A 72,089-nucleotide genomic window follows, 5' to 3' on the forward strand; every position below is an offset into this window, starting at 1 on the left:
AGTAGTTACAATGGCCAAAGATTCTAACAACATATATAGTGGTTTTTAATTTTTTTGTTACTTTTTGAATCATATTTCTATTCTAAATATGAAAGTGATTGAGACTGTCCTCCAGTCACTTAAAAACTGATAGAAAAAAATCTAGTATGGACAAAGCATTTTTGATAACTTATGTGTTTTTTTTGAGTTAGCCAGCACATTGAACTACAAGTGCAAGATGTAGTAAGTGCAAATGTTTTAGGGGAATCATCTTGGACTGTTTTGTAGACCTTTTTTTTGGCACCGTCCGTCAAAAATAAAGGAAGCAGTGTGTTATATTATTTATCACTTGACACAAAAAAATGGAGGCAAAAACTGTATTTTTTAATTTTTGTTTTGCAGGGAATTGCCAGTGTAAAATATTTTTACACTATCTAACTGCCTAACTACCTACTAACGCAATTTTGTAGCAACATCTTTTGTTTGTCTTGTGTTAGGTTTCCACTATTGACGCCAAACAAGCTGTAAACTTTGTTGACACTTAAGTTGCAGTCACTGTTCACTGTAAATGTTGTGCAAATGTTTAAGAGGAATGTGATTTCAAAGACATGGTCCATTTCAGAATTCAGAATTGTAGAGTTCAGATCATTTGAGGGGCCTGAGGTTTTTATTCTCAGATTAAGGACTACTACAATCCATTCTGTTGGCTCTTTTAAACGTAAGAGAAGCAGTGTGCTGCATTATGTTTATCAGTTTCTAATATTGTGACAAATTTGCATTTTTGCATGTGCAAGCAACTGCCAGTGTAAAGCATCGTCACACTATAATACAGTTACAGTTTTATTGCTAGATCTCCTGTTTGTGTTTTGTTTCCACCCTTGACTAAGCACGTTATAGCCTTAATTGTTTATATTCTGTCATGCATTGTTGTGGACAGTGATGGTGTAGATGAACACACACAGAGAGCAAATTGTGTTTCACTGTGTTGTGTTTACTTAACACTCTCCAAATGGTCATTCAGCCATTAACCAACTTAACAGCCCCACCACAGGTTAAGCACTACACATCACACATTTCAATTCAATTCAATTCAATTTTATTTGTATAGCGCCAAATCATAATATACATTATCTCAAGGCACTTTACAGGGTAAGGTCAAGACCTTACTTTGTTACAGAATAAACCCAACAGTTCCCACAAAGAGCAAGCGCTTGGCGACAGGGGGGAGGAAAAACTCCCTTTTAACAGGAAGAAACCTCCGACAGAACCGGGCTCAGGGTGGGCGGCCGTCTGCCTCGACCGGTTGGGTTTAGGAGAAGATAGAAAGAGGGGGAGGGGGAGGAGAGGGGAGAGAAGAGAGAGAGAGAGAGACCAGGAACAGCTGTGTCGGTAATGGTGTTATCAATAATAATGACAGGTAACAGTGGTTAATAGTAAAGATGAGTAGTGGTGGATCTGGGTCCTGCTGCTCCCGGGGCAGAGATACCTGCAGAATGAGGATAGAGAGAGGGAGAGAGAGGAGAAGCATTCTAAAGTTATTCTTTGAATTAACTTAATTGAATCATGGAAAGTATTTCCACATGAGTAAATAACTTTCTTTTGGCATTAAGCATTTACTTGGGTTAGATCAACCTACTTTACTACTGTTATTTTACGATTGTAAAATTAGTTACACCAACACAATTAAAATAAGTTGGATTTAATCTTGATAAATAAGTTGAATCAACCCTAATAAATGTCATTAACTCAATCCAAGTAATCCATTTGGATCCAACCCTAGTAAATAGGTTAAATCAGCCAAAATACATTAAGTTGATTCAACCCAAGTACATTAAGCTGGACCAACAGATCTGCTTAATGTTCAAAGAAAGCCATCTAATTGTGTGGAAATACTTTCCATAATTTATTTAAGTTCATTCAACGAGCTATTTTTTTGAGTGTAGGGATGTCACTAGGATTGAAAGGACCTGTTATCTGGCTCACTCTCTCTTCTTTCCATGCCTTCTTTGGAAGACCCTCTGTCTTTCCTCTCCTAAGTCTTCAGGATGTCTTTTTGTCATTTTTAAAATGAAATAAACAATCTAAATGAGTTCATGAGTTGGTATTATTTAGAGGTCTACATGTTGGGGTCATGTTCATGAAAAAGATGCTAGCAAATATATCCATCAATACATTTAGTAAAAATTAAATGTGGTATATAATAACTAAAAATATATAGTTTCATAACTCACCTCCTTCTTGCATGGTGTCTTTCCAAATAAAGTTAGTTTATTTCTGCCTGCCACTGATATTTCTCTATGTGACTGAAGATTGTCTATCAATACATTGACTAGAAGGTAACATAATGGTGTGGTGCATTGCTTCATTAGTTTAGTTGCTAGTAGTTTAGTTCAAAGTCCTAGTGAAATTTGGCAACAGAATTAATCCTTCTTCTGCTGAACAACTCTGCCGACCATTCATGGAATGTTAACATTGCTTAACAGGTTGTGACCTCTGTACAATTATACTTCCAATTACCTCTGATCTGTCCCCAGTCAATAACATGGCCAGTTTGGTGTGGTGTTCAAACATTTGTTTCCTGTGTGCATTTGGTCTGTTCTGTGGGGTCCTTGCCTTTTCACCAATGCAGTGTTCCTTACAGCTGGTGGACCTACCACAACCCTTGCAACACTATTAGATTCATGGTTTTACAACCTAGAGAGTGTGTATGACATCAAACGCTAAAGCTGTGGGGAACACAACAATAAGGAAATGGCAAAGACCCTGGGGAAGAGACTGAAAAACCATACCAATACCTATTATCACCTGACTAAAAGGCCACAGAACAAAGGGAGTTCCATTTGCTGATTAAACCAGTTGACAGAGCAAACCTGGTGTCAAATTTGAATCAGTTTTATCAAAGCTGGACAGAGCTTTTCAAAGTTACCTTTTTGTGAAGGAATGGAGTGCATATTTTTGTCTAACATCTACAAAAGCACATGTTTGTTAGGTATGTTTGAGTAGGTATCACTTTGCAGGACCTACGGGCCATTTTAAATTAATTTATTCTTGAGCACTGTAATAAAGACATTAAACCATGCTTATCTCGACAGTCTTAAATAAACACAAGGGATCCTCCTTAAGAAAGTGAGGAAGGCCCAGCAGAAGAACTGTCCTCTTCCTGTGTGTGCAGCTCTGATTTAAAGAAAAAATACCAGTTGTTGTTTATTGAGCTCTATCGGCTTGTGGACAGTTAAAATATTACTAAACTGTTTCAGCATTCTATCAAAATGTAATCACAGGAATATCAAAAACCAGAACTAGGCCAGTCTTTTAATATGATCAATATTACCAAATGCTAATTAGAACATGCAAGTAGCAAATGGTAACCATCCTACAACGAATTCTAGAAACGATAAAATACTGTAATCCTTGAAAGCTTAATTGTAGGCAACTGGACTTGCTTCTTTCCTTGAACACGTTTCAGAACTGAAGAAGCCTCTTGGTGAGATGTTAAACTTCTTCAAGAAAATAAGCAAGTCCAGTTGCCTACAACTAAGCTTTCCAGGATTACCATGGCCTGGATGACTGAGAACCTTCACAGACATAAAACACTGTACTAATTGTCCAATCACAAATCATGACAAGAGCTTTGAGCTTAGGCACTACCACGGCATTCAGGCCACCTTGGTATTTAGAAATTCATTCACTGTTCCATTAAACTGATACAAACCTTCTATTAATGTGCTGTATTGCAGTACACAGTTTGTGCCTAAGGGAAGCCATATGTACACACACACACACATATGGGTTATTGATCTGGGAAGTTTGAATGTGTGAATATCTTATCACCTTTACCGAACTGGAATGATGGTGGTGGAGAGTGCTGTCTATAATGGTCCAAAATCTCCTATAGGTGTTCAATTGGGTTGAAATCTGGTGACTGCAAAGGCTATGGCATGATTCACATCATTTTTGTAGTCATCAAACCATTTAGTGACCCCTTGTGCCCTGTGCCCTCGTCCCCTCATTTTCCAGGTTTTTACATTATTTTGTGAACCATCTGTAGATGCATAGCTCCCACATTGGCTCACTAAGGATAATGAGAGATGCTTTTACAATTTTATTTTATCTTATTTATTTATTTTTTTGTAAATATATTTTATTGGGATTTCAGGAGTCATTACAAACCTTTACAGAAAAATACGATGACATGAAATGCTCCTATTATGTCCAACCCCATACCCTCCTACTACCCCACCAACACCTCCCTTTTCACCCTTTAGGCTCTTACAAGAACTGCACTGACAGTAATGACAAATATGATATATAACAATAGCAATTGAAAGTATATTACTGAGAAAATGAAAGGAGAAAAAAAATAAAAAGAAAATTTGAAAAAAAAGAAAAAGAAAGTGAGAACAAAGCATTGTATATGTGTTTGAGTCTTTGAGGTATACAACATATCGCTGGGAGATCTATGTTATGCCAAAATGTAGGATTCTGCTAGCTTATGTTAACCATCTCACCCATGTTGTTATTCTGGGGGAAGGTAAGTCATGCCCATAAGTGATCAGGGGTTGTCAGTGACTATTTATTGTCAGCCCCCAAGCAGCCTGGCCACCCTCCTCTGATCTCTGGCATCAACAAGGCATTTTTCTCTCTTCTATGGCTGTTTCACTCTAATAGACAATACTACTCCTTGGAACAGGTAATAAAAGTTTGCAAGTCCACAAGTCGAGTCTCAAGTCCAGTGGTGTGTGGTGACTTTTATAGATAGACTCTTGAAAAGTCGTAGCATTTATTTACTGACAAACAACCTAAAGTGCACATACTTTACACTGCCATGTTTACAGCTACTCTGCTATTTCTAACTAGCTAACTCTCTGCTCCTGTCACAAGCATCACCACTGTCCCTCTCTGTGTCTCTCTTGCCCCCGACACACACAACCTACCTACTGAGTTTTTCCTGAAATGAACTGCTCTACCAATGCAACAATATTCTGTCTCAAACTTAATGCATCTTGCTCACAGTTGATAAATGTTTGTGTAATTTGCTCATTTTCTTGCTACTGCTGCTGCTAATGCTACCTCTTAAATGTTAATATGCAGGTTTAGTTTACATACATGTCTGTGCATGCGCATGATACATGCAATATCATCACTGATTTCAGAACGGTAGAAGCTGAATCAAGGACAACGTACCCAGCACACTTTGGCTATAGCTAATCACCAGTCAATCCAGTCAAAGAAGCCAGGATTTTCCTCAATGTCCATGCGCAAACCTCCAAATTAAGCTGCAGTCATCTCTGCTTGTAGCTTGTAGCACCCCTCAGAGCCCAGAGCATCCAAGTGGATCATAGAGCTCCATCTGCCAGGCAGGCCAAAAAGAGGAGGATCAAGTGGCCAAAAGCCTGCCAAGAAGAAGAGTGACATAACCTTAAGGAGGATTCAAATAGGTCCTGGATATAACAGCCAAAGGGGATGTGGAGAGAAGGCTGCAAACTATGATGACCATCATAGTGAGCATGGCTGTGGAGAGGTTTGTTGTTGAGAAAGATAGGGGAGTCAAGCAAACCTACACCAAGAACCAGAGGGCTGTCAGATTCTACAACATCAGGAAAGAACTGAAAGCAGCATGAAGAAGCTAGTGAAGAAAAGCAGGCACCACTGGCAGAGCTTCAGCTCACACTCAGGAAAAGGCCTGTGCAGAGCTGAGCAACACTGGAGAAGGCTGAGAGAGAGGGCTAAGAAGCAGACTGCCTTCATCAACCACCCATTTGGATTTACCAGGCAGCTCCTTGGGCAGAACCGAAATGGAGGCCTTGTCTGTTCCAAGGAGGAAGTGGACCTACACCTCCACAACACCTTCAGTGACCCTGTCAGAGACCAAAACTTTGGGGACTGTGAGGTCATGATAAGATCTCCAGAGCCTGCTGTGGCATTTGACCTGAGGGGGAAAGAAGTCTGAAGAACGGAAAGAAGTCCATAAGGTGGAAAAAAAAAAGCGAGGGCCAGGCCAGCACCAAGACCAAGCAGAACATCCTACAAGGTATATAAGAACTGCCCCAAATTGTAGACCGGCTCTGGAGGAGCTTGAAGGTCATCTGGAGGAGAGGAAAAACAGCATAGCTGTAGCGGTTTGCAGGAGTGTGGATTCCAAAAGAGGAGGACTCTAAGAATATCATCCAATTTAGAATCATCTTGTTGGTCAGTGTGGAAGGCAAGAACTTCTTCAGCATGGTAACCAAGCGACTGGCTGATTTCTTCCTCAAGAATGGATACATTGACCCTTCAGTGCAGAAAGGTGGCATTCCCAGGGTACCAGGCTGTCTAGAGCATACAGGAGTGGTCACACAGCTTCTTAGAGAAGCCAAGGAGAACAGGGGTGACCTGGTGGTGCTGTGGTTAAATCTGGCCAATGCATATGGTTCTATGCCCCACAGGCTGGTGCTGGAGATGCTAGAGAGGCACCATGTTCCAGTCACAGTAAGAGACCTTATCCTGGATTATTACAGTGATTTCAGCCTGAGGGTCTCAGCAGGCGCAACAACATTTGAGTGGCACAGACTGGAGGTGGGAATGATCACAGGCTGCACCATTTCTGAAATCCTGTTTGCCCTGGCTATGAACATGCTGGTGAAATCAGCAGAACCAGCGTGCAGAGGTCCCAAGTCCAAGTCTGGGAGCTGACAGCTGAGAAAACCTCAAGGTGGCTCTGGATCAAGTGGGTGAGTACATCTAGGGCACAAGCTGAGGCCTGATCAGCCTCGCTGGGTTACCTGAGTGAGGGTGTCTGATGTCCGAGAGACCAAAAACCACCCAATGACCCCAGGATACATCAATGATGATGTAAAGCTTAGCATAATTAGATGTTTTAGTACAACTGATACTGAGGAAAATTAAAAAACCTAATGATTCTCAGACAAGTTCTGTTCATCTTTATTTCCATAATTTCTAAGTGGCATCAGAGCTAATGTTGCCCTCTAGAAGTGTAAATTGCACTGAATGACGTTAATTTTTAAAAAAAAAAATTTTTGATTAAAACTGCCAGCTGCCCTGGGGGTTTTTCTTTTGTCTTTGTTCTGTTTAATGTCAATGTCTATGACAGACCATATCCCGGAATTTCACAATGGTTAAAATGCTGTCTGGACAGATGAGTTCAGTTACTGATGAGCACAGTGAAGATTTTGTTCTCCACTGCCCTGATGTTAATCCCGTCTGAAGGCAGCTTTAGACTTGCTATCTTTCTACAATATAAACTAATAGCATTGATTCTAATAAACAGGTCAGGCTTGTGTAGATGTCCTCACTCCAAGCAGAGCTCTCACCCAGACTGCATCAGTTTGGAAGCATGTGGATGGTTTAAGGTATTCCACAGACTGAGGCCATAGAAAGCTACAATGTGTACAAACCTGTGTGTGTATGTGTGTGTGTGTGTGTTCCAGTGACGTCACAGTGGACCCTATATGGCAGAGCACAGTGCTGCAGACTGTTCTCAACAGACCAACACAGCACATTAGCTTTGCACTGGAGAGAGAGGGAGGACAAGCAGTGGAGATGATAAGCAGAGGTGGAGAAAGAAATGGAGAGAATATGCTGTGTGAGAGAAAAAGAGGGAGAGAGAGGGGAAATGGGAGAGCACTAATGATCTGATGGTCTGCAGTCTTTTCTCCGCATTTTGTGGAGCTCAGCAATACTTGTTCTGCTTCTGGCACCCCTAACTCTCTGTCTCTCACTCTCTTTCTCTCTCTTGCTGGTGGTGGAGGGGCAATCTTGGAAAGGAAAAAAAAGAGAGAGAATGGGCGGTGGGAGTGAAACACTCTATCATATCTCCCCTACTCTGCTCTAATTGAGCCAAGTGTTTTAGTAGATTGAAAGACAATGTGGAGGAAGGGAGTGATGCAGCAGAGAGAGGGAGAGAGAGCGAGAGAGAGAGAGTGAGAGAGAGAGGACAAATGAGAGCTTCAGCTCATTTTTATTCAGGACGCCATACCAAATCTGTGCACTGTATTTACAGTGTTGAGGCGCTGGCACGAGTATTTCATTTCTTTTGAAATGTTTTACCAATAGGGAACCCTTTGGGCCTTCTAGGCCGTCAGAGAATGCCAAACATATCAACTCTTTCAATGTTATATTTAATCCCTTTTATTTAATAATTATTCTAATTCTAACTGTTCTCTTCTAATTCTATTTTATCCTAATTTTCTATCAAGTTTGTTTCAGAAATGAAAGGGTTACTATCTAAAACCATGTGAATAGAGTTCAATCAGATTTTTCTTTTTTTTCTTCGTTTGTTGCCTACCCAGAGAGCCTGGCTCGCTCATTGGCTAGGAGTAAAGGCTTGAAACTTGAAAGGAAAGGGTTTGCCCTCATAGATGCATGTGTTTGTTCAGAAAGTGGCAGGTGACAATCACATTTAGAGGTGACAGGACAAAAACAAGGATACCCAAAGACCCCTCATCCAGAACTTAAAAATAGTTTTCATTTGAAAGAAGTGAAGAAGAAGTTGCCCAACAGTCTGCATTGGACAGCACATAAAAATACTCACAACTTCGAATAATTTAATGAAAAACTGCTTTGATTCTTTTTATCAGTACACCCTTACGTACTATGGGAACATTAAGGAATAGACAGACAATCAGACTTCATGATTGCATGCACATGCACTTGCTATGAAGAACTGCTTTGAGAAATGTGTGTAAAAAAATGATTACTCTTAAATTCTAAGATTGAAAATTATTGGGAAATTGGGAACTCAGCTGTAAGGCAAATTTGGTGTACTGGTCACAGATCATAAGTCATATGACACCCACTCAAAAAGATGTTTTTCTCTCATTTCTCATTTTGAGAGAAAATCTATAAAGTGATTAACACATTTTTCTGAGCATCATGCTCCAAAATGACTAATTGACTTACCACAGTTGAGTCAATGGTCCAACCTTGCAACAAGGTGGGGCAAGATAATTCAATTTAATATTTCTATGTTTAATGTTTATATGTTGTACCATTGAGAGTTTTTTCCCCACTCAATTTATTTGTGTTATTTATTTGTGTTAAAATAAATTTTAATAATTGGATACTATTAAGGACTCATTGAGAAATAATACTAGTGGGCTGCCCCCTGTTAATAGAAGTGGCTCTGACTGGCCCACAGTTTGGAGTGTTCCTTATTGATGGCTGTGCATTTACATACTGAGTTTGAATTGTGTGCATTTTTTTTTTTTTTTTTTAAGTTTAGGCTATTACAGTATTATGCTGCGGGAGGTCTGGGCCCCATGACTGTTGCGCACTTGCTTGCTTACTTGCTGGGACACCTCTATCGACATCCTTTTGTGTGCTTTAATTCTGTTTTTCCTGGTTTGGGCTCCTCATTTCCATTAAAGGGAAATCTTAATGCTATAGTGATCTTAAGCCCCTAGGGAAGGTGATTTTAACATTACATGAGCTGGTCAGTGATTTTAATTCTGTTCAGAGCATATAGTAGGTAATTTTTCACCCTCACCCTGAAAATAATTGCAGCTACATTTACCAACCGTTTTTATGTGAAAATGCTGCTCATGTTGTAATTTAAATTCAGTCCTAAGTGGTGAGTTAAATTACTAAGGAGCACAGTTAATATTTTATTCGACACCTCTCCCTGTAATGGAGACATATATGGGTGTCATGCAGGTTTCCATGTTTTTGGCCATCGGATTCGCTTTTATCTATGTATTGAGCATTTGCAGTGAAACATCTGAACCGCCCACTATCTCTCTCTGCTTCTCAGTTCCGTAAATCTTATTTTTTTGTAGTTCAGGATGCAGCGAAATCAAAAGTAGCAGAATACAAAATGCAAAATGGAAATGGGTTTGCTTAGCAGAAATGGCAGTTTTTCACCTCAAACGCGGCAGGATCCAGTAGCCTAATGTGAAGTCAGTCCGTCAGTCAATCAGGCAGTCAGTCACTTAGCGGGCAAATCTATTGATTCATAAAAGCCGCATCCCACATATTATCTCTCTGTCATAGGCACACTTGCAGACTCTCTCTCTTTCTATCTCCGTCTCTCGCTGGCACGCATAGGCAGACCCCTCCTTTCTCTCCTCTCCTCCTCTCAGTTGGCCCTGTGACTCTTTGCTGGGACGGTATAACAGAACAAAGCGTGGACCGGTGGTGGATGGAGAAGTGCAGTAGCCGCATCAGTAGCAGCAGTCGGGCGCACCGTCCGAAGCATGCTCCAGCGCAGCCATGACTTGCTCGGCGTCAGATAGCGAGAAGATCGTGATCAACTGCGGTGGTATCCGACACGAGACCTACCGGAGCACCCTAAAAACGCTGCCGGGGACGCGCTTGTCTTGGCTGACCGAGCCCGACGCCTACAGCAACTTCGACTACGACCCCAAGTCCGACGAGTTCTTTTTCGACCGCCACCCGGCCACCTTCGCCTTCATCCTCAACTATTACCGCACCGGTAAGCTTCACTGCCCCAATGATGTATGTGGGCCGCTCTTCGAGGAAGAGCTCGCCTTCTGGGGAATTGATGAGACAGACGTGGAGGCGTGCTGCTGGATGAACTACCGGCAGCACCGCGACGCCGAGGAAGCCCTGGACAGTTTCGAGACCCCAGAGCCTGACGCACCCGAGGATGACCCGGCGCTTACCGGCGGGGCGGACGGCGACCTGAAGCGACTGTGCATGCAAGAGGATGGCCGCAGAGCGACGTGGTGGGAGGTGTGGCAACCCAGGATATGGGCGCTGTTCGAGGACCCTTACTCTTCCAAATACGCTCGGGTGAGTTGCCAGATAGGTGTCTAGTTTATTTTCTTCCACAAGGTTTATGTCTAAATATGTCTGTCTTTTATTTTGTCTTTCCTTTTCTATTATTTATCTGATAGCACATCCAGGTTTGGCATTGTTGAGGCCACTGCACATTGTTGGCATAAAGTTATTCCTTAAGGTGCTCTGGAGAAGTGGAAGGTTGCCACTGCAGTTTTTTTTTTTCAAAAAAATTACAAAAAGAGCCCACATGCAAATGCATTCCTCATTGCTGTGCTCCTTACAGCGTTTTTCGCTCTTTAATCTCTCCCACTGATGTACTTGTGTGAAGATTTGGTCACAACTGATGCCACTTTGTCAGTTCATCCTTCTCTTTCTTTCTCTCTCTCAAGTGTATACATGTGTGTTCCAAATAATTTCTCCAACAAAGTAATGAACAATTTTAATATTACCCTAAATTTGGGATCTAGTTCTCTCCTCAATCAGTCCACACTCAGTGTCAAAGGTGCTACAGTCCAATAATAAACTTAATTACCAAGTCAGTGAGCATGAAAAAGGGTAGCAGATGGTACTGCATCAATTCATCTAGTTTCTCTCTTATCCAGTAAGTAGTAACAACCTCACACTTAAGTTTTAGTTTTAGATTAGACTTGAGCAAAGCACCAGTGAGTCTGAATGTCATTGATAACCTCTATATTTTGTCCAGTATGCTGCTGCTCTGAATTTGGCTTACACTACACTGCTTTAAGGCACACAAGAAGGCACTGTTTTCTCATCTCAACGAGCATGTAGCGGTGTCTCGTTTGCAACATGAGGAAAAGTTTTTTTGAGGAATGTCCGGATCCAATGAAGCTAAAACACAAAGTGCAAAGGTCTTCTCTTTCCACAGCCCAGTACCCTTAGGAATTACATTTACATAACAAGCTAAGCACGTCACAAATTACATGCAAATGCAGGACATCTTATCCATATCTTATCCATAGTCAGATCGTCCTATTGTTACCCCGTGAAATTGCCAGTCCAACTCAACACACTCTCTCTTGCACATTTGCTCAGAGTGAACACGGGCATAGTAGGATGACATGATATACATTTTATAGCTATGTTAAAGCCAAACAAAACTGTGTTGTGTGCTGACCACTACTACCCCAGTTAACAATAATCACTCAAAATCAGCAGGGGGCAGCACATAGAAACAGCTGTTTATGGCTTATAGTTCACTCTCTCTCTCTTTCTCTCTTTCTCATTGACTGGCCCTTCACTTTCCTATTGGCCTGAAACAACCATGAAAAGCAGCAGGCTAAGAAGCCAAACTAAGTGACGTGTTATATATGCCTGTCTATCGATCCCCTCTACTCTGTTTAATCACAGCGTGGCACCTACTCATAACAAACAGCGCTTAAATGACAGTCAGTTGGTTGGAGTGTGTGTGTGTGTTGCAAGCATCTGTTATATGCTTTAAACACAACATGAAGCTATTGTGAATTAAATAAATTAAATTTAATAATGATTGAATACTACTGCTAATAGCAGTTAATACATTAATGGGTGACATCACTATCCCAACCACTCAGGCACTTTTAAGTCACATGGATAGTGACCACTCTTAGGATCATATGAGGTGGAGAACTTGTAGAGAGTTGGAATTTTTCAGACTTTGACATTGGACATAGCAAAATGGTTATCATAGAAGTCAGGCAGAGGTTTTGCTGAAATGTTCAAAATTAATGTTCTCTCTGGCTATAGAGTTGCAATACCGTATGTGTGGCTGGTTGAAAGTAATCTGTGCTACTTTACAACACACAAAAAACAAAAACATCAAAGTGTTACCACTATTATTCGCCATGCCACTTTTCTTTACATAGGAGGAATGCATTATTTTGTGTTGATATATTTAATGCCTGTTGCTCAAAGAATTAATATGGACAGTTCATTGAAATCAGAGGGATTTCAATTTCCTCCTTATATTTCTAGTAAGTGATGCAGTCTCTTTCTGCTTTCCCACCTTCCTCCTCATGTTTTCTATCTTCATCCTTATCCTTTTTATTATCCTTATCTTTTCCCCTCTTGCTCATTTTATATGCAAACAATTTTTTTCTTTCTTTTTCCTTTTCCCTCCTCATTTTCACTCCTCTCCCTATGTGGTCAGACCTCCACCTCTCACTCGTGTCTCCCTCTGCTTTCATCTGCTTAATTGTCTCTAAAAATCTATGCCCATTTGTTGAGCCAGCACTGACCTGGATAATTGTGAGTTGTGGTGTATTTTCTGTGGACTCTGCTATATGTATAGAGACAGCATATTGACTCAAATCAGTCTTTGGCCTTGTTCAGACCTCGTATTAACATCTGTCTCGCGTGATCTGATCACAAGTGGTCAGCTCAAAGTACAGGTGTGAACACACCTAAGACGCATTCAGTTTGCATTTGAAATCTGATCACTAAGTCCACGTTTGGAGATGGTCAGGGCCACATGTGACCACATTCTTTCAGCAGTGTGAACGCAAATGCGTCCTAGGCCACACTGAAGGACTGCCTAGGATGTCAACTGACATCCTCTGTCACAGTCTAAGTAGTCCCAACACAGTTTCATAATGAACTGAAAATATTGTAAAAATATTTAATTGGTTAAAATCTTGTTTCATTGTAGAGCTGTACATTGATTCACTCAGCCCCTCCTTGACCCAGTCTATCCATCACAACAGTCTTACTGTCAGATTTTTTTAAAACCACAACACATACAACACATCTCTGCTACCCAGAAATGCATAATTCCAGCTAACAGCCACAGAGGCCAAAAATCTGTAGCCAAGAAGACAGCACACACATGACCAGTCTGCATCTTTTAGACATCCTGGCACCAACCCTACACCTTGTCCACACTGGTAGCATAGTAAGCAAGTTAGAAACAACCTGTGTTAGTGTCATCCTTGAATAGTTTGGCTGCATTGTCATAGCACTTAAAGCCCAATACATAAAGAAGGCTGCATGCATACATCAGAAGAAAATCCCAGAAATGCATTGGGTCACAGTAACTTAAAAAGTGTGAACCAGTGTGGGAGTACACCTTTCTGATTAGTGTATCTGAAGTGTATCTGAAGATGTTTGAGTCTGTGTAGAGAATGGTATTATAAATAACTATAAATTGCAGAGGTTCTCAGATGAGCTGACAGGTACACAACCCAAATCATGTGGAGCTAAGAGTCAAGCAAGCTCATGGTTGATCCAGCTTCTTTAGGTAAGGTGGGATTGTGACAAAAATCAAAAAACATGTAAATGTAATGCTCAAAATACAGAGGAGAAGCATGTTTCGGCCCAGTATCCCTAGACATTATGTCCATGTAGGATGATTCTGCACCTCACAGTGTCAAGGTTAAGTGTGCAGGAAATAGTTTGCCCTTTATTTAGCAAGTTGGAAAGTCAGAGTGTGGATGGGTATGTAGCATGTCTGACAGGGGACTGCAGTTTGTGCACTGTGACAGAATCTGCACATTTGAAGTAGCGCATCTTCATGCAGCCTGTACCTCAGCAGCAGATTTTGTGATATTTTGTTGTTTTCTGGATGGGTCTAAAATATACCTCTTACAAAAATGTATCTCACCATAACGGGCTTGCAGATGTTCTTAGCAAACTAAATGACTTAACTGTATCTTTGCACATGTACTTGTCATGTACAGATGGAGTCAAAAATGTGCAACTGGAGATTCTACAAAGTCTTTGAGGTGAGGCATATCAGCTCATAACAAGGGGTGATGTACTCAAAAAATGTTGAGTAATATATAAATAATACTGAATAAAGAGAAATGAATGAATAGTGCAGTATTTCAGACACTCTTCTTTGCTGCAGCTAAACTTAACTTGTAAGGATGGATGTTCAAAAAATCTTGCCATGTGCAGTTTTTTCACTCATAAAACTGGACAGTTCAGAAAATCAAATGGCAGCAAAATAAGTGATTGAAGAACCTAAAGAGGGTGACAGTAAAAAAAGATAAATTGAACGTCAAGGTGGTATCAGGGTGGCGAGGTAGGGGCAGCATCAGTGTGACAGCTGAGGTGACTTTGAAAATGTTGCAGTCAATTGTTTTGGTGCCAATGCAGTGACATAAAGATAGGTTGGGAGGGGTGGAAGGGGACAGCCAGTGCAGCAGCAGCAGTTCTCGGGTAGGCCGAGGTCAGGTGGCCAGCTTGTTTTCAGCTTGGTGGTGAACATTCCTGTCATTGTCTCTGCACACTGGATTACTCACTCAATTCAAGCATCAAGTATATGTACTGTCTTTGTAAAGGTAGCACTCTTCCATTTCTTTCCATCTTTATCATCCATCTTTCCATCTTAATTTGTAGCCCCTCCTTTTCCTTTTCTCCCTGTCATCACCACTAACAGCTTAAGTTGCTTTATTACCACGATTTCTGAGCTAAGTGCTGGATTGCTTATTATCGCTATTCGGTCCCCACATCCTCCCCCCTCTTCTTGTGCTATAGCGTAACACTGCAGTCCCTGTAGTAGCTGACTGTGCTCTAGTCTGCGGCAGAGAAGGAAGGATAGAGACAGAGAGAGAGGGGAGGGGGTATCAGGATGGCTGGTGGTTTTAGGTGGGGGGGGGGGGGGGGGGGGGTTGGGGGGGCAGATTGGGGGAATAAATTTGGAGTCAGAAGGGGTAGAAGACGAAAGAGAACAGGATGGCGGGGGTGGGGGTGGGGGGTTGGAGGGTGGGGGGCATTTTTTTGCACCCCTTCGTTTTCCTTTCTGCTGCCCCTCTTTTTTCCGCTGAGCTCTGCATGCTGGGATGCTCCCATCCATTTATCGATCAGGTTGTATGTCTCAGCTCGCCTCATTCAGGCTGACGTCTCAGCTGAATGGTGGTTCTTTGTAAGCAAAACCATCCCACACACACATTCCTCCTTTATTTCTCCCTCTTTGTTTCCCTCCTTCCCTTCGTGCAGTGGGGTGTAATGGCCATTCCCAATGCCTCAAGGAGAGAAACACAAGAATCAACACAATGGCAAACATGCACATACACACCTCTGTACTGCACTACACACACTTTGTACTGCTGCACACAAGTCCATTGTGGCACTGTTATAGTCTGTTTGACCTCATTTTTAGAGGCTTGGTTGCACATGAGTGTTATTTGGGTTCATCAATATTATGCTGTAGTGTCATGCTGAAGCATAACAATCAAGGTTCTGCAGGTAACAGTGTGTAACAGCTGCCATATTGGGAAGGCAGAAAATAAACTAATTTCAGCCCTTTTACCATATAGCTACATTAATACTGACCACCTATGTTTATTGATATATAAAATAGTTGGGTCAAATAAAAATTCCATAAACGTACACACATGAGGAGAAGCTGCAGAAAGCACAAAACAGTTAAAATGTATACTATTCCTTTCAGTGAATATTAAAGAGATTTATGGGTGTCAGCATTTAAAGGTGTTATAGTGGTGGCCATACTACACATGAGAGATAATTGTTATGTTTACTTAATGAATAGTTTTATATATGTAAATTTAAAGGTGTCATTTGTAGTGACAAACTCACAAAGAAAAATAAAATGCCATTTCCCATAGCACCAGATTGCTTTAGCCTCTTTAGCTTATGGCTTTGGTTTTAAAACCTACAACTCTGTTCTCATTAACCTGGTTTACACTGCACTCTCAGCACCAAACAGCAGACAGACAAAGACAGAGACTAGCTGGTGAAAACAGTGGAGAATTTAGTAGCCACAAAAACCCATAGGCCTGGTTGTCTCATGAGTTGTTTGAGAGCAAAACAGAGCTTAAAAAAGGGTGAACATGGCTCAAAATGATGCTAATGTTGTTCCACAGGAAGTGTGAAGAGGCAATTGTCCAACGTGTTTTGTATGCAGCTTGTTACACTGCCCCAAGTGGCCAAAATATCAATTAAAGCAGCTTTAAAGAGGGCATAGAATGACTCAGGAAAACAAAGGCTGTCCATGAAGTCACTAATTTAACTAAATAGATCAGTTGGGATTTATTTACACAAGGTGGTATTACTGATCCTTGAGTAACTATGCAGTTTCATTTTTCATCCATTATCTGTATGTGCATATATAGTATTTTAATACTGGCAGTACCACTGTCACTGGAAGTAGTGGTACTGTAATAAAAAATCTTCTTTTTGTTGTTGCTCTTCTTCTTCTTATTGTTATATTTCTCTCTGTTTCTCCTTGATAAACTATTTTATTGCAAAATTACATTTTATCATTACATCACAATTACATTTGTGTGAGGCTGTCCAGCACCATGGGCTGGGTTGATCCCCTCACTCTGAAAAAAAGGGAAAAACCAACAAACAAATACAATGGGTAAAACAGATGAATGGAGATGGATGAAGAACAAAATAAACAAACCCAACTAATGATGGATGAGCTCCCTCCGAAGGGTTTGTGCAGGGGACACTCAAGCCCTTTTAAGATCAATAACTCACAATAACATGGATAAATGATGATGGATAAGTATTATATATCTATTACGATTACTATGCCATCATGTCCCCCACTGCCTTCCCTTGGGCCTGCCCCCTGGTACTCCTCCTCCTGGCCTCAGGATTTGCTGGCCAGGAGTTTCCTTCTTAAATTGCAACCCCTCAAGACCCAGATCACTCCTACCTCCCATTGACACTATTGTTGCTATTATTATTATTATTATTACAACTATTATTATTGTTGTTGTTGTTTTTTACTTTTTCTCTCTTCCCTCTTTTTCTTTCCCATTTTTTGGTCATAATTAATTAATTAATTAATTAATTGGAAGAACAAAAAGACTGACAAACAGCTTATTTCCCTGGGTCATCAGAACTTTAAACTAAAAAAAAACTAATAAACTGGTATTTCCAGAGCAATAATCACATTATGTGCAATATCAGCTTCTGCCTCTTGATGTGTGGTTTTGTATTTATTTATGATGCGTGTTTCATGTTATGATGTGTGTTTGTATTAAAATATTAAGTTATTTGTTGGTTTGTACCTTTTAACTTGCACTGTGTTTTTGTTGAAGCGGTTACTGGACCAATGTGTCCACTTTACAATGAGGTCGTACTTTGGGGCCCATACTTTGAGTACAGTCCATCTAACTTGTTTATTTTTTGGTTATGCATAAAATCAAATTCCTACACTTCACAGATACCCTACACAACAAATACAGCTGTTGTAACATGACAGTTTTGAATCATTTAGCATTTTTGTGATATTGGACAGAGGTGTACATTTTGTTTTATACTATAACTAAAAGTAATGGATACAATAGGTAACAATGGATGAATGGTTGAATTGTCCAGTTTCTGTCACTATTAGTGGTAGTGGTGCAAACATAAATATGGCCAAATTGACCTAATTGATTATATGAATAAAACTGTAACAATATCCACTTTTATATAATTAATAGTATTGAATAACATCTACTTTAAAATAAAATTGATATGAACACATTGGAATATAATGAATAATGAGGGGTTTCAACCAAAAAAAAAATCCTGTTTATTGATGTTATGATAGGCTAACCATTTCCTTTATCCAGCTCCATGCTTCACACACAGACATGAAATTAATATTCATACTTTCATGTTAAGCTTGAAAAAAAAAAGAAAACAGGTCTTCCCAAAATGATGAACTATTCCTTTAAGATCTAAGGTGAGACAGGTGGTCAGTGGGTGGAAACTGGCCCCATTTATTAACCAATTCACCCAAAAGCGTTGACTTAGCCAGTGTTATTTATAGAGAAGGTACATTGCTTCCAACCTTCACAATGGGGCACAATTCTAGATTGTAATGTCACTGCAGGTTCTTAATACTTCTGCAGCAAAACAGTGACAACCACATGACAATACTTAATTATACACACTTCAGCTGTTTTAAAAATCTCACAAAATCTCTCTTCCTTTCTTATTCTCTCCTGATATTTTTCAATGTCGTCCTGTTTTTAAAATCTGTAGCACAGCTCTCTCTCCCCCTCCCTCTCTGCTGGTTTTGTTGCGCTATAGGCATTATATCCACCAGGTTCCCCCTTCCCCCTCTGTGGATAATGCTGCGACAGAGCTTTCTTTCTCTATGTGCTCCTCATTGCAGAAGAGAGAAACAGCGAGAGAGAGTGAGAGAGAGAGAGAGAGAAGGTGAATGTAAGAGGAGAGGGTACAGAGAGAGAAAAAGGGAGCCCATACTATATTTGATGACATGTCAAGAAATAAAGCATTTAACCTCTGAGTGATCTCCACTGTCCTCTTGCCTCGCAGTGGGTCAATAACACACACAATACGCACACACACACATACACACACACACACTGGCTAAATGCAGGGACACACGCAAAAGCAGCTAATTGAGCATAGAAAACAGCATCTGCATTAAGCCCTAGCTATATACAGTACACTCACATGCAGCAGATGACTGCAGAATGATCTGCTGTGACGTGCTGTGTGTGTGTGTCTGTGTGAGGGAGGTGAGAAATGCAGCTGATCTCCTTCCACCATTCTGGCTACATTTAAATGCTACATTTACATCTACATTTAAACGCTACATTTAAACGCCCTTACTGTCTTAGATCCTGTTTTTACACTCTAAACACCAAATAGGCTTTTCAGAAAATGAAAGGAACTACTCAGATTGCAGCATTTCCCCAAATGTTCACGGTATCTTCAACTGCTCAACATATGCAGTTTAGTTCTCTTTAAAGGATAAGTCATTAATGTTCATCTTTTAACACTGATAACAACAAAAAGACCAAAACCAATGTGCCAAATATCTCCAACTATCAAACATCCAAAGTAACTTTAGCCAACCAACCTACACTAACAAATCATCACAAAGGTAGTATTTCAATAAGCATAGAACAAATAGCCATCAAGAAAAGCACAGCAACTTATTATAGGTTCAAACAGGATCAAAGGATGATCACATATGATCACACAATCACTTGCATTTATAGAATTTATCATGAATGACACAGAAAGTCCAAATTCCTTCCTGTACACTATTGAGAGTATAGCCCAATCCACTGAGTCTTCCTTGTCCTATGCTGCATGCGGTCTTTGTTTCAAAGGCATGCAGCCAGGTTTTCCTGCATATGTTAGACTCCGGAAAACAGACCAGTTTTGTGTTGTTTGGGAAGATTAAATTTGAATCATACAAAGAAAAATGTTTGAGTGTTGAGCATGTCAACCTTGGAAACCAATAAAGGAGGAAATGTATGTGAAAAGACTGATCTTTTATATGCTATGGTATGGTTAGGGTTAGGCCACTAAAACACTTGGTTAAAGTTAGGGCAAATATCATGCTTCTTTCTTTCTGCTTGGGTATATAAACAGCACAGTACTTCCTGCCTTGACACTGAATTTTGGTTGTGGACATCAATAAATTGCGGCACATTCTAGTTATATGAACTAGGATACTGGGCTGCATTTAGCAACTATATTTTGTGAAGCATTGCAAATAGACAAGAATGCATACTGAGAAAAACTCTCTTTTGAAACCAGCTCAAATAAACAAACAACAATATAGGCTTTGTTTCTCAGTTAATTTCTTGTTAAATTTAGGCAACTATCGCTATGTGGGTAAGATTAAGCAAAGGTCATGATGTTAAAAGAAGAAAAGTAAACAGGATGTGAAGGTAAACAGAGATTAAGCCTGTGAATATTCTCATTTGTCCAGGTCATAGTATCTCAAAGGAATTTTAAATCGAAATCAACTGGACTTGGTTATTTGTCTAGGAAGACGTTTCACCTCTCATCCAAGAGGCTTCATCAGTTCTTTCTCGCACCTGACCAGGCTGGGACTGGTCCAACTATCTAGTGTGGAGACCCAGGTATTTAACCTCTGGGAGGGGTTTTCACAAGGCTGATGATGTCACTGGTTCCCTTTGTGCTCCATGTGCCAACGACAGTCGTTAGAGTGACTGTCTTGGTGGAGGTTGGTTTCGACTTTGTTAGTGCCCTATTGTGTTATAACAACAGTCGTTATGGTGCAATGAGGAATGCAAAGACCTCTACATTGGAGAAACAAAACAACCACTGCATAAACGCATGGCCCAACACAGGAGAGCTAACTCCTCAGGCTTGGACTCTGCTGTCCATTTACATCTTAAGGAGAAAGCCCACTCCTTTGAGGACAGCAAGGTTCACATCCTGGACAGAGAGGACAGGTGGTTTGAAAGAGGAGTGAAAGAAGCCATCTATGTAAAAGTAGAGAAACCATCCCTCAACAGGGGAGGAGGCCTCAGACAATCTCCAATTTACAATGCTGCCCTTTCACCCCTTCCCAGGAGATTCAACAATTTAACCTAGAAGAGAAACAACTGCTCACAAGTGGCATGTGACTCCAACGACTGTCGTTATAACACAATAGGGCACTAACGAAGTCGAAACCAACTCTCCACCAAGACACACACTCTAACGACTGTCGTTGGCACATGGAGCACAAAGGGAACCAGTGACATCATCAGCCTTGTGAAAACCCCTCCCAGAGGTTAAATACCTGGGTCTCCACACCAGATACTTGGACCAGTCCCAGCCTGGTCAGGTGCGAGAAAGAACTGATGAAGCCAAGTCCAGTTGCTTTCGATTTAAAAATTCCTTAAACAGAGATTATTTTTCTTTTGGACTTGTCTCAAATCTTAAAACGTACTAATTTGTTTCCTTGATCAGCATCTCTCTTTCGAGACTAAAATAGACTTAAATTCTATCAATTAGGATTCTCCCTCTTGTGAATTTGTTTGCAAGTGTTTGCAAGAAATTCTAAAAAAAATTTGGCAGCTTAGCAGTTGTTATGTCTGCTAAGCAATATCCACGTGACCCAAATGCTCTGCTTAATGTTCCTGTTAAAAAAACCCAACTGGCAACAACACAAAGACCACATCAGTCACATAACTGGTAGGGTTGCACATCTCTCTGTGATAAACGATTCGATATGAATCTAGATACACAGGTTACGATTCGATTCAAAAACGATATCCTTTTATTACAGACTGATTCGATACGAATCGATTCCATACAGTGTAAGAACGATAATCGGGTTACAGGCCGGAGTCAGTTATCGTTTTAACACGCTGACACAGTGAAGGTCATTAATCTATAAAATAATAAGGCGGTTGTTGTCAGCGGACGACAGGCTGGTGAACTGCAGCCAGGATGACACTGCTGGCACACACATCACAGAAACTATCACATAGAAGCTCAATGACTTAAATTAAAATACCTGAAGAAAACTGTTATGGAGAAAGTTATGAAAAATCATATCGGTGTCTTAGTGAATCCAGTTATGCGGCAAATATATCGATTAAAAACAATTACATTCCTGAAAAAAGTGTAAGAAGTGACGGATAAATGCGACAAAAAAAAAAACACAAAATCAATGAACCTTGATGTGTGTAGAAGAAAACTCACCTTGTGCCGTTTATTCACTTTTCACACTAACTTGTTCTCGTCCTGACGACGCTAGCAGTAGCCTAACAACTATGCTCGTTCCCGAGACACAGCGGGACCGCGGATAGAGTGCTCGTACACAGTGGTGACGTCACTCAGAGAGAAAAGACTTTTCTGGGCTTTGAAAAACTTTTACAAAGATTAAAACCCCATGGCTTAAAAATATACATTAGAAAGATTGATATTTGGCTGTGTGCACAGCTGGAGGTGTCCTGTTAAAAGTTTTACAGGCCTCTCTTTTACTATTGCGGTCTATGGAAAAATGCTTTTTGGGCCGCAGGGGGATTTTTCGCTGCAATACCACGGGTGGCCACTGGGAAATATTGGCTGCGAGGCTGAGCGGTGGCGCCGTATCCAGGTCTTATAATACATCCATGGTCGTCCCTTGTTTATCACTCATGCTAATACCAGCTAGGCAGCTACGGCGTTTCGCGGGCAGCCTCAGCTCTCGCGTTGTTTTAGAGACCTGGCGCGTGTGTAATGCCGCCAACCGATTCAAAGTCTCGCGATACCCGATCCATGACTCTATAACCAATTCATCTAGGAATTCATTGATAATTCGTATCGATTGAGGAGGCTGCTACCGATGCAGCCGTATCTCTCACTTGTTGAAACGAATATCCGGTCACATCGGTTTATCGTTCACAACCCTAATAACTGGATACAGACACAGTCACACACTTTTATTTGTCATGGCTGAGCAGGTGCTCAATGCTCTTCAACAAAATGGACCTGCCACAAACAACAGCTGCCTCAAATGTTAGTTCTCTCACATCCAGCTTAGATGTGTTGAAATTAATACTATGTTATGCTATGCTACATGATATATGAATTGTTGGCTGATGGGAGTGTCATTTGTTGGGTAGGTATTTAGACATAAACCAAAGTATTAGACAAATTAAATTCTGACATAATAGTTGCTATAATGAAAGTAAAGGGATAACCAAAGGCAGAAAAGGTACAACCAGAGTGGACCAAACCAGTCGACTAACTGTCATCTCTACAGCCACACAGCTAGCTAAAAATGTCATAGAATGTCAAAATTTGGATACTTAGTGACAGTTAAAATACAAAATGTAACATACTAAGTCATTATTTTGATAGTTTAGACAGACTGACAAACAATTTTAACAAAAGTCAAGTCATTAGAGACTTGAGTCACAATTGTGAGATTGAGATATTAGATAAATATTTTTTATATAATATTTGAAATAATAGTGTCTTTTCTAACCATATTACTGCTACTTTTTCATCTTTTTTATATTTGGAAAATATGATTCCACACTTTTTATTTAGGGGAATGGGCTCTCACAGCATTTGCTCCACTCTTTTTGCTATCTCCTAACCCTACCCTAACCCTTGGGAACTGTGATCTCCTCCTAAATTTTGTTTAAAATACCAGCTGATACCTGTGTGCTCAACAGGAGGTTTAACCAAAATAATTCAAGCCAAAAAAGGCTGGGAGCCACTGCCTTAGTGGAGTACTCTGGCCTTGGCCATGTGGCGATACACTTTAAAAAATTGCTGTAAATTCATGGTGGATTTACTACATATATCATACTGTATGTCATAATAATTGTAAAATACTGTTAAATATTCATCTCTCACATATAAATGTGAACAGTTATTGTGGTCATTTAACCAATAACTGTACATAACTGTAATTTAACAGCATAAAACAGCTTCGGAAATACGTTTTAATCTTTTTGTCAGTCCAGTTACTTCACTCCAGTCACTCAATCATTGTCGTAATGATTATTGGGGACTAATGTTTCTGTTTTGATTATAACATTTTTTTTATTAATCGAACTTCCCTTACAACTCATTTTTGAGTGGCTATTTCTGAGTTTGACTTCAGAGGGCACAGCTTTGGTGGAGAGAAGTCCACATGGACTTCAACCAAGAAGGTAACATTACGCTTATCATGTGAAATTGGCATTGTCCAGCATTGTTTTGTCTGCATGATTATTGAACTGTTGACATGTCAGATAATGTTTTTGTAGGTCTGTTTAACTAGGTTAGATTGCTAAGATTGGCAGACAAAGCTCTGTAGTTCGAGCATCATTAGCTAGCTAACAAAAAACAGGGTGTTGTTAACAGCCATTTCATTAAAAGGTTGTGTCAATAAGGTACAGTATCTGTAGATACTCAATTGAAGCCAGCCAACAGCCAGTAAAGTTAACTTTCTTAAAGTTACTCTCCCACTGCAGGGTGAAGAAGTAGCGAGTGCCACTCTAGAGTGGAGAGATAGGAAGATTTTCAAAAGCAAGTGGGGGCCTGGACTTACCAAAGTGTCTCTCTCAGCAGATGGAGGTGAGTCAGTGTGTTATTCCGAGGAGCAACTTTAGAACCAGCGCAAACACATTTTATTGTGTCTGCTCATTTAAACTGAATGATATTGTCATATTAGCCTAGCATTACGGTGTTTAGCTAACATACAGTGCTATTCCTAAATGCTGAGTTTTTCTTGTATCACACTTACGCTGAAAATACATGTTTGTTGTCAAAGACAGCATGTCATAGAACTTAAAAGTTCCTATCATAGAACCATAAGTTTGTTGTTCCGTATCAGCCAGTGCTCTGTTTTTTTTTTCAGTGTTTGCTTGTTTTACAGGTGCTCATCATTGGTGATTGAGGATACCAGCCAAACTCTGCAGTCGCCCTCTCTCTCTGGTCACTCCATCTTTCCTTCTGTTTCTCTTTCTTATCACGTTTGGCGTCATACAGTTCACATTTACTGCAAAAGACTTGTTTCCAAGCTAGACTGTGATACAGTTCCGTTACTTGGTTCTTGTACTGAGGACATGTAATAAACTATAGCAATATTTTATTAAATGTATATTCTCTTTACCTTTTTTTATAAAAAAAACAAAACAAAAAAAACAAAAACAAAAACGGGGCATTTATAAGAATTAAATGCAAAAGGAACATGTTGACATATATTGTAAAATTACAGTTAAGGCTGGAACTTGTTTCTACTGTTCAAGAAACCATAACTACACCGAAGTATGAAGTGGCATTAGTAGACTTAAAATAAAAGCATCTCAGAAGGATTCCCTAGAACGCAACACAATTACAACATACAATAGTTCAAGATATCTATGAAGGACATTTAATATTTTAATATTCTTGTTACAAGCACAATTGAAGAAATGTTTTGCTTTTCCTCAGATTGTGACAGCACCTTGAAAATGAACATGTTGAAATTAGAATCTGACAAATGCATTAGTTGTGGTTATACATACACATAGCTCCTGTTTAAGATTTTGGGTAAACTGTGATATAATATGGTCTCATGTTTACATACACCAACAAATTTAATCATAACAGCTTTATGAGATGCGCAAAAGTGATGAATACGTCATATGTGAAGAAACATACACCCCAACATATATACATCAAGACAGAGGGCGTGCACAGAAACAAATTAGCCAGAAACTGTTCAGGCTGGATCATTTACACAGTAAAATTTTTCTTTTGATCAGTTTATGAAAATGTTTAAACTACCCTGCTGCAACCGATTGCAATTTCAATCAGTTTGGGCCTATTTACTCTGACTGAGTAAGGATATGGAGGATTTTTATTCTGTTCAATCCCCATAAGGTGTTGGAGGATCCTGGATGAATTCCTGGTGTTTGAAGTGCTGTTAGTGCATGGATCCTGTCTGAACCACTGAGCTGTCTACTGTTGATGGAGTGTAGATGGGGTGTAGGTTTCAGCTAACAGAGCTGTCCTATGAAAAATGAAATGCTTTACATGTGCTGTTTGTTCCCTGAGGTGCTCTCCAGTGAAGTGGCTAATGTAGGTCACTGGCAGTGACACTGAAACGGAAGCATAGTTGGAGGTGAAGAAATGCTGAATCAACCTCAGAACACAATTTTAATTTGGAGGCCCATGTTTTGCTGGCAATTGTTTGATGGCACTTGTGACAGTGGTGCTGTAGTGCTGAAAGAGTGTACAGATGGCAATTTTACTTTAGGCTTGAAATTCTTTTGAAAATTAAATCAGTTTGTTAAAAGTAACAGGATGAAATGTTGTTTTACTTTTACGCTAGGGGTCTATCAATCAAAACAATAACAAAAGACGTGTTGGGTGACGTCATGAAATAGCGCAGGGTCATTGGAGTTGTTCTCTTCACTATCTTTGCTGTAAGCTTCTCCTGGTTTGGATTCCTTCAGTGTCGTTGGTTAAGGAGGTTGTACCTGGAACTGAATTATCTACAAAAGTCTCTTCCTCTCCAAAATAAACCCGGTGATTATAATAATTAAAAGCACAGAAAGCAGTTTCACATTTAAATTTAGTGTTTTGCTGATGCTGTATGGCAGACACAGGACATAAGGGAAGGGTTGGGAGCTAATCTAACTAACTAACTGCAAACCTAAGAACCAAACGTTAAGAAGTTTTTTACAGACAGCCAGATTATCTGCAGAGGTGTCCCCCACTCCATAACAAATGGATAAGGGGATTAAAACGTGGAAAAACGATGCTTTTCGGTTGACACAGGATGTCTTGGAATGGCTGGAGACTCCTTATCTTTGTTTCTTTAATAACTTATAAACCAGACATTCAGCAATTATCCATCTGAATTATCCACAAAGAAGTCCTCCCATAATAAATGGACCAGGGAACAATTCTGATAGAGGGGGGATGTAATAGCTGAGTATTTAGAATGCACACCACAAAAGTGCTAATTCGTTAAGCATTCGTTAAGTCCCGACCAGGACTCTTTATTCTGTCTCATTCCCCTACTCTCTGTCGCTCTTCACTGGCTTTTATAGCCAATGTCCCCCTCCCCATGACAAATGGAAAAGGGGATTAAAAAACAAATAATAAAGCAGTTTCCCTTTAAAAATCAGTGATTTGCCGACGCTCTTCAGTGGACACAGGGCATCTCGGAGTGGATGCATGGACATCCATGAATAGAGGGGACCCGAGCTGCTATTTACTTGGCTGTTTTCTCTGATAACTTAAGATTCAGATGTCCAATGACTAAAATCCTTCGTCCAGTTAAAATATGTAGTTGAAAACGACCAAGGTGTAAAAAATATATTTTAAAATGTGACCTAAAACAGGATAAAAGTCAATTTTTATTTTTTCAATCTCTTGAAAAACTCTCATTGCTGATGCATGCACATAGGGGATATGAAATCATTGACAGGTGACCAAATGAAACAGACCATTACTGATTAATCACTCTATTTCTCTGGTTTGAGAATTGCTGGAAACATTTGGGATAATCTAAGACCATAACTCAAAAAATATATTACACAGGTCTAGTCAATTTTAGATATTTTAATGTGGGAAAGTTATATACAACTTTAAGTTACATAGTTTGTGAGTTTGATATATACATTTTCCATCACAGTTCATTTTGTTTTATTTATTTGTTTTCATTTTCGTTCGTCTTGTTTTAAGTGTTGTGTTTTTTACATAAAAATATACAGTGTGTTTGAGATTATAAGGTATGAGACAGGGCACAAGCCCTACACACACCAAAATCACTCTGTGCCTTGCCTAATTAAACCTTTTTAAAGCTTTTAAAGTTGTATTAATAGTTTTTGATTCTTTAATTTTGGTTTGTTTTTGTTTTTTTTTAAACCACTGGGGTTAAAACTCCACATTTTTCCACATCCATGGATTTTAATTGCTCTAGGTGAAATGCAGTGGGCCAGTTATATCTTAAAATTAACATTAGATATACTGTAAAATATAATTCCCTCATTTCCCAACTTAATGGAAAAATGTACTTATGAATCCCTTATCACCTGGAATTCTGTATTTGCTTCTTCCAACACTTAAAGATAAATTATGTGTAAACTAAATAAAATATTAAAATATATTTAACTTTGGAAACCTTGGGATCTCTACTAAAACTGAAAAGGAAGTTTTATTGGATTTTGACAATGTTTGGTTGCACAGAACGATTTAACAAAGACTGGCCCACTGGCAGGTCCATGGGGTTTACAATACTAAAAAACAATTCCCCTGCTGTGTTCTCGGTTTGGTCCAGACTGAAATAGACTGAACCCTTTTGATGATCCTTTTCATCTAGTGATATCATCAGTGAGTCCGTTAACATGGATGTTCAAACCTCAGTTTATTAAAACTGTCATTGCAAGCATGACAGTGTGTTTATGTTAGCTTTTAGCCCAAAGCAACATTTTGTCTAACAGCACACAGCCTCACAGAGCAGCTAACATGAATGCAGGTCAAAGCATTATCAGAAAAAAATGAACCTTAGTGCAGAGCACACACTTCTTCCTCTATCCTTCATGGTTCTATAGTGGAGACTATTGAATGCAGCTTGGAAGGGACTATTGAATGCCTGGAAGGAAATCCACTGCTACTTAATAAATTTTTCTGACAGTCCACCAATGTGGCAGCCAATGTGGTGGATTTCTCCCAGGTGCTCTTGATGGCCAAAATCAGCAGCGGTTAGCCAGTAGAAATATAATGTTTACTATCTCAATGTGTCTCTTTACCAGAACACTCTGTGTTCCTTTCACTTGGGGCGTGCATGAGAGCATGCAGCTCCTGTACATGGGAGAAGTGTGCCTTCAAGGCTTTCATTCAGTCAAATTAATAAATATAACAGGATTCATACCCCAGTCTCTAGGGTGAAAGTCCTATGTGAAATCCAGAGTGCACAGAGATATTAAAAATCACCCAGAAGGAATGCTTTTAGTCCTATTTAGACTGAGGTAGTGATGCATGGCAGGATCTTGTGGCAGAAATTAGCATTACAAAAACAAACACAGAATCCTGACAAAATAAAGATAAATTCACTTGCCGCTCTGGTGACCTCGATAAAATGAAACATTTCACCAGTTTCATAGATGAAAAAAAGAAAAATGGAAAAAAATGCCCATGTCAAAAAAAAAAAAAACAAAAAAAAAAAACAACCAAACAAAAAAAAAAACAACAACAAAAAACAAACAAAAAAAACTTCACTTTTCTTCTGTAACATTGTAATTGAAACAGCACAAACCAATTTCTTAGCTAAGTGCAGGCACTTTCTGCAGTGTAGTTGTCACTGCATCTGCATTATGATAACCTCAAAGGAAATGAGTTGTTTATACACTTTGGTTTTTGTGTGGATAAAACAAATGATATATAATGTGTTAATTTGTGATCTTTAGAGGTGCTGGTGGGTGGAATATATGGTGGCAATCTCTGTTACATAAACTGCAAAATCAACTCTTGTCTTTCTCTTACTTTAATTCAGTATGTGCAGATGGACTCACAGCATAGTCAAGTATATGAGATAAGCAAATGAGTATAGAGTATAGGAGATGTCGGTATTTTATACCTACTTGTCAGTAACACATCATCTGAAAGGAGGATTACACATGTACACTTGTCAGCATCTTAGGGGAGGATAACAGAGTAATTCAGGCCATCCTTTCTTGTTCTGCTTAGACACTGAGTAAAGCAAAAACTGTTTGCTATTTCCTGTGTGCGTGTTAAGCAGTGAAATGTAAAGTTTCTTCACATTTTCTCCTTGGTCACTGTGACAAAGAATATGGATATATACATATATACATATCTGGGCCTTAGACTAAGGGGCCATAACGTCTGGGGGGGGGGGCTGTTAGGGCTTCAATTTTCACAATCTGTATTCTCTCCATTCATCCTGATGTTTTTCTTTCTCTCCTGATATCCAGTGATGTTCCATTTTGCCCAGTATAAATAGTCTGCTTTAGACTGCTAAGTGCAGTCTAACTGTGTGTGTGTCCACTTTTTAATGTGGAAAGGAGACCTTTAACTAATTATTTATGCCATGAAAACTTGTTGAAATTGTTGCAATTAAATTTATTAAAAACAAGACAAATGGTCTACAATCATGCTAATTGCTCTGTGAGGCTGTTCTGAGCTAAAGTGTGCTGCTTGCTTTTAGCTAACTTCACATGGCTGTGGAAGTTCTATTTAAGTTCTATTTGTGTGAATTTAACGGGGCTGGCAGTAATTAGGCCTGGGTATGTTTAGTGCAGCTTAACCCATTTATCGGTCTTCTACCAAAGTTTAGTAGATTAATGGATTCAGTAATTATTATGTTTTCACACAGGCCCAGTTGGTATTGGATAGCTTATTTGCTTCAATGAATAAAATTTTCATTTAAACTGTATTTTCCATGGTACTGTATGACTTTATTAGATTATTAATAGTGATGTATAATTGTGTAAGCGGAATTTTACTGTTTTAGATGCTTTTCTGTAAGTGAGTTAAATCCAGTCGTTCCCAACATAGGGGCTTTTCATAAGGGTCACAAGATAAGTCTGAGGGGTCTTGAGATGTTTAATGGGAAAGAAGACAAAACAAAGAGCTGCTATACAAATTTGTGGTAATTTTTAGACTTCTCTCTAATCTTGTGAAAAGAACTTCTAGTAACTCACAGACATGTGAAACATGGCAAAGGGCCTCAACTACACAGGGTTACTGTAAAGCATGCTAACACACTAAACTAAGATGGTGGACATGGTAAAATGATCTTTTTTTTTTAAAGTTAATTTTGGCCTTTTAGTGCCTTTACTGGAGAGGTCAGTGAGAGAGTGACAGGAAAGTCAGGGAGAGAGAGGGGATGACATGCAGCAAAGGGCCACGGGTCGGATTCAAACCCAGGGGCGCTGCCTTAATGGTATATGCTCTACCAGGTGAGCCACCAAGTCACCCCGTAAAATGATCTTCTACACATCAGCATGCTGTCATTGTCATTGCAAGCCTGGTAGAATGACAACATTAACATTTAGCTCAAAGCACTGCAGTACTATGAGGTCAAAGTGCTGGCTCTCTGTTTTAAGGGTATTTGAGGGTGTTAGTATGGGTTAACAATGTGGGACTCATTGCCCTTTTGTTTAGGACATTGCAGCAGAATGGTCTTCCTAAACCTACAGACAAGGAGCCATAAAGTCAGTCACCTTAACCTCAGTCCAACTGAGAAGACCAGGCTGATGAACTCCATATTGATTCTCTTAGCTCTGGTTTGTCATAAATTCCTGGAAAAAATGTCTTCAGCTTACTCAAATATGTGCACAAATCTTGAACTCTGTTCAGCTGTGTTTTCGTCAGGAGCCTTTTTTTTACGTGGCTTCCTGCAGGGGTTGAAATTGGTTGATCTCTTTTAAATTCCAAAAGTTATGACAGAAAGAAGGGTACTTTTATTTTGGAGGAGAGGAGAGAACGCATTGTGAACAGCATTATGGAGCACAGCAGATATCAGGGAGAAAAGGAGAATTAAGCAGAAAAAGTGTATTGCCGTGAGTTTGTCTGTCTCTCCTCAGTGGGCTCTGCTCGATGATTCTTTCTTACTTTTTCTTTTTTCCCTTGTCCCTCTGTATAATATCATATTCCATTATCTTGTTCTCATTCTTGTCATCCCTAAGGTCTTGTTCTGTTCTTAAATCACTCAAGGGACTTATAGCTCTGCATGCAGACACACACATAGACTCAGAAATAGACTAAGAAAGAAAGAAAGAAAAAAGAAAGGTTGAAGAAAGAAAGGGAGGAAGGAAGGAAGCATGCGACCAGATAGACTCAAAGACAGGAAGCCTGCTAGTTAATGTACCTCCAGGCATTTCTTTACATCAGTGTACAATGCAGTTGTATAGTACTGTGTCAGAAAGAAAAGTGTACCAGAAAAATTGCAAACGGAAAAAGACGTGCAAGTCACTTCCTCTTTTCTTACTAATGCAAATCACCTGTGTCCTCCAGAAACCTCAGAGCAGTTTGCTTTTTGATGCTGTTGGCAGACAACTGACATCTTCCTCCATTTATAGAGAACCTTTTTTTTTGTGTGTGTATTTCCAGAAAGGGGAGGACATCTATCATTATGATTTTTGAACACCCCTTTCAGATTAGCCTCCATTTGTTTGTTCACATATATGTCAAACATGACTGGTGTTATTCTAAGAAGACACATATTGACACATGTTGCAGTATTTATTTTTTTTTGAAACCCAGAAATGTTATAGGAACTTTACATTTTCATCTCAGAAATTTGTTCCTGAGCCATAGTTCCTGGACCCATATCCATATACTGGTTTTAGTACTTTTCAGAGGTTTATGCTGAGGTGAAGCTTGTGGTGTGGCACAATGCTCAGTGGTCAAACACAAACCTCAGGCAGCTGCAACAGTTACATTCACATTGTAAGCAAGCATTCAATGCCACTAGAATCACTATTAGGTTTAGATGTAGACATTTCTATATTAATAATAAAAACTAATTCAAGTGTATGCTGTTATCTCTGGTCTTAAGTCCGCTGCCACAGATTCATCCCCTGGGGACAGTAAATATCTGTATCAAATTTCAGTTCAGATCCATCCAGTAGTTGTTGAGATATTTTAGTCTGGACTGAAGTGGTGGCCCAACCAACCTACATTACCACTGTAGCTAAAACAAAAAAATATCTATATGTGCCAGACACACAATACGAAACCACAGAAAGGTCGATTCACACTAAAGAGCAAGTAAAAGAGAAAGATAGACAAAAAATAAAATGTGGATAGATCTTTAAAATAGATGGATTGATGGAGACAAGGGGAAGATGTGAACGCACACAAGCATACAAGCATTTTCCCTGATGTGTCTTTGTGGAGCTGATGAAATACAGAAGTAACTGTCATACTGCAAGTGCTGTGCAGAAGAAAACCTTTCAACTCTAAAAAAGTTACCTTGTTAACTTGGAATGGAGGAAAGTTTAAGTGAAACAGAACACAATCATACATGTGCTAAAGCATGATGGGAACAGATGAATCACATTAACAATGATAGATAGATAGATAGATAAATAGATAGATGCACCTAATTTGTCATCGGAAATCACTGAAAAAAACTTTTTCACTAAGAGGAATTTATTTAACTTCCTCTGCTTTTTAGTCTGTTGTTGGTGACCTTAACTTATTTGATGGTGTGAGGTCTTTTTATGCCACAGCTAGAGCCTGACTGATACTCAATTTTTGGGACAGTTAGCAATTTTTGACATTTGAGAGAAAGTCAGAAAATCGGATGAAAATATACTAGCCAATAACTGTTTTTTGAGATGAAAACCTGACATTGACATTGTTTCTAAATTACCTGAAAGACTTTTGGCATTTCTGTACAGTGATTTCTTGATATGTATCAGCCAACATACAGCTGTTTGACATAGGTTATTATTTACAGTATACTGACTATTCCTATCTATTTGATCTTACTCATTTTATTGTTTTGACTTCTTCTGTGTCATAGTCTTATTTTCATTTTATTTTTGGTTTTCTGGTTTTATCTCTTTTGTAAGGCACTTTGTAACTTCGTTAAGAAAAGTGATATATAAATAAAGTTTATTATTATTATTATTATTATTATTACTACTACTATTACTATTATTACTTATACCATTGCTTCTGAGAGACAACAGTCATTATTTGAACAACCACAAGGGATCCTTGTCAACGTACAACCAATGCAGTCTTAGTTTACTGGATAGCTGAGTCTGCTCTCCATCCATCGCTTGCCCATTCTTCCTTGGAAAACAACCAGCTGCTTGGTCTCTGGGGCTCTGCAGTATTCTGTTGATGTGTGAGTGTGTGTGTGGGTCAGTGGGTTGGCGGTTGAGCTACATCTCCAGTCTTGTTCCTGCACCAGTTCTGTCTTTGCTGTTGCAGAGTTTTAAGACAAAAGGAAAACAGAGAGACTTCTTCACTTTTACACTCACTTTTGTAACTATTTCATCAGTCACATACACACATACACACACAGGCCTATACAAAGACACAATTACTTGTGTTGAAATCTGCAATCTGCAGTTATGTCACTACTCTATTGGTAATTTGAATGCTTCTGTTTTTCACAAGCACAAGAATGATGACAGTGATATACCAACACACACAAACACACACATCAAAAGATAGGAGATCAATATATGACCTTAGCAAAGTGCCCTCCTTACTTGATGAGCTCATTTAACTGGCTATTTAAAACATCAGTTCAGTGCAGACAGACAGGACCAAGCTGTCAGTCATTGTAGTGGACAGTAGGAGGCTTCATACTTTCATCCACTCTCCTTTCATCCCTATTCTGTAGTGCTATGGTGATTTTTCTGTTAAAAGCTAATACAATTAAATCTGAAGTTTTCTGTTGCTGTTATCATAAGCAATATAAAGCCTTCTTAAATAAATGCACCCAAGCTGAATTTTTACAAACATTTTGTCACCTGATCATCAAAATGGTCCAGTTTTAAAAAGATGATCAACTTTTAAAAAAATGATGAATTTTGTCATAATATCCTTGTAATTCATCACCACCACTGATTGTTGTGGTGGTGAAGCATTAATTAATAATTCGCAACTGTGGAAGTGGTGGTGGTGTGTGAGAGGTGGGATCCGTCCAACAGCACCCCTACTGGCTGCTTCTGTTGCCCAGGTATGTATTCATATTCCGGCAACAGCTACTTTTGGCCCTGACTCTGTTCTTTGGCAGCCTGGGGCACTATTTGGCAGAGCTCCGTCATTCCTTATTAGAGTTATGGAGCTACCTCTGCAGCGAAGCACTGCAGCAATCTGAGGCCTGCAGCAGCACTACGACAGAGCAGGAGAGGAAGGAGGAAGAAAACCGTTCACATACTGCTCAGATTTTTCAGGTCTATTTTAAATAGCCCTTTTGGCTTGTTAAACCAACCAAGTGGATTCAATCTAGATGTACACACACCTAAATGCAGCACTTGAGGCTGTTTAAGGACTATAGCCAGTGTATGGATGGGTGGCCTCGCCTACTGGCACTGTCACACTGTGACAGCAACTGTCCTCATCCTGCCTTTCTGTCTCATTGTACCTTGCTTATTTGTTGGTTTTTGTGGAATAGGGATCTTCAGGCATTACATTAGCTTATAATTTGCCTTATCTCCCTTCAAATCTCTTGCAACTCTTTCCTTCACCCCGATCTTTTCAAGCACAAACTCTGCTGCTAACTGGCTTTATTTATGACTAACACAGATGTGTTGTGATTGATGGGATTTTATCAATTGATTTATAATGAAAAGAAATCAGAGCACCTTTGTTTTTCATCCAAAATATTATAAATCGACCCTCTTCCCTCCACCACCACCCTCCTTGCTGATTCAGTGTGGTCCAGCTTTGCTTACGCATATGCCTGGTGAAGGCTGGATGGCAATTGCTTTCAGAGTGCTATGGGGGGGGGGGTTTATGCAAGGCTTGGGATGTTTGGCTATGGTGGGATGATTTGTCCATCTCTCTGAGGAGTGAGGACGAGAGCGAAAGTCAAAAAAGGGAGGGAAAAAGAGAGAAGGCATTAAAGGAATTAAGTACAGAAGTAGGATGGGCTTTAGCCAGAAAGCTGTCTGGGGCCAATTTCTTTGACATAAAGTTAAAAACTGTACTATACCCCACCTGTCTGCAAAGATGTTTTAAACATACGCAGACCAAGGGAACCAATATGTCCAACTTGGCAAAGCGTTTCGCTGATAGCCATGCAGACCTGTTGAAAGAATTCAAAGAGGGACAGGTTAGCAAATGTGATGGATAACAATTATATCATGCCAATGCCCTCAAATATAAGTCAAACAAATGTGACTTATTGTGTAACAGGCAAACTTTTTTATTGGATTAGTTGCCCTTAACTGCTTTGTAACGTAACGTCTGATAACTGATAACTGTTCAATTGGGTTTTATCCTATCTTTATCTTTTTATTCTTTTTATCTCTATTTTCAAATGCAATGTTCACACTAGTAACAATATTATGCAACAATGTCGTTGCAAATATACAATAATGCCAAAAGTATTCGCTCACCTGCCTTGACTCGCATATGAACATCCCAAGTGATATCCCATTCTTAATCCATAGGGTTTAATATGATGTCGGTCCACCCTTTGCAGCTATAACAGCTTCCACTCTTCTGGGAAGGCTGTCCACAAGGTTCAGGAGTGTGTTTATGGGAATTTGTTACCATTCTTCCAGAAGCGCATTTGTGAGGTCACACACTGATGTTGGACAATCTCTTGGTATGGACAATCTATGGTATACATTCAGAGCTCCTTTCACTGGAAGTAAGGGGCCAAGCCCAGCTGCTGAAAAACAACCCCACACCATAATCCCCCCTCCACCAAACTTTACACTTTGCACAATGCAGTCAGACAAGTACTGTTCTCCTGGCAACCACCAAACCCAGACTCGTCCATCAGATTGCCAGATGGAGAAGTGCGATTCATCACTCCAGAGAATGCATCTCCACTGCTCAAGAGTCCAGTGGCGGCGTGCTTTACACCGCTGCATCTGGCACTTTGCATTGCACTTGGTGATGTATGGCTTGGATGCAGCTGCTTGGCCATGGAAACCCATTCCATGAAGCTCTCTACGCACTGTTCTTGAGCTAATCTGAAGGCCACATGAAGTTTGGAGGTCTGTAGCGATTGACTCTGCAGAAAGTTGGCGACCTCTGAGCACTATGCGCCTCAGCATCTACTGACCCCGCTCTGTCAGTTTACGTGGCCTACCACTTCGTGGCTGAGTTGCTGTCGTTCCCAATCTCCCACTTTGTTATAATACCACTGACAGTTGACTGTGGAATATTTAGGAGCGAGGAAATGTCATAACTGGACTTGTTGCACAGGTGGCATCCTATCACAGTACCAGTCTGGAATTCACTGAGCTCCTGAGAGCGACCCATTCTTTCACAAATGTTTATAGAAACAGTCTGCATGCCTAGGTGCTTGATTTTATATACCTGTGGCCATGGAGGCGATTGGAACACCTGATTTCAATTATTTGGATGGGTGAGTGAATATTTTTGGCAATATAGTGTATAAAGCACAACACACACAACAATAAATGACACAAATGACATTAACTAAGCCTGGCACTTCATGGTGATGAAGCTAAAAACCAGAATTATTAGCCTGCACACTGTAGAACTGAACTAAAGTAAGCTGAACACAAATGGCTCAATAAACCTCAGGTGAGAGCTGAGTGCATTTTCTAGTTTTCTATTTAGTCAAATTAGATTTTAAAATGACAGGTAAAGTTATAATATGTAACTTTTCCACATCAAATGCACAGTATGTAACTTTTGCTGCTAGAGGTCTCGCAATCAAATTAATAAAAAAAAAAACGGCATTGTTTGACATCATGATATAGCGTGGGATCATGAGAGTTGTTGTTTTCACCACCATTGCTGTAAGCTTCTCCTAGTTTGCCTCAGAGTTGTATTTAAAGTCCATTGTATACATGGTGAACAGGACTGGAGCCAGAACAATCCCTGTCTAAGCAATTTTTCCATTGATAGACAATTAAATGACAATACTTTTGATAATCAATGGTTGGGTCAGAGTCAGTTTTTTAAACAAAACTTCTCTGGTTCCAGCCTCTTAAATGTGAGGATTTGCTACTTTACATATTCTTCTATGATGGCAAACTGAATATCTTTGGGTTTAAGTCTGTTGTTTTTACAGAATTTGCCATAGGAAGACATCAGTGCAGGTTTAATGAAATTGTGATTTTTTTTTAATTTTCCAACATTTAGTAGACTAAATGTATGATTAAGAAAATAATGAAAGTAATCTTAGTTGCTACCCTTCTCAGTATGCCTCAGAATACTTCAGTTGCAAGAGTTGTAATGCAGCTACATCTTAAAGCAAAAGTGTTTATACCTGTTCCCACTGGCCACACTAGAAGGTGAGGTGAAAAGCCTGCAGTCACCTGCCTTCCCGATCTCTCTAAAAACTTGGTGTCTTTTGTGTGTTTTTGTGGTCTTGACACTTACAGAGGGTCTGTTTTAGAAAACAGTCATGCTGTTGTTTCTTGGTTTTATATATAAGTACATATAAGTGTATTAAGTAGTGGCATGATGAGTAAAAATAGAAAAAGAGAATTTGAGAGGGATGATCAAATCATGCCTTAACTTTGGGGAGAACATGAAACCTAAAAGGCCACAACAGATTACAAAGCTCCTTAAATCCATTATAGTATCTATTATAATGTTATCAGGACTATGTTATTGCTTGTGTTGAAGCTGTTCTTTGACACCTCCTGCATGCCACCACATGTGAACAAGACAGTGGGACAGGAAGAGATAGAGAAATAAGACAACAAAAAGGTTGAAGGATGCAGAAAAACATGACCTGCTGTAAGGATGAAGGCAGCCAGACAGATAAGGATCAAGATTTAAATGAGTATAAATAGGTAAAATGAAGACCACAAGACCACATACTGCTTTGTCTGTTATCTGTCAATTCCTCACATATACATACATATTCACACAATCTGTCCACTTATGTGTGTGTGTGTGTATGTGTGTGTGTGTGTGTGTGTGTGTTTGTGTGTGCGCGTGCGTGTCCTCTCTGTAGTGTAACAGAGGACATCTCAATTGCTGCGTCACTGCAACAAGAGAGAAAATATGATGTAATTTATCCAGTATCAGTTTGTAAAGTCAATGTACATTTTTAAGTGAGAACACATACATTATGTGAACAGACTTACATTCATTACTTAACTACCTCCATCACTGTCCTTTGCTGTATTAGGTGATGTTAAAACAGGACATTAGTGTCCAGCCTGTTCTTATTTTCAGAGATTTTATGAACACACTAAAGGTTTTTAAACTATGTTTTATGTCCAGAGAGACATCCTTGTGCATGGTCTTTCTGTAACTTCCATAGAGATGTTAAACTACATCTTCTAACATTAATGGAATCTTTTGTAGTTCACTTCACTAAAAGAATCCGGAAGTTTTTTTATTTCATCTAGCTGTCTCCTACATTCCCAGATAGTAAAATGAAACTTCTGGCCCAGCATACACCCTGGTTCCATGGCCCAAGTCTGGCTCATATATTTCCATATCTGTATGGAAGTATATGGGCCAGAATTTGTCCAGAGGTGGAAGTAGCATCACACCATCATGCTGTCTATGGGCCAGACTTGGGCTGTGGTACCGTGTCATATACTAGGCCAGAAGAAATTTAAGCATGTGGCCTGAATATAGGCCAGATGCATCTTGGCACCTGGGTTGTGTATTCTAAAGGTTTGATAATTCATTATCGATTTGAATTCAGTTTACTAATTTTTTAAGCAGTTAAATTTGAAAGTGTGCTCTGAAGCTGTAAAGACAAATATTATTAACACATTCAGTTAAACAGATCATTTCAGGGTGCACCTCCTACAGTATGTGTCATGCAGGGGAGGAGATGCTCTTTATGGACATATGTCTTTAGGTTTGGTAAGTAACTTGAATTATATTTTGTGAATTTATAAAATTTATATTATTTTACCTCATGTGGATTTCTGCAACTTGTTTAGGTATTAAGGCTCCTACGTTTCTTTGAATTTGTTCTACAAGGTAATGAAAGAGTTTGGAAGCCTTTGATAGAAAAGTGATGAAAAGTGGTGACTGGCCTCATAACTCATAATGCACATGTGAAGGTTGGGGATATATTGGAGTGAACAGTCAGCTCTAGCAGTCAATGTGTTGAGAAATGTGCAGGAAAAAACATCTAAGCAACCTCAACATCTGCCGCTTTCAGACGCTTATTAAATGCTGCTATAGCAGAATGGCTTTAAAAGGTGAGATTGTGTAACGAACAACAAAGTCCACATAAAGAGGATGTCTGTTGTCGTGGATCACAGGAGATTCCCTTAGGAGACTGGGGTTTGAGCCCCATGTGAAAGCAGAAATAGATTTGTTAGAAATATTTTCTGCTAGAACTTCTCCCGACTAATTGAAGTGGTCCAGTAGAGCCAAAACACCTAGCCACATTGGCTTTCCAAGTGAAAATAGTATTGTTGGCTACAGACAGCTAGGTGAGCTTGTGAGATGAAGAAAAAGCAAGAAATTTAGCAAGAAACAAAACAAAAAAAGCACAGAGAGATCTAAGGACACCAAGAGATGACAGACAAGGGAAGAACACAAATGAAAGAGAAAGGTATAAAAAGAGTGACAGAAATAGAAGAGAAAATAGCCAAGGCAGGAGGGAGAAGGTATGGTCAGTGATGAAGAAGATAAAAAGAGAAAGCTAAAGAACGAGAGGAGATTGTCCAGGGGAGAAGGTAAGGAAATTAGGTCACTCTGAATGACTGACAGAAGCCAAGAAATATGATGGAGAGGACGAGGCAGGGACGAATGAAGGAAAGTAGTCTTTCTTGTGTCCTGCGGTGTTGGAGTGTTTTATTGTAGAATTTGTTTTGTTTTCTTTTGTTTTTTGCTTTTGTTTGTGAAACAGTTTTCTTGTTTTCTCTGAAAATCATTCAGTGGTAATTGCAGCTGGGAAACCGTAACATAATGGATCACCAAAAGAATACAGATATTGTGGGTTGTTTCTATTGTAATTTACATAATTTAAAGGTGCTACATGGTGGTGATGATGGTAATAACGGTTGCTTGCCAAGAGTTTTAGAGTTTGGAATACTCCCTCTGGGCAGAGCTACATCTTCATTGTCTCATGCTGAACTGAGGGCAGACTGAATGCTACAGTGACTCACTTATCACAAGGCAGTATTAAAGGTGTTTCAAGTATTTCAACAAATCTCAACAAACAATGAAAAAGCCATAATCTGGTATGTAGCAGTACATATTCAGTGTAAAATTAACCACAACGTATCCTCAGAAATTAAAGGTGTTTGTAATCTCAGGTTTGGACACCTGTACAAATTTTTTACATTCATTTTCAAGGCTTAAATTATCTCCATTACTGCCGGAATGGAGGTAAGGTGTAAGATACCCAGTTTCTCTTTTTTTTAATCTTGGACATCTGCCTAAATTTCCATAAAAACTGGAAAAATGGGGATGTACCAAAATGTTTTACTTAATATTATGTAATTAAGTAATATATGATAATATTTAATACATTTAAATGTCAATCATAAATTGTGAGAAATATATTCTGTCATCTAAATATATCACATTAATATGTAACATACACATACATTTCAGACACTGTTTTTGTACCTTTACGTCCTATTTCCGCTAGTCCAATCCTCTTCTTCATTCCAAATGCCCTAACGAGCATTCCGCGTTAATATAAGTACTTTACAAGTGAGAAAAACAATAATACAAAGTACGAGTCATTTACAGGTGAGAGCAACAACAATACAAAAAAGAAAAAGAGGAGGTTAAAGTTGTAATTTTAAAAAATTGCAGTCCTCTATGCTTTGCCTACAGTTGTGGTTACTGTGATAACAGCAAGTCTGGTTTACCACTACATGAAACATTCATTAAGCAGCTAATTTGTTGGAAATACAACAGAGAATCAGCTGGTGCAGAGTGCAGCCTAACAAACCCATTTGGTTTTATTATTAATGTCTTGATAATTCATGGGAAAAAATCTAACTTAATGCTACACACAACAGCAGGACACAGTATCTAATTACTGAAAGTAAATGCATTTACTGGCTACTGCTGCTGCTATGTTGACCATAAATAGCATCAAATCATGAAAATGTTCAGGACTATAACTTTAAACCCAGACTGGACAAATCTTTTTCTAAAAACATTTCTCTTACCCAGTTAGAATAAATTTTTCCAGTCTAGTACGTGACTGATCAGTAGTCAGGATGGCAGATTTTGATCTGATCCTAACCTTCTCTGAAGCAGGTTAGCCATGCACGAAAGACCACCATGGAAATATACCATGGTTAAATTGAGCCAGTTTCATGATACTGGAAAACCTGAATCAATCCCAAAGATATCAGGCAAGGCCACCACTCTCACGTCATGAAATACAGATCCCTGATTGCGATACACTTGTGTTTATTTTATTCTGGTTGTAATATATTGTACAACTGATGCGTTGCCTTCACTGGGGAAATCCATGAGTGCTGGTCTTTATGAGGGGTTTGTGAAAGTCAAAATAGCAGTTTTTAACCATTAATTGGCCACAGAAGTGGCTCAAGACCACATATCAACCAGACAATCACATTATTTAACCAACTATAATCAACTGCCAGAGTGTCTGGCAGAGCAGACAGACTAACCAGTCAAACACCCGAGGAAAGCATTTAGTTGGTAGAACAGCTTATGTGCACACTGATCCAAATATCAGCTGCATTATTTGATAAACTATATTTAAAGACAACATTTACAATTACAGAACCCCAGTATTTATTTATATTTTGTAGATGACTAAATATGATGACTAAATATCTACAAAACTAATGATATCCCCATCAGCCTTAGCTGTACTTTCTGTTTAGGATATAACTGAGCAAATATTAGTAAGCCAATCCTAAAGTCCTAAAAATAATATTTGTAAAGCCAATATTTAAGTATTCTTAAGTATTCAAAGTGTTTCAGCTGTTACTTGCATCCTCCCTGTATTCTCAAGAAGAGCATCAGCATCAATGAGTTAGTGTTCTTCGATTTTGTGTTCAAGAGCCAGAGCCCTCAAGCGGCTGTACTCATGATGGTGAGAGCCAAAGAGAAACTAAGGTGATGTTATTATAGAGTGACACAGTCAAAGTTGTTTGTGGGAATGTTTATCTTGTCACCTGTATGCACATTGATACATCTGTGCATCCTGTGCAGTGTACAAACAAAACTCGTAACAGATACAACACTACTCCATAGCTATTAGTATGTTAATATGCATGTTAGTATTGTCATTATTAGTATTTTAGCATGCTGATGTTGGCATTTAGCTTAAGCATGACTGAACCTTTTAATCTTAATCACTGATCAAAGGTTGAAAGCAGTGCTACTGATAATGGAAATCAGTAGACCTTCAAGAAACGTAGATCCAGTATTTCTGCAAAAATGGCAACTATTTCCACTTGTTACTTGTTAAATCACCAATACCAATAATACCAGCTTGAAGAAATTGAAGCAAAGCCCTGATAACTCCCTGATAACTGTATACATGTGCATATCCACATGTGGTTGTCAGACACAGCAGCAGTATTGTGGTTAAACTGTATGCAGAGATACACAGTCAACAAAGTAAGCAGTAAAAAAAGGGGAAAAAAATAACCCCACTGGACGCAACAGTATAACAGCCTGCATGGTAAAGTCCACATACACACACCAGAAACACATCTTACAGGGTTGCAGAAACAGCAGCATTAAATTTTATTTAATTACAATCTAATTTAGTCAGTTGTGTTTGAGGGACAGCATAAAGACATTTCAGTCTGTGCTGTCTGCTTTACACTGAGACATTTTTGTAGTTGCAATCATAGTTTTTGCTGTTGTGTGAAATAAAAATCATTTCAGTAATTTAATCTTAATCAGTATTTTTTAAGTATTTGTTAAGTTCCCTTGGTGGGGAAGGAATACCTGTAAGATAGTGTAGGTGGCCAGTTAGCATGATAAAGATCCTTAATTGTGTCAAGGCTTCATCATTTCCTATCTGGCTCTGCATTCACCGCTTTACACCTTATATTATTATTCAGCCCAGTACTTTGGAGGCCAGAGTACTGCTTGTTTACTGGCTGTCTGTTTTGCCTTAAACCAGTGCTACAGTCTTCTCTAGGATTAGTCAGTATGATTAGATAGATCATGACAGCCAGGGATTTTGCTGTATTGAATTATGGCAGTGTTGGATTTTATATAATTTTTGCATTGGTGTGAAGATGTGTCTTGATTTGTGAGATATTTAATTCACTGGATTAACCAAAACCTGATTATTGCATCTGTGAACAGTTTGCATAGAATTACACATACCACTATGGCTTGGATTGTACCTTATTTGTATATTGCTTCAGAATAAATCAGAATCAGAATCAGAATCAGAATCAGTTTTATTGCCAAGTATGTTTCCACATACAAGGAATTTGTTTTGGTGACTGGTGCAATTGGAGGTTCTTGGAGGTTCTTGGAAACAACAGGTTTACATAGTTTTAGTTTCTGCCTGTATGTGGGAATCAGGTGGACCATGACATAGTCAGAGTGGCCCAGTGCAGCTCGGGGGACGGCGTGATAAGCACCACTGATTGTGGTGTAACAGTGGTCCAGAGTGTTCCCCTCTCTGGTCAGGCAATTAACAAACTGTCTGTATTTGGGCAGTTCGTGGCTGAGGTTACCTTTGTTAAAGTCACCAAGGACAATAACAAAGGAGTCCGGGTTGGTCCGCTCCACACACAGTATCTGCTGTGGCCTGTGGTGGGATGTAAACACCGACCAGGATGAATGAAGTGAACTCACGGGGGGAGTAGAAGGGCCTGCAGTTTATGATGAAAGTCTCCAGGTCAGGAGAACAGTGCTGCAGGATCACTGTCACGTCTCTGCACCAGCCACTGTTAGCATAAAAACACATTCCTCCACCTTTGGTTTTGCCGGACAGCTCTGTGTCGCGATCCGCTCTGAAGAGCTGGAAGCCCAGCGCAGAGTCCGGAATCGATCCACACAGCCACGTCTCCGTGAAGCACAGGACGGCAGATGAAGAAAAGTCTCTGTTCTTCTGCACCAGTAGCTGAAGTTCATCCAGTTTGTTGGGCAGTGAACGCACCTTGGAGAGAAATATACCTGGGAGCGGTGTGCGGAGTCCGCGCCGGCGGAGACGCGCAAGCGCACCGGCACGTTTTCCTCTCCTCCGGCGTTTCACTGCGAGAGCAACGGTCAGTGACCTCTGACCAAAATGTCCAATAATTCCACAGGTGAGTCGAGAAAGGTGAAAAAAATCCTCTGGAGTTGTTGGCAAAAAAGTCATCCGCGGCGCCATGGCAACTGGAACATCAGTTCAATGTAAATGTGATGTAATTAATTAATGTAATTAATTATTTGTCCATGTCCATCGGGTTCCTAACTATGAGTGATGAGTGCAACAAAATCAAATGGATATGCATATGTAATTAACAAAGTAATTAATACTGTCAAAAAAGAGGGGGCATCCAGTTACAGAAAAAGCTGGCCAAGGCACCTTGTAAAGTCAAATGACAGTATGTTTTGTTCTGTATCCTTTTGTGTCTTCTTTTAATAACTCTCCAACACACCTAAAATGTTGAAGAATGTGTGTGTGTGTGTGTGTATCCAGGGCAGCTCTAGATAGCAGTGTGTGTGTGCGTGCGTGTGTGTGTGTGTGTGTGTGTGTGTGTGTGTGTGTGTGTGTGTATCCAGGGCAGATCTAAATAGAAGTGTTAAATTAGACCACGATAATAAGCTGTGGGACTTGATGTGCTCCCTGAGGATTAGAGGAAGACTCATCTGTCTGTCTTCATCACCGAGCTGGCACACACACATACACACACACAGGACACACACACACACACACACAAACACACACATATTTGAGAGCATACTGACACATAAATTATACTTATGCAAGCACATACAGTTGTTCATTAAAAGTTCACACACACGCATTTGAACATACAAGCACACACACAACCAGGAAACTGACTTACATCAATGACTGAACAGTCAGTTGTTGTGTGATATGTGAACATGTGAATACACACACACACACACACACACACACACACACACACACACACAGGAGCACTCATTAATCATTTATTTTACAAGTTACACATGTGCTCTTTCAGCTTGACAATTTGGCATATTCATCTGGTGCATTCTTACTTCCATGTATTCTTACATGCTTCCACTTGGTCAAAGCACACATCAACATGGTGTGGCAGACGCACAGACAACTCCAACTGTCTAAATTGTTTAAAAGCTCAAAGAGTATAACTAATTGAATGACCAACAACTATAAGAGGTTCAATCAGTGCCCCCCAAAAAACTCAATTTCAGGATATGTGACAAACTAGGCTTCACATTTTCTGCTTTTATTTTAGCTTGAACAGAGTAATTTGCTATTAGTGTGCTATGGTTAAGGCATAGCCTACTGGAGGTGGGTGGGAGACTGCAGGAAAGCTAAAAATATTGCTTTTCTGTAAAGCCCATTTTCCACTGGTCAAAAAACCTACTAAAACCCCCTAACAATGGGCTTTTGTTGGCAGTGGAAAAGGGTTCAATCAGCATTTATACCTGGGTCAAATGACTCTGCAGAAGACATTGGTATTTTTCAGCTCTGGGTCCGATTGGCATTGATGTAAACACAAAACCCGGGTGAACCTGTTAATTTGTGCCTCTTTTCCTGCTGTAAAGTCTTTCAGTGCACAGACACAGGCCTGTCACCTGTCCAGCACGGTGCTGTTACACCAGAAACACTGCGGCTACATTGATCTTGGGGATAAAAAAACACAAAATCACTGATCAAAACATCTCATATGGAGGCTCCGACACTTAAACAGGCTTTTATGAGCTTGCAGGGTGGCTAGCACCTCACTCTTCCTCTACTTCTTCTGTGTGTGTGCTCTAGTGCATGTGATGACATCAATACTTTTAGTTGTGTGTCCTCAGTCTGAACAGAAGGGCAAACTCAACTGGCAGTGGAAAAGTGGCGCCCCCTATACCCCAAAAGACCTGAGGCTCCATAGCAGATATAGCCTGCGCTGTCCTTTTTTATAATGCGCATTAGTGCTGTCAGTCCAGTCTAGTTTATTGTTCAGGTGAACACCCAAGTACTTGTAGGAGTCCACACTCTCAATGTCCATTCCGTGGATGTTCAATGGAGAGTCTTTGTGCCTGTGGAAATTCACCACAAGCTCCTTGGTTTTTCCAGCATTGATCTGGAGGTGGTTCCACCAGTCCAAAGTTCTCTCTGCCTGTATATGATAGATGAACCAATTGTCTGTCTGCTGTACCTTAAGTTGATGCAAAAATTCTGAAAATGTGACAGTATTTGTTTTTCTACAGTAGCGTAGATACAGAAGGTGTAACATAGATGTTGTAGGTACTAATGTGTTCTTCTGGGTCTGCAAAGGCAGTAATAACCCTACAATTGTCTTAATTTGACTTAACTCAAAGAGAAGAACACAAGCAATAACACATATAATGGCAGCATTTGTTGAAATAAAACATGGGAAAACTTGTGTATGGAGATATTTTGTATTTGACGTGGATAAGCAGGAAGTTATTGACAACCAAAAGCCAGTATGCCAGCAGTGCCACAGAGCATTTCAAATGAAAGAAAGAGACACGTCAAACTTATCTAAGCAGCACAGAGTTCAGGCTGAGTGAGTTTTAGTTGTGAACTTCATATTAACATGTCATCAAAACATTCATGCCCTGAAATGTTACGGTTATTGTTTTTGAACTGCAACAGCTAACATCTGTTGGAGCAACACTCCACACACAATGTTCACAAAGGCTAAAATTTGCCTGTTTAGACTAACATAGGCTAACAGAACTCATAACAAGAGCACCCAGCTCACGGATTGATGCTGTGTTACCCACACTATTAGGCTATGGTCATCACTATTCAGGCTATCATAATGTAACATTGAATTTTAAATAAAATCATGGGTCTGTCACCTTGTTAGTCAATTTAAATTCAAACTGTGTATGCAGTAGTCTGTGTTGTTTTCTATTTTTTCCTATGATAGCAAAGGTTAAGGTTAGGGTAAGGGGCTAGGGAATGCATTATGTCAATGAGTGTCCTCACAAAGATAGAAGTACAAGTATGTGTGTGTGTGTGTGTGTGTGTGTGTGCGCATGTGTGTGTGTGTTCATGCTGCATGGTGCTGCAACATAGGAGAGAGCCACTCATTGCGCACACAGCTCCAAGAGAGAGAGATCTTTCTCCTGGACTGGAAAAAGCAAAAAAGCATCACAGACGAGGGGTGGAGATAACAAAGCTTCTGAGGGGCAGAAGTAACAAATAATAATTAATAACTAGAATTTCCAAATTGTGGTTGTATGCCTCCACCAACCAGCCAAGATGCAGAAAATGTGATCACAACAGCATTGAATAATGGCCAGAGGTCTTTTTGCAGAACAGTATGATGCCACAGTTAAGTTGACCTTTGACTATTTGGATATAAAATGTTATCATTTAATTTCATCCTTCTTTCATTCATTCAGTTTGTGAGTTATGGCCAAAAACATGTTTTCTGAGGTCACAGTGAACTTGACCTTTGACTACCAGATTCTAATCAGTTCATGAGTATGAGTCAAAGTGAATGTTTATGCCAGAAGTAATGGAATTCCCTCAAGGTCTTGAGATAACCCATTCAAGAGGCCAGAACCATGTTTTGTGAGGTCACCGTGACCATGACCTTTGACCCTTGACAACCAAAATGTAATCAATTTCACCTTCTGTCCAGGTGAATGTTTGTGCCAAATTTAAAGAAGTTCTGTGAAGACATTACTGAAATATTGCATTCACAAGAATGTGAGGGATATATATTGAACATGCAGATGTTCCTGAAACTATCCTGAAAATATAATGCCTCTGGCAATGGAGTGATGAAAATGTGAATTGAAAAGTGAAAAACCAGAAAAATCATGGAAAAATAATGTTTTCATCATATTCCAACCTTTTAATCTTTAGTTTAAGTCTCACGCGTTTAGGCACAGGATGCCAAATATGCAAATGCTCTGGCAGTGAAAAGTTGAGGTGGCTAAGAATGGACAATTCCATGTCTGTATTATTGTGAGACAGGATGTTGCTGAGAATGAATATTGGGGTTAAAGAGAGGGAAAGGGGTTTAGAAAATTCATTGACGGAGAGATAGGAGGGCAGGGAGCAGCAGGGTGGCAGGGGGATGCTGCAGAGAAAAGGAAATTACATGAGCACTACACAAAAAATGGCTGACAATATGCTCCAAAATATGTGAATGATTTAACAGTTGCAAGGAAGATGGAGTATGTATATGTTTGTCCATGCTCGAAGACAAATAGATGATCATTGATCTTATTCTTATAGTAGAGTAGACTGTTCAGCTTATGTGTGGCAAATCTACACACATGCACACACACACACACACACACACACACACACACACTCACACACACAGACACACACACAGTTGCCACTGATCTGAGTTCTAAGATACAAGACTGATGTTTTCATAATGGTGCATACAGTAATGCATAAATCTCTTTGTTCCTTTACTGTTTATATACCCTCTTGTTTTGTCTTTATACTTTATACTTTATACTTTATAAACACTCACACACACACAAACACACACACAAATACCTCAAGTGTACCTCGTTTCTTTAACACTCTCCATCCACCATCCTCTCTGTGCTGTTATCAATGGGATTGCACCAGTCAAGACATTTGCACTGAATTAACAGCATTTGTCCACTCTCCTCAGTGTGCTAGTGGCACCCTCTATCTGCAGTCTGTTGGCATAACCACTGCATTCCACATACTGCAATGGACCAAACCCCTCCTCCTTCTCCAGCAATCACATCAACAGCAAACTACTTATGACAAAGGCTTAGCTGGCCAAAAAAAATTTGACGTGCAGGTTTCTTGTTGTTTTACTTGAGTAAAAGGACATTACATGCTTTGTGTGTGAATTGTAACATTTCCCTAACTCTCTGTTTCTCTCTCTGCAGTATGTGGCATTTGGATCACTCTTCTTCATCCTCCTCTCCATCTCCACCTTCTGCCTGGAGACCCACGAAGCCTTCAACACAATCTACAACAAAACAGAGAATGTCACTGTCGGCAACACGACACATGAGGAGGTACAATGAAGTTTTAGTGGATTGGTTTGTTAGTCTTAGATATGTTAAGTTGATCCTTAAAAGGACACTCCAGCGGTATAGTATTGCTCTTTGATGAAGTTGTGAGATTTGTGAGAGACAGATAAAAAAATGAATGAAGCAGAAGAGGCCAAGATATCCTGGCTTTTGATCCCTAGGATCGGTCAACCGTCAGAAATGCTCAATCCTACATTTCCCATGATGCAAGTAAAAGCATCCTTTTGTTAGACCCTCCTTTCAAAGTTAAAACCCAACCTCCTAAATGTGTCATCTCCAACCCCAAGCAGAGATAACCCTGATGGCAACACCAATGGGTCTTTTTTTCTCAGACTTAAAAAAGCTCGTCCAGATTCGCAGAAGTCGTTACACAATGTTTTCACAGGCTGAGTTGTACTGCTCATAAATAATTAAGTGTCATTTAGAACAGCTTATAGTTTTGTTTATTACATTTATTGTTCTGGGACCATGACCAAAAAACACGAACCTCATACTAAGATTGAACATAAGTATTGTACCAGATGCAGAAGTGACGGAGGGAGTTAGGATCACCCAGTATGAGTTATGTTTTTCATTGGACAGAGTTTAATTAAACCCTTTAGTGGTGTGTGGATATCTGCAGGCGGTGCAGTTAATCTGCAGATCGGGCAAGGTCATAAAAATTACCAGTCTGATTATCAACTGATGGATTGTGAGTGAGTGAAACAATTTATGATATATGAGCAAAATATTTGTTACATTGTCAAAAATGTGAACATATTTTAAGGATTATTTTTTGTCAGGCATGAATTAGACTCTTTAGACTTTACAATTTATTAGTTATTTTGGGCAGCAGCCAAATTTTATTATGAGCTTTCAAATAGTGTTAAAGTGTATTGATTCAGAATTTAAATGTCACATTGTGTTCAGACTATTGTGGAAATACCTGCTGCCATTTTAATTTTAAAAAAGGAGAACCTTTACTTGAAATAAATATTTGTTTATTTAAAACCAGCCTACTTCAGTGTAATATGTTACCATATCATCACACGTAATATCCCACAGAGAAATATTGTTAATGTGTGATTGGATACGGGTCTCTGAACTGTGGAAAATAATTTGTGGGTGGCGGGTAGATTATTCATGCATACACGCAGCTATGGATGACATCAGAGCCAATCCATGCATCACTAACTCCCACAGAAGTGGAATTACTACAGAAAATTTACCTGTGACAGGAAGTGAGAGTGGGACTGTAAAGTATAAATGCATATAGTAATTAGATGGTGGAACTACATGCTCAGTGGAACATGGTATTGTGCAGCTGGATATATACACATCAATGAATAAATGAGTAAATGCATGATAAAATCAGCTAACCCTTTATTTTGTTCTTCCACCCTGCAGATAGTGTATGAGGTGGTCACAGATGGCTGGCTGACATATGTGGAAGGCGTCTGTGTCATCTGGTTCACCATTGAGGTGATGCTGCGTGTCATCTTCTGCCCTGACAAGGCAGAGTTCTTCCGCAGCGCCCTTAACATCATAGACTTTGTGGCCATTGTGCCCTTTTACCTGGAGGTGGCACTGAGTGGCCTCTCCTCCAAAACAGCCAAAGATGTGCTGAGCTTCCTGCGTGTGGTGCGTTTTGTCCGTATTCTGCGTATATTCAAGCTCACCCGCCACTTTGTTGGTTTACGGGTCCTGGGCCACACTCTGCGGGCGAGCACCAACGAGTTCTTGCTGCTCATCATCTTCCTGGCACTCGGCGTCCTCATCTTTGCTACCATGATTTACTACGCTGAACGCATTGGTGCTGACCCAGATGACCCAACAGCTGCAGCCCACACCAACTTCAAAAACATCCCAATTGGTTTCTGGTGGGCTGTAGTGACCATGACCACACTTGGCTATGGGGATATGTATCCCGAGACATGGTCGGGAATGCTGGTGGGTGCCCTCTGCGCCTTGGCAGGTGTGCTGACCATTGCCATGCCTGTGCCTGTCATTGTCAACAACTTTGGCATGTATTACTCCCTGGCCATGGCCAAGCAGAAGCTCCCCAAGAAGAGGAACAAGCACATCCCCCGAGCACCACAGCCAGGCAGCCCCAACTACTGCAAGCCAGATGCCCTGGCTATGGCAACTGCCTCACCTCACAGGTTGATGGGCAATGTGTTAGGGCCAGGCATGGTTGGATCTGGCAGCATGATGGGTACTGGAGACTGCCCATTGGCACAGGAGGAAATCATCGAGATCAACAGGGCAGGTGAGTGATTGAAGAGAATTGCGATAATACATGTAAAAGTTCCAGTGTGCCTTAAAAGTGTGTTGACATGATGGGGAAAATTACAAGCCTTTTAAAGGTACCATATTTTTATTAAAAAGATCCAGCAATTTTGGAGTGAAATCAACTGAATTGCAACAACGGATCTGCTAATGGGTGGCAAAGCAAATCTGCACAAATCTTTCTCCTCCAATTCAAATTGTATACCCTCTTTTAATACCAGAATCAAACTTGTAATGGAGATTTCTGATTATCTGTTAATCTGTTAATTACTTTTAGAATTATTGCTCACTCAGTCTATTAACTGTCATGAAAAAGTGATAAATGCCCATCATCACCATCATTTTCATATATCCCATAGGTATTCAACTAACAATTACAGATGGGTGACAAATTAAATAAAACCTGTTCTAGCTTCAATGTGCCTTGTCATTGATTCTACAAGTCTCTGATTTCTACTGAAGGGATTAACACCATTCTTCTAAAAAAAATTCCCTCCTTTGTTGTTTTGATGATGGTGGTGGAAACTGCCGCTCCAAAATCGGTGTTCAATTGGGTTGAGTTCTGGTGACTATGAAGCCCATTGCATATGATGCATATCATTGTAATACTCATCAAACCATTCAGTGACTCCTCATACCCAATAGATACATTATTATCTTGAAAGACCACTCCCATGAGGATAGAAATGTTTCATCATGAGATAAGGGTGATCACTTACAACAACTTTCTATTGATTTGCAGTGACCCTTCCCTCTAAGCAGACAAGTGAACCCTAATCATGCTAGCAGAATGTCCCCCACAGCGTAACAGAACTGTTGTCTGTGCCCCTCCATCAGTGATTGATTAATTGATTGTTGTATTACGTAAAAAAAGTGAGACTAAACTTTCTTCAAGAAAATTCTTCTTTTCAGTCGTGCTTACGTAGATATATATATATATATATATATATATATATATATATATATATATATGGATTGCATACTGTATAGGATGCATGTTTTCTGACACAGAAAAGAGAGCTGGGATGTTAAAAAAGCTCACTATCTCAAAACCACTCAGAATGCAGATAGAACCTTATAATGTAATTTCAGTGTCACCAATTGACTCAAATGAATAATTAGTTAACAAGATAGTTGCTTCCAATTTATGGGCTAATTGGATAATTGACTTATTGTCTAAACAGAAATTTGAAAAGTGTGTCAATAAAACGTAGACCTCTGAAACATGTAATTAATTTTAAACCACTGTTGGGCTTGGACATTGTTTTGGACATAGTTTGGCATGGTTGAGAAAGGATTTGTTTATGGATGAGACATCTCTTCTTCTTTACTTTCATCTAGAGGTCAGATTTCAAGCACTGAACTCATGTGAGAAGTGTGTACGTAACAGGGTTTGAAGCTGTAAATAACTTAGTGATGTCCTTGTTGTTCTTGGAGTGGAGTACACTAAAATAGATTTTAATTTACGAAGGATTGTGCAAACTGAAAAAAAGCTTATTACTTTCTCTTGACAATCCATCTCTTTCTTCTCCCAGCCAGATGCCATTCCGCCAAGCTTGACATATTCTGACAATCCTGGACTTGGTCTATACAGATATACAGTATTTTCCGACTGTCAAAACATTGATCCAGGCCATCTCATTTTTTTTCTGGTTTGCTGTTTTAATGTTTTAATGGACATGTCCATCATCTTCACTGATAATGAATGTGTGTGTGTGTGTGTGTGTGTGTGTGTGTGTGTCTGTGTGTGTGTGTGTGTGTGTGTGTGTGTGTGTGTGTGTGTGTGGGTGTGTGTGCATGCATGTGTGTGTCCACCTGTACCTGCAACTGTTGAACAGTAAGTCATATATCAGATAAGATTTGACAGCTGAGTTGAAAGCCACAAATTCTGGTAACCCTGTAGCCATCTCCTCTTTATTGTGTGTGTGAGTGCAGCACAGTACATATTTCACTCTCCCTCTCTCACTGCTTTGTTTAATCTCTTTCATTCAATGCTGTGTGTGAGTACATGACATCTGTGTCTACAGTCTGCACTGCTGCAGTATGTTGGTCATGTGATTGAGATAACTAACACAAGGCACTAACATTCCTTTACACACTCCTCTTCTTTCATTATCTTGTCTATAATTTCTCCATCCTCCCTTTTCTCTCTATATTTTTTGTTTTCTAATTGTTTTTCTCTACCACTTCTCTTTTCCCCTTTTCCCTGCTTGTTTCTCATCTCCTTTTCCTTGTCCCCCACCAAGTCACTCATCACCAAATCTGGTTTTATCTCTATCTCTAATCTATTTTTCTAATTTCTCAACTTTACCTTCCCCCTTCTCTTCTTTCAATGTGCCCCTGTTTTATTCTCCTCTCATCCATGCTCCTCTTATTTTTCTTGCTGTCTCCACCCTTAATATTTCTCCTTTCGTTTCTACCACTCTTTATTCTTCACCTCCAATGCTGCCTCATATCTCTCTTCTGACCTCTCGGTGTTTGTCTCCTCTACTAGACTCCAAGCAGAATGGTGACACGGCGGCCAACGCAGCAGCCCTAGCCAATGAGGACTGCCCCACCATCGACCAGGTCCTTGGGGATGAGCGCAGCCCAGCCACCGCAGGCCTTGGCTCCACCACTAGTCGTGAGCGCTACCCGCATGACCGGGCCTGCTTCCTGCTGAGTGCTGGGGAATTCCAGCGCACAACAGATGGGAACGTTCGGAAAGGTAGGAGTGCTGAGGGGTGGAGGGGGAGGATTGAGGGGGTTGAGGAGGAGGGGCTGTTGCCTGATATATAATTGATATATATTGACAGTGTGAGCGGTCTGAAAAAACATCAACACTAGCATAACAATCAGACACATGTCCCAAGCACAGATAGCCTACATGACAAATATATGAAGTAATAGGAACACCCAAAAATATAAAAATGCATTTTATTGTTATTCATGATAATGTCTCCACCCCTCTGTGCCTGTAGATTATGTCTCTCACACACATACAGCTCTAGCAAAACGTTGATGCAAAAGCACAAACACTATACAGATGTCATGAAAACATATAATGTATAACTGTATTTCAAAATAAAAGGACTCAAGAAGCCCAAATTTGTCATGCAAATCAAATCAACACCCAACAGATCACATTTTCCCTTGCTCCTCTCCATCATTTTGAGTGATGGCTCAGTATCACCAAAAGGTTCACTGCTGTCAGACCTCTCCCTGTGGCACAAATAACATATCAATGTACACTGAATGGCATTGATTTTTAAATCAGTGATTCTGCTCATTCACCCCTTCAAATTGCAACTGTAGTAGAATATGTCCCCTTCAAGCATTTATCCTGCATCAGTGCTGCAGAGGTACTGCAGAGGTTGCTGCAGCACTACCATCTGCACTGATGTGGAAGTGACTGGATTTACTGCAGTGGAACACAAAAGCATTCCTGACAGTTTTTTTGTGAGTTGTGGTCAAAGAATGCAATATTTAGATTCTGCACATTGCAGTGAGGTGGATCAACAGTCACTCAGCAACACTACATGCAGGATAACACTGGACACTGGACTACCTATAACTTTTAATACAGAGCAGTATTAGGATACAAGTGACATTGGTGTTCTTCTAGTTTCTTTACTGTCAACAAATCCCCAAAATGACAAAAGAAGATTAGCATCAATTGTTTGTTGAAATGGCTTGACACATTTACCCGACAAGGGACTTATGGTCATTGTGTGAATTATGACTTTTGCCTATCATGAGCATGTTGTGTTGTGATGATGTTAATAGCACCAAAAATTCTTGTAGGGAGGAGATTGGGGTCAATTGATGAATTGACAAATTGCTTAAAAGTATTTTCAAAAAAATACCTATGCATTGCTGATACATTCCTAAATCTTTTTCTAAACCACATGTTTTCTTTATTCAGATACTTTGATTTTGCTGCTACAAATGCTGTAACTGTTTCATACTCCAAATACTGCTATCTGCAGACAAAAGACACTTTACCCCTCACCTGATTATTCATTTTCAGTATTCAAACTATTTTTGGATAAAAATGAAGCTTGATGGTCCAGAGGACCATTTCATTGTTAACATGGTCTTTTAATGGGAATTGATTTGTTGATAGTAAGAAAAATACAAAATATCTCCATCCTTTAAGGTACTAACATCAGGCACTTAACTGGAACTTTCTTGCAACATTTTAATGGTACAAATATTCAAATCTATTCCTGGGTGTCTTGTTTTGAAATGAAACACCTTTTATGTAAATATAAACAGTCCAGGTGACATGTAACAATAATTTTCATGGATTTTCATGGATTTTCATGGATTTTCATGGATTCTTGGATTCATCAGGACCCAGAGACTTGGCAATCCAATCAAACAAACCAAACAAGAGTTATAATCACTGTATTGTCAGAGGCCCAAACTGTACAAGTGTACCAAGTTTCATATCACCTCAAATTTGGCACATATCACCTATTAAGTCTTTAGAATGTAATCTGGCAAAGCAAATAGATGAGTGTCTTTCTGCTGTCAGGCATCACTGCAGGCTTCTTCATTGTCATTGCTGCTATCTCTTCCTCACTCTCACTCTAGTATATGTTTCTCATGAAAGTCATTAACATTCTTCCTTTCTCACTCTTGCCCACACTTGTGCACCTCCTCCACTGTATTTCCATCCTTTTCTGTTACTGCTTCTCCACTTCTTTTTCCCTTTTCCCCTGCTTTTCTCATCCTCATTTCACTGTTCACCTCCTAACACTAAAATATTTTAATTCATATTCAAATATAACCCCTAACCTGTCACCTTTAACACCATGTACACTCCTCTATATACTCCCCACATGCTATTTCCCCTGATTCATACACACAATCACACTCCAAAATGTGTGACATCCTCCCTGGGAGAGGAGTGATTCGAGCTTTAGGGGCCTCTGCTACAGCAGGACCTGAGTGTTAATTCCACTTCCTCTTGGATCAAACCATAGGGCATGAAGATTTAGATTTACATTTAAGTTTAGATTTAGATTTAGATTTAGATTTAGATTTAGATTTAGATTTAGATTTAGATTAAGATTAGATTAGATTAGATTAAACTAGACTCTATAAAACTAGATAAAATCAGACTATACTAGATAAAAGTAAATTATAGAATAGATTAAACTGGATTACACTAGACTGAATTCAGTTAGGCTAGACTAAACTAGAGATGAAACAGTTAATTGTTTCACACTATATCACGGTAGAAATGCCGGTTAGTATTACCATTTAAATTTTGATCATCACTATAACCGTTTTTTACTGTGGGTAAGCACTGTTTGACGCATGTTAGGTTCTGTACCAGACACATGCACGGCAAGCAATGTGGCTTGGTTTGTTATATGTCAGTCAAAACATGGCGGAAGACAGAGACAGCGCTTCTGCAGAGATTTTTCAGCCTTCAAATACCTTTTTACACTTTTTACACCTTTTTACACAGGAGACATAAGTGGGTTTTCAAATGTAAGTAAGCCTAAAAAGGCAACTAACTCCTTTTACACTGCGTGATGAGAGCACACACACAGACACAGGAGAGAAAGAGTGAGTTGATAGCCACCGAGCCTCCGTTTGAGAGGCTTTGATCGGTCAATGTATTTTTAAAACGTATTTCAGCTCAGTGTTTCATCCCCAAGTGCAGTGTAGCCATGGTGTTTCTGGTGTAACAGCACTGTGCTGGACAGGTGAAAGGTGTGTTTACAGTGTCTGTGCTCTGTAAGATGTTACAGCATGTAAAATAATAATACTACTAATAATATGATAGTACATTTTCTTTTCCTTTGTTCACAGAGTGGGTATGGAGCAGTAAAACTGAGTACTAGTCCCATGTCCTCATCTGTGACATAGATGTGTTGGACATCTTAGCATTTTAAATGTACACATTGACTTGGTGAAATAATTTCAGATTGTGTGTTATTACTTTTTTAACATTTTTGGGACATTTCAACAATACTGTGATAATACTGATAACTGTGACAATTTTGGGCACTATAATTGTGATATAAAATTTTTATATAATTTCATCTCTGCAATCACTAAACTAGATTACACATCAAAAACAAGATTTGATTAAATTAAATTTGATTGCAATACACATGGCTAAAATATATTAGGTTATAATTCTGGATCACACCTGATTTTTTTTTAGAATATGTTCGAGATAATTAAACTAGATCAGATTATCATAGTTTAGATTAGTCCAGACTAGTTTTAGATTAGATTAGATAAAACATGAGTTAATGAGACTAAGATTATTGCATTACAGTCTTATTGGATTCAATTAAATGTGTTGATGTGGATTTTTATCAGATTAGATTAAAATAGTACACAGAAGACAACAAAAGTCAAAATAGATGATACAGTGTATTCAATGAATATGGCAATCAAAAAGTACAGTATTGTACTAGTAGTAGTTTTTTAGAGTACAGTAGAGAGACACAGAAGCAGCAAATCTACACATTTGAAAAAACAAAATTGAGTTTCACCCTTAGAAACAACATCAAGATCCAAACACAGATGAATGTAGAATAAAGCTAATTACAAGCAGGTCAGTTTGTCAGCATTTGTTGCAGTGTGCACTACACTCTACCCTATTCCTTAGCACTGATAAAACAAATTACATATATATCAATATAGTTTACAATATAATTAAACTTCTGCCTCGATTTTGCACAAGCAGAGCAAAGAAGAAAGTGATAAATTTATTTTTTGCAAGAACATGAGTTATATTTTAAGGAGACACTATTATTATATTTTAACATATTTTATACTATCAAATAAGGCTCATACTATCTAACTGGAACATACTGTCAACTGGAACTCTGGTGTGCCAACTGTATTCAATTACAATTTTCCAACTTTTTCGCTGCAGGTAGCAGACTGGCATTCAAAACAGCAACATCAAAACAGCTAATAAAGCTGTATCCACAAAGCTGCATTGAATAAAATGTACAATGGCTCAATATATACCAAAAAGAAAGTCAGAGAGATATTGTGATTAGCACCAGCATGTCCTTGCTTGCTACTGAGTTTGCAGTTAGGTGTGAGGTGACCTTCCGTCATCAAACTTCTAGAACCAAATATTTTGCAGTGAGAAATTCTGCAGTGTCACTTTCCGATACTTTCCTGTTTCCTACTAGTGATTGGAAACAATACAGCCAATCGCAAACCTACTCTAATCTTACAACTAGCTAAAATTATGGCACAATAAAATACACATTAAAAGCACAATTGAGAGGGCAGAGAATAAGGAAACTGAAAGAGGGCAAATAAATGTAAAACTGAAAAAAAAAGTGTTTATTATCATGCACTCAAAATATGCACACACATGAAATGGCACAGAAGGGCGTTTTGTGTAGAATTAAATTAATTATTATTTATGTCTTTGCAAAATGTATTAATATTTTTCATTTATCATTTGAATAATATAAAACACTATAATGATAATGTACACCCAAAGCCAAAAAAAGAAATGCCAAATCCCTACAAGATGAATCAGCAATCACAGTTGCACACACACATACTAGCAGCACTTAACTGAACACATTGTGTGACTGTGAGTATGGTTGTGTGACTAAATGCATGTCTCTGTGTACCCGTTTATTAGCCTAATTGTGAGTGAAAGAGATATTGTTTCTTACAGTATTTCGTAACCACCAGGAAGAACAGGTCATGGGGTCAGACTTGGTTAAAGTTCACTGTACAGGTCCATGTCTGATCTGTGTTGTTGCTTTTGTTGTTATTTTGTTGTTGTGTTACTGTCTTCTTCCCTAGGTTGTGCCAGGTTATGCATTTGTACATTGGTTCTTGTTGGTCTGTGTTACACTATCCATCTGTCTTTTTTTTTTGTCTGTTTCTCCATTTTTTTCTTTGTTTGTTTCTGTCTGTATGTCCATTCTGTGTGTATCTGTATTTTGTGTGTAGCTGTCTTCCCCTCCTCCTGCTCCTCTTCTTCCTCCTCTTTCTCCTCCTCTCATCCTGTCTCCTCTCACTCTGGTACTCACAGATAGGGGTTGGGGATGAAGGCCAGAAGTGTGCCATGAACTAAACACTCACCATCACATTTTCCCCCCTGAAAGCACTTTGGGTCAACATGGGCTGGGGATGTCTTATTCCTGCACTGCTTTTGGGGAGGTGGTGTGTGATCTTTTCATACTTTGCTTGATGTATGGAAAAATTTTATGATACAACTGTCTTGGTTTGCAGATTTTACAGTGTAGTTAGGACTCATTGTCCCATTGTGCTCAATAAAATGTTATGTTATTGAGAATCAAAACCAAAATGAAAAGTAGTTTGCATTGGCACAATAAGTGAGTTTTTTCACAAAAATACAAGCATTCAAACAGAGCAAACATAAAATAATAAAAGGGGGTTCATTTAAACTTGTTAATTTTGGAATGGGTACCAGAGTGACAGTGACTGCTGTACACTGGTTGGCTTGTTGCCTGACCAGGAGAGTGAGAGCTGAATGCTGATTGGTTAGTTGGTTGGTTTCCGCTGTCTTCTCCTCTGGAACTGAGCTCAAGTCAGTTACAGCACAGCCCACAGAGAGCAGTGTTTTACAATAGACTTGGCTGCAACAATTGCATCATGTATATTTGAATTACAAAATGTTTCAAAAGTTTGTATTGCACTTTCAAATGAAAGCAATATCTCTTCTAGCTGAGCAGTGTCTTACTCTCTCTCAGGCTGGGCTGGAACACTGACTGCTGTCATAGTGGTTTGAAGGTCTACATTAGCTAACAAGACAGTTAATATTTTCACTTCACGTAGAAAGGCACAAAAAATCTGGCAGGTTTGTAGACAAACCAACAAACAGAAGAGCAGGTAGAGGGAAAGACAGACAGACAAAGCTCTAATCCTACAAAGACTCTCTCACACACATTCAGGTAAGTATAACAAACAAATTTGAAGGGTTGTGCTGACTAGCATAGTGGTGGCTATCACTATTGGTTGTGATGTGATGGCTTTTTAGCTTTTTCCCTCTGCAATCAAAAAGCTTCAAATCCTCCAGAAAAGGATATTAGCTGACCACTTCTGGGAAAAAAATCTGTGCTTTATTTACCTTGTTATCTTCTTACATTTGCAGCTGGTCAAGTTTCCTGGCAAGATAAATCAAGCACAACTCAAACATTCAGTCAAATAATGATCACAAACTGGTCACTTTTGCTTTAACAGTGCCACTGTCTTCCAATCTAAGGCACTCCTCTTTCCTTCCTCCATGCCTCTCTCTTGCTGACATTATTACAGGATTAATTACAGTGTGAATGCCACTGATTTTACTATAATCCAGTTCTAACAGATCTGTAGTTTATCTATCTATCTATCTATCTATCTATCTATCTATCTATCTATCTATCTATCTATCTATCTATCTATCTATCTACATTAACCTAGCTAGGTTACCCTTGGCTAGCTAGCTAGGTTACAGTAGGAAAAGACATTAGTTCTATCTTTACCCCACCATACTTCCCATCTCTCTCTTTCCCTCTCTGTTCCTTCTTTTCCCCTGTCCACTGCAGAAACAATGGACAGGGGAATTCTAGGACTTGGTGCAGCAAAGCCTAAAAAAGCCAGCAAAGCCTTTTTGGTTAAGGCTTGGTGTTTTGTTGCATGACTGATTCATATTGACACAGTGGCCTGCATTTCAAAAACCATCCAATGAAGCCAAGGGAAACAAATTGTGAGGTAAATGATGCCAATATACAACAAGGGTATTATCAAAACCAAGAAGGAAAAGAAAGTATCAAACAAGCCAAACATATGAATTGTATCTGAGTTCAAAATACCTGCATAATCAGAAAACCAGTAATCTCGACTAATGCTCATATTCAGTTATTATATTAAATTATCATATTCAGTATATTCATTCATAAAGAGAGGCAAACCCTTTTTGCCCTCTTAATTTGGCTGTGTGAATCTAAAGAAAAAGTAACTATTGCACCAACTTGGGCAAGGAAAATGGTCTGCTATCACATCATTAGGACAAAGTTTTTTTTCCAAATAATTTTAAGTCAGAAACTCTGCTGCAAGTGTACACACTTAAAGGGACTTTTGTCTTCTTACATCAAAATATCCTACTGAAACAAAAAAAAGGTGTATGCCTAACATGAGTAGCATGTTATTAGTCTACGTGTAGTGTAGTTTTTGTAATAAGACAAAATAAAGTAAGGGTGGCAGAGGCATGTAATATCTCATCAAAAGTAACAAAAAGTAACCTTTGAATATAAGAAATATGGTATAACTGTGTTACATTTTTCATCAACAAATAAATAAACTAGAATGTGAAAGACAAACAAATTGACATATTAACTACAGTCATGGAAAAAATTATTAGACCACCCTTGTTTTCTTCAATTTCTTGTTCATTTTAATGCCTGGTACAACTAAAGGTACATTTGTTTGGTCAAATATAAAGATAACAACAAAAATAGCTCATAAGAGTTTAATTTAAGAGCTGATATCTAGCCATTTCCCATGTTTTCTTGATAATAACCAAAATCACTTAAGTTCTAGCATCAATAGCTATGGCATTGTACTGCCAAAAACTGTGCTTTTAGGCATTCTATGTTTTCTTTTCTGCCTCTTTTAGTCATATGATACACACAGGAGTTAGTACTTGATTACATAACCATTGTTTTTTGATGACTGCAGCCATGCGTCTTGGCATGCTCTCCACCAGCTTCTGACATTGTTCTGCTGTCACAGCAGCCCATTTCTGTTGCACAAATTCAAACAAATTTGCTTTGTTTTTGGGCTTGTGGTTCTCCATTTTGAGTTTGATGATTTTCCACAGGTTTTCCATTGGATTCAGATCTGGTGATTGAGCAGGCCAAGGCATGGTTCGAATGTTCTGGTTCTCCATCCAGGCTTTAACTGACCTTGCCGTGTGGCAAGGGACATTGTCTTGTTGGAAAATCCAGTCGTTCGAGGCAGGAAAGAGTTTTCCAGCTGATGGAAGAAGACTGTTTTCAAGAGTAGCCCTGTACATGACCTGGTTCATTCGCCCTTCACACAATTGCATTTGCCCTGTGCCACCCATACTGAAACAACCCCAGATCATCACTGATCCACCCCCATGTTTTACTGTAGGGGCAAGACAGTCTGGTTGGTAGGCTTCTCCAGGCTTCCTCCTAACCAGTAAGTTGGCTGGAGTGGGCATCAATTCAAAATTGGATTCATCACTGAAGAGAACCTTAGCCCAGTCATCAACGGTCCAATCCTTGTGATCCCTAGCAAAGAGTAACTGGGCCTTCCGCTGCCTTTCGTTGATGTAGGGCTTCCTCCGTGCCCTGTGTGACTTCAGACCAGCTTCAAGAAGTCAGTTTCGAACTGTCCTTGCCGAACAAGTCACATGTCTTGACAGTGCCCACTCATTTTTAAGGTCACTGGAGGTCTGACGACGATTCCTGACACAGGAACGTATGAGTGCACGGTGATCTCATGGGGTAGAAAGACGTTTCCTGCCTCGACCAGCTAGCAAATTGGTAGTACCATGTTCGGCTTGTTTTTTCTTGATGTAATGAACGGCTGTCTTGGAGATCCTCAGTTTTTTGGCTACCTGTCTCTCACTCATGCCAATTTCCAGCAGTGCCAAGATGGCTGCCTTTGTGGCTTCACATAATTCTTTTGTTTTAGGCATTATGTGAGAGCTGACAACTTCTGAGTTGTGCCACAGCTTGAATGTAAGCAGGAAACCACTCCAGGCCTTTGCATGTGCAATGCTGCTGATGACATGAAATGGCCTCTTATATACCCTGGGAATACAATTCACCTTAAGCATTTCAAATAGGACATAAAGTATTTTGTAATTAGCTGCATTTTAGTCGTGTTCATTGTATTCTTCAGGTAATATACCTTTAGTGATACCATTCATTAAAATAAACAAGAAATTGAAGAAAACAAGGATGGTCTAATAATTTTTTCCATGACTGTATTGTTGAATCCAACATTAGCTTCTCATGTTCAAAATACCTCTTGCTCAGTAGCTGATTTATTATCGCACATTTAGTAACTTTCTTTTTTTTTGTTTTTGGAAGAAACAAGTTTATGGCATAAAATTAAATATAATCCATTGACAATTAGACAGAAAATGACAACAAAGTAGCTGAGACAATCTACAAAAGTGTGAATGTGATGTAACATTGTTACTTTCAGTTGGCCATCTTTTGTGTTGCTATCTCAAAGAATGAGTTACAAGATAAATGTGAGAACTCAATTATCTAAATATTCCTATAGATATTGGCTAAAGGATTATTACTGCAGTAAGGGTATCTAGCATTTTAGCCTCTCCTTTCAGGGTAAACACTGGCCTCTGAATTACTTACTGCTCTGCAATGGAGAGCACAGGTAACTGCGGTAATGCTGTCTCAAAACAGAATGACAAAGAGAGGGCAGTTGTTCAAACAACCATTGTTTGGAAATGATAATTGGATTTGCTAATGAGAGACAGTTATACTAGTGCAGAGCAGAGCAACTGTGATCAATCAAACAGCCTTTTCTATTAACCTTGCAATAGATGAGAACAACACCTATAACCAATAGTATACACCAAAGACAATGACAGCTGTAGCCTTAAAATGTTCAGAGGATGTAAATATGGTAGTTTTTGTTGACTTAAAAGTAACATATCTCAAATGACAAAAATTTGACTAAAACTAATCTATGTCTGAAAACTGGATAAATGATCAGGGAAGAGTACCCTGCTGTGAAGAGTAGAATGCTGCATACTCTTTTTTGGAAAAAGGAAAGCTTCAGAAAGGAGCCAATGTTGTTGCAGTGCTGCTAGCACCTTTGAAGGCCAAGACTGTAGCAGCTGAAGTCACTCCCTTGCTTTGTATTTTATGCTATCTCTGAATGTCATACTGTCTCCCCTTGTTTTTTTCTTCCCATAATTCTCTTTCCTCCTGTCTTTTTCTCTTTGTCCTCCTTCTCCTTGTTCCCAGTAGGAATATTATTTATTCACTTAACTGACAGACATATACTATTGGCCTGACCTGACTTTGAGCCTTACATAGAGGCTCACTGATGTAAACAATTCAATTCAATTCAATTTTATTTGTATAGCGCCAAATCATAATATACATTATCTCAAGACCTTACTTTGTTACAGAATAAACCCAACAGTTCCCACAAAGAGCAAGCGCTTGGCGACAGGGGGGAGGAAAAACTCCCTTTTAACAGGAAGAAACCCCCAACAGAACCGGGCTCGGGGTGGGCGGCCGTCTGCCTCGACCGGTTGGGTTTAGGAGAAGATAGAAAGAGGGGGAGGGGGAGGAGAGGGGAGAGAAGAGAGAGAGAGAGAGACCAGGAACAGAGGGAACAGAGGGGAGCGCTGTGCTGTCGCAGAGGGGAGTGCTCTCCCTCTCTTTCACTCTCTCTCCCTTGATTTCTACCACCAGTCTTCACTCTTTTTCATCTCTCATTCTCACAGTTTTTCTTTAACATTTTCTTTTTCCTATAGCCATGATCAGTTCCCTTTAGGCTTGTGTTTTATTGGTGGTCAGAATCCCCTGAGGCCTGTTGGATTGCACTCACATATACAGTATTTCCTGAGTGCCACGACAAAGGTTTAGCCACAATGGTGTCAGGAGGAGAGTCATGTTGAGTTATTTGCATTCTGGTTATGGATTTGAAACTGAATTTAAAAAGATGTAAGTAAGATTCTAACTTTGTCAAGGGTAACCAGAGAATTGAACACAGGAATATTTTGTTTGTAAATCTTAAGCAATGTAATGTTCACAGTAAATGAATGAACACCCACTTCTAGAGAAAATAGCCAAAGAACTAAATGATCTCCATTTATAGACAGTTTGTCTAACTATGAACTTCTGAATATCTAAACTCTTTAGAGATTACTTTGTTACCATTTTCAACAAGAGAAGGCAAAACCAGGAATTGAACCACTGACCTTCTGAAATGTGGATGACTGGCTCTACCTTGCAGTAAGGTTCCAAATTATCAGTTTTGTAGAGTCTGAAATGTTTGAGGGTTTTATGCACCTCTTAGACTGCAACAAGATTAAAACACACAGTATGTAACTTCTGCCGCTAGGGGTCTCTCAATCAAAACAATAACAAAAGACTGTGTTGGGTGATGTCATGAAATAGTGTGGATCATGGGAGTTTTTGTCCTCACCACAATTACTGTAAGCTTCTTCCATGCTCATTACAAGTCCCATTATATAAAGTGAGATTTCAAGATGAAGATTTACACAATTGATAATAAAGAAAAAAAAATTAAACACAACAAATTGTTAAAGATGAAATTAGTGGTCTCCAGCCTTTTTTGACCGACAGTCAAAAGAGTTGGAGACCACTACATTTCAGAAATCTGCCGGTTTATCATCTATTGAATCCAATGATCAGTCAGAAGATTAGATGAGGATGTCACCTAGAAAATTTCAATGAACTACCCCTTGCAGAATGGTTTCACCTAGATGTACAAAAAGTGGTAGACATTTGTGTTATATTTAGAGCTACAAAAAGGTCAAACCCAACAAGAAGTCAGCCATTTTGGATTTAGTGGTGTAATTTTAGCTTTTTTTTTTCTTTTTTTTTTGACATTTACCGACGTTGTACTTTAATACAATCCTCCTATAGAATTAACCAGTTCTACTTAAATTAGGTTGTTGCAATGTAATGACCTTTCAGAATCTAAATTGCTTTTGACTTTTCATTGAACGTTAAATGTTTGCCTTTGAAATTCCATGCCAATTGCCAATATTCTGTCATGGTCATAGCACCACATACTGGCAACACAAAATTACATGCTTAATAGTTTTTGCATGTTCATTAGATCCACCTCAAATGTGGTCAGAAAAGCATCAAGATCTTGATGAGCTTTTTGTGAACATGAGCTTTCTGGGGGCAAAGTACACAGGCTTAGGAACTCTTAAAGGTCTATTTAGGCATGTTCCCATTTTTATGTTTTCTGTTTTTTTTTTTTTTACTTGGTTCTGTATCTGACATGCAGCCATGCAAATTCAGATTTAAATCTTGGTCTATGCTTCCTTCTGTTGAGTGCAACAATAAGTGAGGCCTTGTGTGTGTGGACTTGTACTTTGACTTTTAGACCTAAGGCATTCAAAGGGTTGTTTAAAGGCTAAGACTTGATTTCAAGATTCAGGTTAGAATTAGGTTAGGATTAGGTTTAGGGATTTAGTTGATGGCTAAGGTTAGGGTGAGGAGCTAGGTAGTTCATTATGTTAATGAGTGTCTTCACAAAGGTAGAAGTACAAGTGTGTGCATGTAAAATTATATAACGTTTAATATGTAAAGAAGCTTTTGTAGTTATTTCCAAATAGCTAAAAAAAATTGTGAAAATTTTTCCATAAACAGAATACATGTTGAAATGTTCTTGCATGAAGATGCATGTTGGTGGGATGGTATTTGCCCCATTTCCCTTTCCCTTTTTTCATCCCACCCTCTCCTTTCCGAACTCCTTCCTTGGCATCCCTGCACTGTGCCAGAAGGACGTGAAAAGAAGGACGTGATGAAAGCATCATGTCCTTCTTTTCTCATGTTTCTCTATTCTCCCTTTTGCTGCAGGCATTTCATGAATCCATTACAACAATCACAGATGATCATACATAACAAACAAACAATCATTTTCAATAATTTCAGTTGAGAATTGTACCAATTTTTCCCCACAGTCACAGCTTATTTAGCATTTTTGAAATGATTATGCATTATTCTGCATTTAATCACAGTGTGAACACTTCATTGCAATGTGAACACTATATTGCAGTGTGAGCATTCCATGGTTACTAGCACATGTTTTAGTCTGGAATAAAGTGGTAAAGTTTTACAACTTTAGTAGGAGCCATGGAATTGCAGTCAGAAAGTTTAATGGACATATTGTGGGTTGCAGGTTACTGTATTGATTAATTGCATTCGGGAAGTCTGGTCATTTTGAGTTTGATGCAAGATCACTACTGTATACAGTAGGTCCTAAAGATTTCAGTACTATATACCAAAGAAATTCCTTTTAGCCATTTTACATAAAATGCCCATTCCACTGGTTATTTATATTGCTATAACAATTATTTTGAGTATCGTAAAGTAATGTATATCCTTTCTGTGCAGAGACATAGAAAAAGAAAAGTAAAGGTAGTTTCCCCAAGTCACTTGTGGTATGAACACACAATTAGTTCATCCCATCCCATTCACTCCATCCTTCCTCCTTTTCATTTCCTTTCCCTCATCCATTCTAACACTGGTGTATCCATCCCTTCCTCAGGCTATCTTCCTCAGTCTTTCCCTCTGCGTTGTGTTACTAAAGTCTGACTAAGTGGAGGTATGTACAACAAGTCATCATCACAGCCCTGCAAACAAATAAGATGCTACACTGGAAGCACTCACTTAGCTTTGCTTTGAGGAGGATCAATCAGACATTTTAAAACATTAAATGGGTCTGGGGCAAGAAATAATCTTATCATCTACACTAAACCACAACAGCCATGGCCATGGTCCAACTATCTGGTGTGGAGACCCAGGTATTTTTAATCTCTGGGAGGGGCTTTCACAAGGCTTGATGATGTCACTGGTTCCCTTTGTGCTCCATGTGCCAACGACAGTTGTTAGAGTGACTGTCTTGGTGGAGAGTTGGTTTTGACTTCATTAGAGCCCTATTGTGTTATAATGACAGTCATTGGAGTCACATGCCACTTGTTCACAAGTGGCATGTGACTCAAAGGGAACCAGTGACATCATCAGCCTTGTGAAAGCCCCTCCCAGAGGTTAAAAATACCTGGGTCTCCACACCAGATAGTTGGACCAGTCCCAGCCTGGTCAGGTGCGAGAAAGAACTGATGAAGCCTCTTGGATGAGAGGTGAAACGTCTTCCTAGACAAATAACCAAGTCCAGTTGCTTTCGATTTAAAACTCCTTTGAGATTTCTTAGTAATGTGTTACTGACTAGGTCAATGAAGACATTCTACCAGTTGTAGCAACGGAATAATACAAGATGAAATGGCTTCAAAGCCCATGAGCATGACAACGAACACAAAAGTGGCAGATCACAGTCACTGCCTAATGCTGTATCTGCCATAGAGCAAACTGCAGAGAGGCACTCATTATGGATGCCAAAGCACCTTTCAACTGGAGATTGTATACAGTGAGAGCTACACCAGAAGCAGTCACTGCATTTCAATCTTTTAAGCAGTGAGATATGTACATAATAATCAATAATGTATTTTGCCTTTGTTTTAAATGCTGCAGAGGCTGGTCATAATTAGAATCATATTCACACTCTGATCATAGATTTCTGGTCTAGGATAATGGATTACAGGTCACTATAAATTGCTGCTGTTAGACACTACATTATTGATCCTAATGACTCTCCCACAACCCCACAACTACTGCCACAATCCACCACTATATTCTGTGTGTGTGTGTGTGTGTGTGCGTCCCCATCAGCTCAGAGCCACAGGCTGCTGATTTATTCTTGTGGTTGTGGTTACAGGATTTAATGTGTGACAGAATGGGTGCTGTTGCACAGTAAACATACAGAAATATGATCAAAGCATATATGAAGCCACAATTTACTGAAAGACATTGATTTGAGAGTGACATTCATTTTTTTGCACAGATGGAAATTTCCTTGATCATCAAAATGATTAATGGTATTCTCAGGGGGATTTATAACAATGCAATTTTGCAATTTTGCATTCCCAGTTGCATTGGACCACGATCTGAATGACAACAACTGTAAAGTCCCTTTAAAATGTTGTTGCCTACAATCAGTGAGTTTCTGAGGGATCGGGGGGGGATCAAGTGTGCTATTTTGAATCCTCAAGCATGATGCAGATGGCTTCTCAGAGAAACCAAATGCTTACATTCTTTGGTTTAATTAGAGATAACACTAGCATTATTTGGATGACATGTTACTTTTTCATCTTTCATGGAAAAAAACTGAAAATTAATCAAGGTCATCTCCCATTCTGACCAAACCTGTATTAAGACAGATTTTTATTTATTCTAGTCTGTTTTAAGGATTGGGGGAGAATTTTTAATGCAAGCCTGCAAATATCTTTAAATTATAATTTGGTATTTGTGATGCCCAAAGCCCATTTTAGTATTATACACATAGGTACCATCTGTAAACTAGCTGTCAGGTTTACAGATGTGTTAATTTTTTTAAACCATGAAAACTTGACCCATCTTCACCTGGCATTAGGACACAGTCTGTATCTGGATACGTAATCTGGATAATAGCATCAGGCAAGGCATGGGTCTTTGCATTTACACCTGGTAATAATAAGTATTCTTTATGTCTCAATTTTAGTTTATCTACATGAAAATTAGATAGGCAAACAAATGTGATCTTTCCCAAATGAAGGAAAACATTGAGGGTGCATGTGTGCCAAGGGTCACGTTACAGAAGACCTGGAGGTATCCTTATGTTACCTTTTGGCAGTTAGCAAGGCAATCTCACCGCCATGGAGAAAGTAAATTCATGACTACTGAAAATGAATTCATAGCATCATCTTACTTTGCAGAAATGAACCAGGGACTTCATAAGAGGAATAACAGCTCAGAAAATGTTAACTGTGAGAAATATTGATTTTGACCAGGAGAGAGAGTGAGTATGAGACAAAGAGGAAACTGCACAATTTGGGTTGTAGAGCTTATTGCGTATCATGTTTCACTTAAATGAGAAAAAAGGTTTTAATGATGAGGACTCTGTGTATCATGGATTGATGGCACCTTAGGGAAACCTTTCCAATAGGTTGATACTAAAACTGTTCCCTATCTTCAAAATGTTGTTTCCTTGAAAAAAGGGGTCTTCTTAGACTCAGGGCCAATATGAAGGTCTTCTTAATTTCCTCGCTAACTTGGCTAACATTACTTGTAATTGAATAGCACAGATATAGACTAGGTCAAAGCCTAGTATATGGCTGGACCACCTATGCTCAAATCCTGATTTTATAACAGTGAGTTTGTCTGGTTGTTAGGTTACATAAATTAAAGACAAAGACTGCTGTAATTCTGGCTATATTTACTTAAAAATGATCACTTAGAGAGAAAGTTAGAAGAGACAGACTAGCTTTCTTTTTCCAGAGTTATTTTTCAGTTATTTTTCTTTATTACAGTCAGAGTTAGAGAGAAAAATTGAAAAGATGGGGAGACAGAGAGAGCGTATGACACACAGCAAAGTGACCGGACTTGAACCACAGCCGCCATAGCAAGGAGTAAATTCAAACGGCATGTGGTCCACAAGGTGAGCCAGGTGAGCTCAAAACAGACTAACTTTCTTATTTTGTTTCTCACACAGAGCACAGCCTCAATAGGAGCCACAATAGTTTAGCCTTTATTTGGTTCCAACTCCAGAACATAACAGACTTTCAGTAGAGGCCAGTCTATGTCAGGTTAATGACAGGTTAATACAAACTTAAGACTCCTTGTAAGCATTTCAAATTTGAAGCCCTCTAGCTTTTCAGTGGAAAGAGATCTTTTATATTTCTTATGAGGGCTTTTATCGCTGTTTTGCAGTAAGCATATTGTCTAATTTCCAGTTACTGGTGTTTCTGTTGTTTACATGCTACTCAGATCTGCTAGTTTCTTTAAAAGTTAGTGATGAGTGCCCTTCCTCCCTCTCACCTGCTCTCTTTGCTTTGCATCAAGTGTTTAGTTATTCCTCTGCCTCCTTTAGTAATAATGATATCTGTAATGAAAGTTTTTTATTTGTCAAAATGGAGGCGAGAATCAGTGAACTGGAAGTGCTCCTCCATTTCTCTGTAGTTCCCGAGCTGCTGGGAAAAGCAGAATGGCTCAACAGACTGCCCCTGGTTGGCATCCATAAATGGTCCAGTCATGTACCAGGTTTATACCCAGTCTTGTTCGAAAAAAAAGTCTCTAAATCTAGCACCAATGCACTAAGTTGACAACACTGTAAACACCTCCCTAATAGAACCCGTTTGTATCACTGACCAGCCAAAAATGAAGGATGAAGGATCTTCACATGTTTGTCGGTGCATGCATACAATCACTAGGAGACATGCGTCTAAAGGGACCGATTACAGTTGTTGTGGTCTGCTTTGCCACAACGTGAATCTACATTTCCTTGGGAGGTGCATGCTGTACCTACGGTGTCGAGTCAACACAGAAGTATAACCCTGGTTTAGAAGGCAACTACAGCAAGTGGTGGAATTTTCTAGTTTAGTTACCCCCATATGTCAAATG

The 72,089-nt window shown here is 39.3% G+C and overlaps 1 protein-coding gene and 1 pseudogene across 1 annotated transcript; both read left to right on the plus strand.

Moving 5' to 3' along the window:
* Positions 1-5,465: 5,465 nt before the first annotated feature.
* LOC139634741 (uncharacterized) lies at positions 5,466-6,693 on the plus strand (annotated as a pseudogene).
* A 2,504-nt stretch (positions 6,694-9,197) lies between these two features.
* On the plus strand, positions 9,198-59,915 carry LOC139634742 (voltage-gated potassium channel KCNC1-like). Its single transcript, XM_071501350.1, has 5 exons — positions 9,198-10,728; positions 49,474-49,605; positions 51,007-51,868; positions 54,383-54,595; positions 59,830-59,915. The coding sequence occupies exons 1-5, from the start codon at positions 10,186-10,188 to the stop codon at positions 59,913-59,915; spliced, it is 1,836 nt and encodes a 611-aa protein (XP_071357451.1). The 5' UTR covers positions 9,198-10,185.
* The last annotated feature ends 12,174 nt before the right edge of the window (positions 59,916-72,089 follow it).

Source organism: Trachinotus anak, unplaced genomic scaffold, assembly GCF_046630095.1.
Source record: "Trachinotus anak isolate AG129_WGS33_773 ecotype Australia unplaced genomic scaffold, CSIRO_AGI_Tana_v1 ptg000017l, whole genome shotgun sequence".
NCBI classification, from domain to species: Eukaryota; Metazoa; Chordata; class Actinopteri; order Carangiformes; family Carangidae; genus Trachinotus; species Trachinotus anak.

Excerpts from the sequence above, each read along its gene's own strand:
- LOC139634742 (XM_071501350.1), top strand. The coding sequence starts at position 10,186 with ATGACTTGCTCGGCGTCAGATAGCGAGAAGATCGTGATCAACTGCGGT. Across the intron at positions 10,729-49,473 it reads ACTCTTCCAAATACGCTCGG|TATGTGGCATTTGGATCACT; the intron begins GTGAGTTGCCAG and ends CTCTCTCTGCAG. Across the intron at positions 51,869-54,382 it reads CATCGAGATCAACAGGGCAG|ACTCCAAGCAGAATGGTGAC; the intron begins GTGAGTGATTGA and ends CTCCTCTACTAG.